At 41.7% G+C, this 71,932-nt stretch overlaps 2 protein-coding genes across 5 annotated transcripts in view; one reads left to right on the top strand and one right to left on the bottom strand.

The window, feature by feature from the left end:
• Positions 1-14,332: 14,332 nt before the first annotated feature.
• RIC3 (RIC3 acetylcholine receptor chaperone) lies at positions 14,333-64,479 on the top strand. Its single transcript, XM_060018444.1, has 6 exons — positions 14,333-14,456; positions 43,229-43,455; positions 44,680-44,755; positions 46,712-46,805; positions 55,992-56,137; positions 61,986-64,479. The coding sequence occupies exons 1-6, from the start codon at positions 14,333-14,335 to the stop codon at positions 62,438-62,440; spliced, it is 1,122 nt and encodes a 373-aa protein (XP_059874427.1). The 3' UTR covers positions 62,441-64,479.
• Positions 64,480-69,729: 5,250 nt separating this feature from the next.
• Positions 69,730-71,932, bottom strand: part of TUB (TUB bipartite transcription factor) — a 21,951-nt gene continuing 19,748 nt past the window's right edge. For 3 of the 4 annotated variants that reach the window (XM_060018443.1, XM_060018441.1, XM_060018442.1), the window contains one exon: positions 69,730-71,544. In XM_060018443.1, the coding sequence (XP_059874426.1) occupies positions 71,411-71,544 (134 nt within the window). In that variant the 3' untranslated portion in view covers positions 69,730-71,410. The remainder of the gene's footprint in view (positions 71,545-71,932) is intronic. The other variant, XR_009520391.1, reaches the window with a different exon arrangement.

The raw sequence follows: 71,932 nt of genomic DNA, 5'->3' as shown, positions 1-71,932 counted from the left end.
ATTCTTGTCCTGCCCCTAGGTTCATCAGAACCATTCTTTTTTATTCCATATATATGTGTTAGCATATGGCATTTGTTTTTCTCTTTCTGACTGACTTCACTCTGTATGACAGACTCTAGGTCCATCCACCTCACTACAAATAACTCAGTTTTGTTTCCTTTTATGGCTAATACTCCATTGTATATATGTGCAACATCTTCTTTATCCATTCATCTGTCGATGGACACTTAGGTTGCTTCCATGTCCTGGCTCCTGTACATAGAGCTGCAATGAACACTGTGGTACATTTTTGAATTATGGTTATCTCAGGGTATATGCCCAGTAGTGGGATTGCTGGGTCATATGGTAGTTCTATTTGTAGTTTTTTTTTTTTGTTTTTTTTTTTGCGGTACGCGGGCCTCTCACTGTTGTGGCCTCTCCCGTTGCAGAGCACAGGCTCCGGACGCGCAGGCTCAGCGGCCATGGTTCACGGGCCCAGCCGCTCCGCGGCATGTGGGATCTTCCCGGATCAGGGCACGAACCCGTGTCCCCTGCATCGGCAGGCAGGCTCTCAACCACTGCGCCACCAGGGAAGCCCTATTTGTAGTTTTTTAAGGAACCTCCATACTGTTCCCCCTAGTGGCTGTATCAATTTATATTCCCACCAACAGTGCAAGAGGGTTCCCTTTTCTCCACACCCTCCCCAGCATTTATTGTTTGTAGATTTTTTGATGATGGCCACTCTGACTGGTGTGAGGTGATACCTCATTGTAGTTTTGATTTGCATTTCTCTAAATATTAGTGATGTTGAGCATCTTTTCATGTGTTTGTTGGCAATCTGCATATCTTCTTTGGAGAAATGTCTATTAAGGTCTTCTGCCCATTTTTGGAGTGGGTTGTTTGTTTTTTTGATATTGAGCTGCATGAGCTACTTGTATATTTTGGAGATTAATCCTCTGTCAGTTGCTTCGTTTGCAAATATTTTCTCCCATTCTAAGGGTTGTCTTTTCGTCTTGTTTATGGTTTCCTTTGCTGTGCAAAAGATTTTAAGTTTCATTAGATCTCATTTGCTTATTTTTGTTTTTATTTCCATTTCTCTAGGAGGTGGGTCAAAAAGGATCTTGCTGTGATGTCATAGAGTATTCTGCCTATGTTTTCCTCTTAAGAGTTTTATAGTGTCTGGCCTTACATTTAGGTCTTTAATCCATTTTGAGTTTATTTTTGTGTATGGTGTTAGGGTGTGTTCTAATTTCATTCTTTTACATGTAGCTGTCCAGTTTTCCCAGCACCACTTATTGAAGAGGCTGTCTTTTCTCCATTGTATACTCTTGCCTCCTTTATCAGAGATGACCATCTGTGCGTGGGTTTATCTCTGGGCTTTCTATCCTATTCCATTGATCTATATTTTTGTTTTTGTGCCAGTGCAATACTGTCTTGATGACTGTAGCTTTGTAGTATAGTCTGAAGTCAGGGAGCCTGATTCCTCCAGCTCCGTTTTTCTTTCTCAAGATTGCTTTGGCTCTTCGGGGTCTTTTGTGTTCATGCAAATTGTGAAATTTTTTGTTCTAGTGCCGTGAAAAATGCCATTGGTAGTTGATAGGGATTGCATTGATCTGTAGATTGCTTTGGGTAGTATAGTCATTTTCACAAGGTTGATTCTTCCAATCCAAGAACATGGTATATCTCTCCATCTGTTTGTATCATCTTTAATTTCTTTCATCAGTGTCTGATAGTTTTATGCATACAGGTCTTTTGTCTCCTTAGGTAGGTTTATTCCTAGGTATTTTATTCTTTTGTTGCAATGGTACATGGAAGTGTTTCCTTGATTTCTCTTTCAGATTTTTCATCATTAGTGTATAGGAATGCAAGAGATTTCTGTGCATTAATTTTGCATCCTGCTACTCTACCAAATTCATTGATTAGCTCTAGTAGTTTTCTGGTAGCATCTTTAGGATTCTCTATGAATAGTATCATGTCATATGCAAACATTGACAGTTCTACTTTTTCTTTTCTGATTTGGATTCCTTTTATTTCTTTATCTTCTCTGATTGCTGTGGCTAAAACTTCCAAAACTATGTTGAATAATAGCACTGAGAGGGGGCAACCTTTTGTTCCTGATCTTAGAGGAAATGGTTTCTGTTTTTCACCATTGAGAATGATGTTGGCTGTGGGTTTGTCATATATGGCCTTTATTATGTTGAAGTAGGTTCCCTCTTTGCCTACTTTCTAGAGAGTTTTTATCATAAATGGGTGTTGAATTTTGTCAAAAGCTTTTTCTGCATCTATTGAGATGATCATATGATCATATGGTTTTTATCCTTCAATTCATTAATATGGTGTATTACATTGATTTACTTGCATATATTGAAGAATCCTTGCATTCCTGGGATAAACCCCACTTGATCATGGTGTATGATCCTTTTAATGTGCTGTTGGATTCTGTTTGCTAGTATTTTGTTGAGGATTTTTGCATCTATGTTCATCACAGATATTGGCCTGTAGTTTTCTTTTTTTGTTACATCTTTTTCTGGTTTTCATATCAGGGTGATGGTGGTCTCGTAGAATGAGTTTGGGATTTTTCCTCCCTCTGCTATATTTTGGAAGAGTTTGAGAAAGATGGGTGTTAGCTCTTCTCTAAATGTTTGATAGAATTCGCCTGGGAAGCCATCTGGTCCTGGGCTTTTGTTTGTTGGAAGATTTTTAATCACGGTCTCAGTTTCAGTGCTTGTGATTGGTCTGTTTATATTTTCTACTTCTTCCTGGTTCAGTCTTGGAAGGTTGTGTTTTTCTAAGAATTTGTCCATTTCTTCCAGGTTGTCCATTTTATTGGCATATAGTTGCTTGTAGTAATCTCTCATGATCCTTTGTATTTCTGCAGTGTCAGTTGTTACTTCTCCTTTTTCATTTCTAGTTCTGTTGGTTTAAGTCTTCTCCCTTTTTTTCTTGATGAGTCTGGCTAATGGTTTATCAATTTTGTTTATTTTCTCAAAGAAACAGCTTTTAGTTTTATTGATCTTTGCTATTGTTTCCTTCATTTCTTTTTCATTTATTTCTGATCCGATCTTTATGATTTCTTTCCTTCTGCTAACTCTGATTTTTTTGTTGTTTTTCTTTCTCTAATTGCTTTAAGTGTAAGGTTAGGTTGTTTATTTGAGATATTTCTTGTTTCTTGAGGTAGGATTGTATTGCTATAAACTTCCCTCTTAGAACGGCTTTTGCTGCATCCCATAGGTTTTGGGTCATTGTGTTTTCATTGTCATATGTTTCTAGGTATTTTTTAATTTCCTCTTTGATCTCTTCAGTGATCTCTTGGTTATTTAATAGCATATTGTTTAAAGTAAGGAAAAATAAGGCTTAAAGTAAGGAAAGCTTTCTTAAGCATACAACCCCAAAGCCTTATAGGAAAGGCTAATAAATCAGGCTATAAACAAGGCAAAATCTCCTCTTTGACAAAATCTAGTTACTTCCAGGTAGCAGAGTGGATATTAGCTTTCTTGTTTGTATCTGTATTGTTTCTCATAATAGACATGTTTGTTTTATAAAAACAAAATCACTATCTTTAAAAAAGGAAATCAAATAATTAAAACAACCAATTATTTTGAAATGTCAAGAATTAAAAGCAACCATATAAAAAATTAACTCAAAATTGGTAATACACCTAAATGAAGAAATGTAGAAATGTAGAAACAGAAGAAAATGTAGGAAAAAATCTTCTTGACCTTGGGTTAGGCAAAGTGTTCCCAGATATGACATCAAAAACACAATCCAAAAGAGGAAATATTGATAAATTGGACCTTATCAAAATTAGAAACTTTTGCTCTTTGAAGGATACTCTTAAAAGAAAAATATCAGCCACAGATTGGCAGAAAATATTTGCAAATCATATACCAGATAAATGGCTTGTACCCAGAATATGAAAAGAATTCTGAAACTCAACAAAAAGAAAACAGCCCAATTGTTTAAATGGCAAAAGTTTTAAATAGACACTTTACCAAATAAGCACATGAAAAATGCTCAACAACACTAGTCATTAGATAAATATAAGTTAAAAATATTGGGACATTCTGGTATACATAGATTGGAATGGATAAAATTAAAAAACAAAAACTGACAATATCAAGTGCTGATGAGGATGTGGAGCAACTGGAACTCTCAGACAGTCCTGGTAGAAAAGCAAAATAATACAGCCTTCTGGAAAACATAGTGTGGCAGTTTCTTTAAAAGCGAAACACACAGTTACCTACGTCCCCAGAATCCCATTTCTTTGTATTTATCTTAGAGAAGTGAAAGCCATTTCTCTACGTACAAAACATTTGTGTACAAAAACCTGTACACAAATGTTTATAGCAACATTTCTTAATTGGTAAAAACTGAAAACAACTCAAATATTCTTCAGCAGATGAATAAACTCTGCTGTATCCACACAATAGAATACCACTCAGCAACAAAAAGCAATGAACTACTGATACACACACCAACTTGGATGAATCTCAAATGCATTTTGCTAAGTGAGAGAACTCGGTCTCAAAATATCGCATACTATATTTTTCCATTTATAAGACATTCTGAAAAAGGCAAAAACATAGAAACAGAAAACAGATAAGTAGTTGCCAAGAGAAGGTGTAGGGGGAGGATCTGAAGACAAAGATGCAGCACATGGGAATTCTCTGGGATGTTGGAATTGTTCTGTATCCTGAGGTGGTGGTTATAAGAATCTATGTACCTATAAAACTCGTAGGAAAAAAAGTGAATTTTACATTTGTCAGTTTTAAAATTTAAAAAAAAAATCCCCAGTGATTCAACTTTCCACATTCAAAATGCTGATGTGAATGAACAGCTGTATCAACCCAGAAAGTGAGGGAGAGTGTAAAGATCTATAAGGTGCCAAAACTTTATGAAAACATGCGACTGTATCCTTCTGGTGACACTATTTATTCACATAGCTGCATCCGTTTCGTAAGAAAAACAAAATTAAAAGAAGACCACCCAAATAATTACCATTTCAAAAAATATTGAAAACAAGGGCTATTGAGGAGAGTTTCTGCTACTTACCAGTTTTGCCACCCAATTTATTTCTGCCTTTTGTTTTGATCGCATAGTAGTGAGAATATTCTGATGTCAGAGAAATGTAGTGAAGACAGCAACATATTTTAAGTTTGCCTTTCAACCTCAGGATAATCTTCAATTAACCTGTTTCAGAAGCTTGAAAGTAAACAGTAGAAAACTTTTATTTTCCAATAGAGAATCACCAGAGTTATCTGTTTGCATTCCTTATTGAATAAAGTGTCACAAATGAAGAACTCCAAACTTATCACCTTTTATGAACACAATTTCTAAGAAATACAAATATATTTATATAAATGGCAGAAGAATGAAGAATCTTTATCCTTAGGCTGTAGTTTTTTTTAAATGAGTTAACCTGACAGTGCTCGTTAATACAACAGAAATTGTCAGTATATTCAAATTTAATATATACTGCATTCGAGTACGTGTTCTATTCTCAAAATAGTTAAAAATATATTTGAAAATAAAATTAAGAACAAACATCAAAGGAAGCCCTGCAGCACCTGAATTTCTACAGAACACCATTTAAAAACCACCCAGCCACAGCATGGTAAACACCATCTAAGCCAAACATAAGAATGTGGATGATCAATCATTCACTGTAAACCTGTTCCCACTTTATTTACCCAACTGTGGTTTTCAGCTGTTATATAATAGGCATGTAAACTGATTTCCAATCAGTTTAGTTTTTCCAAAGCACTTTGTCTGTAGAATCTAGACATTATCATCTTCATTCATTCATCCAAATATTATTGAAATTTACCATGTACCAGGCACTGCTCTAGGCACTGGGTATGCAAAAACAAGCAAACTCCTTGCCCTCATGCAGCTTATAGTCTAGAGGAGAGGGGCAGGAGAGAAATGAAAGTAATAAGCAGCAGAAGGTGATAAGTTGCTGCTGTAGACTTAATGTTTGCATCCCCCTGAAACCTAACCCCCAATGTGATGGTACTTGGAGGTGGAGACTTTGGGAGGTGATTAAGTCATAATCTCATTAGTGAGATTAGTGCCTTTATAAAAGAGACCCCAAAGAGCTCCCTTGCCTCTTCCACCCTGTGAGAACACAGAGAAGACGGTCATCCATGAACCAGGAAGCAGGCTTTCACTAGACACCAAATCTGCCAACACCCTGATCTCAGACTTACAGTCTCCAGAGCTCTGAGAAATACAGATCTGCTGTCTCTAAGTCCGTGGAACTTTCTTACAGCAGCCCGAGCAGACTAAGACAAGTGCCATGGAAGAAAATAAAGCAGAACAGGGGGGCTAAGGGGTGTTTTACCTTAAAAACGTTGGCCAAGGAAGATCTCACTGAGAAAAGTGACATTTGAGCAAAGACTTAAAGGAGGTGAGGGGTCAAGCCATGCAGATGGTTGGGGTAAGACCATCCCAACAGAGAGCACAGTGTAAGGGCTCAGGGTGGCACTGCCCAGGCACGTGTGAGTGACAGCAAGGAGGCCAGTGTGGCTGGAGCTGGAAGAGACATCCCGGGAGATGTACTCAGAGAGGTGAGGATATTTACGAACCCTGGCTGCCTGGGACCCCCTAACTTCATAGCAGGATCCAACCCCTGTCTCTGCCCCTTTCGCTTGAAGGATCACTGTCTTCCAGTACATTTGGGAGAAACAGCCTTTGCCTCAGGTGCATTCTTGACCGGATACACTGCAGCCTACTTCTCTGCATTCACCAGGCCAACCCACAGCCCTCCATTCACCTTGGCTGTTGGGATTAGCATTCTCTACTGCTTCAATGCTGCTGCCTCCGCCCTGGCCTTACAAGATGACAGTTCCTTGCTCCGAGTGGAGAACAGTCCCCTCCCTTATTCCCTAGCACCAATGACACATGTTGTGTCAGACTTTTCTAAAGGTTTGAAGAAATCATAAGAGGAATCAGTGCAAGAGGAAAATCTGCATTAAATCCATAGGCCACCAGGCATTGCCCATCCCAGGGAGCTCTTTCCTGGCTGACTCTCTATTAGCCCAAGCTCCTCCACAAATCACCAGCCTTCAAACCCTGCCTTCTCTTCCCCAGACCCTAGGCTGTCAAATTCCTGTCTCTGGGCCACCAAAAGTAGCCCCAGATTTTGCAATATAACAATATCTCATTGAAGGAAAACATCACTTGAATTTATTCTGAGAAGCCCCTTTGTCTTGTCTCAATTCAGTCCAGATGACCCTCTGGACCTTGCCTTTGCCTAACCAGAAGATTTCTGGACGCATTTTCCCTCTGCCAAGATCAAGTCTTTCATCTTGCCTAGAATACAAACACGTCTGCTGGCAACTTTTCTAAAAATGACAACATTTTACTTATATGATGCTTGATACAATTAAAAACTGTTATGTGTCATGGAAAACAGAAAGCAGCAGCCACATTACTAAAATGCTTTAATTTCTCTTAAAGTCAGAAGGAAAGAAGGATTTTTAGGTAGAAAGTGTCTTAATATATAATATTAACATACATGTCTTTATAGCAGTGCATTCATAAAATATAATTTTAAATATGTTTTTTGGAGGATGGGGCTCATGACATTCCTACTGTGACCCTGCAGCCAGTCAGAGCTGCCATGACTTGAACCTGACTGGGCATTGATGCTGAGCAGTAGTGTCTATGCCACTCAGATTTGGTAACAAAATTACAGCAAAACCAATGTGGCCCTTAAACAAAATAGAATGATATTTAATTGCTCGTTGTTAGTGATCAATAAGAAGACAGTAAAGCTATAGTTACTGATTGCATAAATATCTCCCAGTGAGAGAGAAAGTGGGCATCAATCCAATCAAGTTATGAAAAAAACCCAAAGGGAGGAAATTAGCTAGAATTAAACTGACTTCTTTATGACTCTTCTCTAGGCTCTAGGTCCTTGATCCCTAGTCCTTTCTGGAAGCAGGTTAGACATTGAAAAATAACTATGTGCACTTAATAATAATAGTAGCAGTGATGGTAGCAGCATTTAATCTGAGGCAAGCTCTATTCTGAATGCTTTGTGTGCAAATTCACTTATTTGTTGCAAGAGTCATGATACTTTCAGTTGCAAGCGATAGAAGTCCAACTCAAGTAAGCTTAATGCACACCCCAAAAATGGGAGGAATGTATTGGCTCATGTAGCTGGGGTAGATTCAGGGAAGCTCAAGGAATCAAGGAAGCAACAGGAGCAAGGAGAGTCTTGGGGGTGGAACCAGGATTCAACACCACCAGGCTCGCTCTCCATCCGCCTCTTTTCTGCTTGTTTCTTCTGGCTTCGCTCTCCTCCTTCAGACAGGCCTATTCCACATGGTGGAGAAAACAGTTATCTGGAATCCCCAACTGTGTATCTGTCTTAGTTTGGGCTCCCTGAAAGCAGACTCCAAGGCAAGAGTTTGGGTGCACTGCTCTATTTGGGAGATGATCTCAAGAAGCATGATGAGGGAGTGGGGAAGTGAGACAAGGGAGGGGAAGAAGCCCCAAAATGGGCGTGTGGATGAGCAGTCACAGCTGGAGCAGGTAGAGCCCAGTTCCACTGGGATGCCTCAGAAGGAATGTGCAGAGAATCCCTCCGGTTGTCCACCTGGAGCAAGGAAGCTGAGGTATTTATCTCCCAGCTCCCCTGTCTCATTGTTTGAGAGTTGCTCTGGGGATGGGAGCTCTCCAGCAGGCCTACCTTGCTCCCCCAGCCAGAGAATGGCCTTATGCAGAGAGACACAGGACCCCAAATTCTGTGTAGGAACTGTCAGCAGGTGACCTCAAGGGTGGACCAATGGGATACACGGGAGCACCTATAACATCCACAACAACTCCTTCCAGCCCCAAGGCCCCCAAAGCAATGTGGAGCTGCTGCTTTTCCAGCTCCAGTTCCAGCAAGCCCTGTGAGGAACCCTGATCTAGCAGGCTTAGGTCACATGCCCAATCATGAGTGGACCAATCATTAGTCCAGGGGAGCAGAGGGCTGCTTCCTAGGAAGGGGAGTAGCTTCAACTGTTGGAATGGGAAAGATTCCCTTGGTCCTTTCCTCTACCCTCTTTAGTTACCCAAACCCATATTCACTACAGAAGGACTTGAGTCGTAAGGAAAAAGGCACTGACAGACACAAAACTGCCTGGTTCTCCAGTTTTCACCAACTTGCTCTCCCTGCAGAAAGAAAACAGTCATTATCAAAAGGCCAATTGTCATTCAGCCTCTTTAGAAAAATTCCCATTAAAGATAAAGCAAATTTTAATTAGATTAAGTATCCAATTACTGTAATTACATTTTTTAAAAATTCACATCATGAAGATGACCCTTTTTAAAAGGGTTACAGGAATAATTAGTGTATTCATATTAACTAAAATGTATTGGATAATATTTATACCCAGAAGACAAAGTACATTACACACATTTCACCTTTGGGGGAAGCTTGCAAATGTTTTGGCAGTGGCATGAATATTTATAGGCAGGAGTGTGCTTTAGCAAGATTATGTGAGCAAGCATTTAAATGCTCACCATTCTTTACCCAGGGGCAAAGTATACAGAAAATGTAGTGCAGAGATTATGGATATGCAAAGTGTGACTTAAGCAGGGAATTTCTATCAGTTTGCTTAATTATTTGGAGCCAAAGACTATTTCTTCTCATTGAAGGCAGAAAGGCCCAAGGTATCCAACTGTGACTTCTCTCTGTTCTGTGTCACCAGGGGCAGGGGCCAGCGAGGAGTGTTGGTAGCAAAGCAGTAAGGGTATTCTCACCTCGCCACCAGGAAATCTGGGTCCTCATGCCATTCACCTTTACCCACACAGTCCCAGTTGGGTAGAGCTTTAGGGTGAGGAATATGGGCCTTCTAGAGGCTTCCTCCCTGTAGGTTTTCCTCTGAAACCATCTTCCCTTTTCGGATTCCAATTTCCTTTCATTGGACATGCTTTGAGCTGCAGCTCCTGCTGCTGTTTTGGTCTCACACACAATTGCCTTCCAGGCTCCATCACATTTGCTAGCTCACGGAGGGAGGGAGGGAGGGGAAGCAGGTGGTATAATCTCCATTTCACAGGTGAGAAAGCTGGGGCTCTGGAGCTTGGAATAACCCCCAGAACTACCTTGGGAAAACTCCACAGAACTAGCCTAGTAAGGGAACTCTGCCACCACTGACCCCAGACCTGCGTGGCCTCTGCTCTGCCTTTAGGAAGCTACTTGTGGCCGCCACCAACCGCAGGAGCTTCCGCTTCTGCTACCACCTATGGCCGTCAAAAAAGGCAGCCCAGGCATCGATGTTTCCTCTCATAGATAACTTCCAAACCGAAATCAGGCATGGGTACATCTGACGGGGGAAACAGAGTTATGTATCTGCACCCCAGTGGCCAGGGGAAATATAGTTTGTTGGATTCTACATTGAGAAAGTGAGGTTCTCAATGTGTCTAACATCTGACAAAGAAAGGCTATTTAAAAGATTGCGGACAACCACAACCGGCAGATGTTTATCACATCCCCCTTATCCCTGATAGAAATCCCATCCAGCTCTCAAGGCCCTGGTCCAACGTACCGTCTTGGGTGTATCCTGTCCCATCTCCTGCTCGCCTCCTTTAGCTTTTTCATTCTGGGCTTTGAAGTTACAGGCCTTGCTCAGTTTTCTGGATATTTGGGTCTCACTTCCCTGCTCACCACCCTGATTCCTGCCTTTAATAAGGGTCCATGACTCTACAGTGGAGCTGCTATGCTTCCTTATAGGTTCTTTAAAATTGTTTTCAGAGGCCAAGGTACATCCTTGGAATCTCCTCTGGGATGGAGAAGCCTCAATAACAGGAGGAAATACATTTTCGGAAATAGCTAAAGTCACTGTGTTAGAGTTCCCCAGAGAAACAGAAACAACTGGATACTGCTCAGTACGTATTTTACTCTGACTCTATCTCCTCCCCTTGACGTCCCAAGCCTTCTGCTTACCGTGCTTTCTGGATTCAAGATCTGTCATCAGAAAAATGTCAAGTTTGAAAATCACTAAGTCATAGAAGTAAGTAAACAGCCTGTTTGACAGAGGGCTAAAGGTTAGACTATGATCAATGACTATGAATATGACAACTTTACACTGAGTGACTTTCCAGTGTCTCTCATGGACGGACAGTTCGGGGCCCCTAGGCAGTGTCAGTTGGAAGCAGCTGCAGTTAAGTTGCTCTAGCTGCAGTGCCTCGAGGGCCTCATATCAGGGAGCCCCGCCGGTCATCACAAGGCAGAATGGAAATAGATTCCAAGGAGAAGGAGGCAAACAGAGGTCCCCTCTCTTTGGGCCTAAGGCTGAGAGAGCCCCTCTCGACCGCTTACTGCACATCAGAGGAAGGTAGGTTCTCTTCCTTGGATCTTGTGGCCCATGAGCAGTTTGCTTCTGTGCTGAAATTGGGTGTTAAGAAAGCAGAAAGGAGCTAAATCAGGAGAATTGGGAAGGCGATTATCACAGGGATAAGAATGCCAGCAACACAGGAGAAGCTGCTAGGGAGTAATTTACAAGTTCCATGACAGTGGGACTGCAAGTGAAAGGAAAAGAGGTTTGTTCTGAGTGTAGAACCATAAAAAATAGAATTAGACCAAATAGTTACTAGTAAGAGCTGGCATTTATTCAGGAAGTTTTGTATAATCATCAAAGGATTTATGTATGTAAAACACTTAGAAGTATGCCTCCGAGTGACTGCTGCTTCCACTGCTACAACTACTCTGAAAACAAACTACAACTCTCAGAAGAGCGTGTCATCTGAGTGCTTATTACACCCTCTGTTCCTGTCACCTTTCATCCTTCCAGTAACTCCTCATGCATTCAGGATTTTAGCACCTGGATCAGTATCTTCTTTTCCACTGCATTTCTGTCCTCATACTTGGGAATTTCAACATAAGGGTGTACCCTAAGTTTCCACTGTGGCCTCTTATCATTTACATGAGCATTCTTGCTAATGTTATCTTCTCCCAGACTTCATTTACTATTGGTGGGCTGATCACTTCCATATTTGTTTCCAGCCCAAATGTCTCTTCTGAGCTTCGGACCCGTATACCCAACTGGACAGCTCTGCATGGACATTCCATGGAACCTCAAACTCAACTCATCAAAATCTGAACTCATCTTTCTCACAGATCTGATTCTTCTGTTCTCAAAATCTTGTTATATGGAATCAATGTCTATCCAGTCACCCGAGTGAGAATTTGGGGGGTGATCTGGGATTCCTCTGCACCTCTTAGACTATCCCATCAGTCTTCACCTTCCTAAGCTGCACCTGCTGTCTGTGAGTCCAGAGCATCTCTGGTTCCAGAAAGTAAAACTGGTGGTTAAGAGAGCAAGTCTTGGAGTAAGCATGCCTGGATTCAAACAATAACTTCCAATGTATATTGTGTAGTTGTTGTCAAGTTACTTAGGCTTTCTGTTCCTTAGTTCTCTCATTTGTAAAGTGGGTACATCATATTTCTTACTTCATAAAGTTGTTAGGAGAATCAATTGTTATGATACGGAAAACACCTGGAACATAGGACGTGCTCAATAACTTTCAGTGCTGTTGATGATACCAATGATGATGATGCCTGAGTGATGCCAGTAGGGGCAACCACCTGGCTGCAGTAATTGAGGAGCCAGATTTGGAGGATATCAACTGCTTCTTGACAGACTTTCAACCAATCCTTCTTTATTCAGTCCCACTCCACATTTCTGCCCTTAAAGGAACTCAGTGCTTCCAACTCCTAGTACTTTATAGGTCCTGAAGGCCGAATTTGTTTGCTTCTTAGAGTCTTTCTTTCTGTAGGCACTTCACTTTTTATGCTCTAAACCTGCACGGTCCGATATGGTAGCCACTAGGCACATGGTTATTAAGCCATTGAAATGTGACTAGTGCTACACATGTGGAAGTGATAATACTTGGGGTGTTTGGGGTTAAATAAGTATATTATTAACTTCACCTGTTTATTTTCACTTTTTAAACGAGGCTACTAGAAAATTTTAAATTCATATGTGACTGGCCTTATATTTCTATTGGATAACGTTGCATCTTATAAAATTTTGACATTTGTTGTCTGCTGTCATGTTTTCTCCCATTCTCTCTAGTCTTTTAGTTGATACACTCTATCTTTTTATTTTCATTATTGTGAGGTGTCTGGGGAAAGCAAAGATAAGTGGGTGTGCTCCGTCTGCCATGTTTAACTGGAAATTATATCCAAGTTTCTCATAACCTAGTTCCTGCTTACATTGCCTTATCACTTTATGTCCTGTCACCAATCCCATGGCCCAGCTAAAACGAATTACTAATAGTTTTCAGAACACGTAAGGAAGCTTCGAGTTTACGCCTTTGCTTTCTTGCATCCTTTCCCTGGTATACCCTTCTAACTCCTCCCACCTGTCTGCCTACTCATTCTTCAAATACTCAGATTTCACCTACTCTCGGGAGTTTTCTCCTCATTCCTCCTCCTTCCAGTTGAGCTGCCTGCTCCAGAGTCCATCATTTTTCCTGCATTTTCTTGTTTCTGTAACTATCTACCCCATACGGAAGCCATCTTATTCATCAGATTCTGTAGTGCCATTTCAGGGTCTGATACATAGTGAGAACCGAAAGAATGTTTGTTAAATAAAGCCATAAAGACAGTAACGAAGAACTGTGGGGCTACAGAGGAAGGAGAGGCTGACTAAAACAGTTTCATGAGGGTAGTACTTTTCAGCTGTTTTTCAGAGAAGTTTTTAACAGGTGGAGATGCGTTAGTAATTTTCCAGGCAGAGGTAACACGATAAGCAGAGATTCCCTGAAGGCAAGAAATATGCTGGGGAAATAGCAAATGATCTAGTTTGCACGGAGCGTTGGTAAGACCGGACCACGCAGGGCCTTGAGGTCATAGCAGTTTGACCTTTCTATGAGGATAAAGAGGAGTTTTTGAAAGATCTGAAGCTATGGAAAGCTTAAAACGCATTACAGCTGCGTCGTAGTATCATCACCTTGGTATGCAGATGAACAATGGAGGTGCGGGGCCTGGGTGGGGCCTTAACGAGGAAATTAATGGGCGGTCTGGGGCGGGGAGTGAGCAGTGTGGTGAGCTGGATGGAGAGGAGGGACGACCATTGGTTGTTTCGACGGCAGAACGCCGAGGTGGGCGTGGGGCGTGGAAGGCGTGTCTAGTCGGTACAAATGAGAGGGCGCGGGTACCACTCATTGCACCAGGTGACTGCGCGGGGGGAGCAGGTTAGCCCTCCGCCGCGGAGCCGGAGGCGCCTGGTCACTTGTCCCTCGCGCGGCGCCGTCTGCGCAGCTCTCGGTGGGGTCGAAGGAGGCCGCGGGCTTTGCGGTTCCACTTCTGGTTCCGGTTCCGGTTGGAGCTCACCTGCGGCGAGGGCGGGTGGCCATGGCGTACTCCACCGTGCAGAGGGTGGCCCTGGCCTCGGGGCTCGTCTTGGCTGTGTCGTTGCTTCTGCCCAAGGCCTTTTTGTCCCGCGGAAAGCGGCAGGAGCCACCGCCGCTCACCGAAGGTAAGCGATGCTACAGGGAGGGCGGCTCCGGGGATCTCCGTCCCCGCTAGAGAAGGCGGACCCGGCGGCGTGTGGGAGGTGCCAAGCCCCTGGGTTCTTTTGACACCAGCGGGCAGCTGCCCGAGCGGGTCCCTCCTGACCTTCCACCGCAGGCAGGACCAGGAGCGCACGCAGACAAGCCTGGGCACACTCCCTGGTTGCTGGCAGCCCCTTCCCCTCACTGGCCTAACGCAACTAGTCACCGTCTGCTCAGGTGCTCTGAGTCAGGAGGGCTCCCTCTTGGATTCGCCTCTTCAGGGCTTCCGTATGCTTTCTGTCGTGCATTTGAATGAAATAGTTGGAATTGGTACTGTTAACCTTAATTCATTGTGTACTTTCAGTTTGGTGTTGGGTGCTCACTGCTTCAGGCTTTTTTTGTGCTTTTGTAAATATAACTTGAAGATTTTAATAGTAAGAATTTAAATTGCTGAGATGAACAAAGCTCTGCGTTCCCCTTACCTGCACAAGTATTTGTTAATCTTTTGTTATTGGCATGATGTATGTGGTGGTTAAAAATCCACTGTTTGGTCTGCATTCTGGGACTTTATGGGTGAGTGTAACACGACAAGGATGCCAAGGCTGGGAGAAAGAACTGGAACAGTCCTTTGTAGGTCGTGAAGTTACGCTAACTTGAGTCATGGTTTTACAGTCTCCACACTTACACTAATATTCAACCTGTTGATTGTTGGACAGCTGCTTTTGAACTGAAACTCATTTCCCTCTAATTTGTATACACTGGCTGTAACTCCACCCTCTTGTACCTCACAGATAGTAAATACTAGAAACGCAAAGCACCAAGCTCTAGGGATGGAGAGCAGATCGAACTCATAATTGTTTATAGAGTTTGCTTAATAATCTTTGTTTGTAAAACTCTACCTGGGAGAGACTTCTTAAAAAAAAAAAAAAGTACATGGTGTTTTTTTTTCTTCTTTCTGTTTTATTACAAAACCCCAAAGGTTTTACTCACTTTGTCTAATGATATTGTCTGCATTGAAGAAGAGTAAATTTGTGATGACCCTAAGCAGTAAAGATTTGTCTAGAATAGTCTCATCACAGTGAATTTTCATTATGCTGAATTATCTTGAATAAGTTCTATTCACTGTGAGTGGGAGACACTCTTCTGAATGTTGTATAGAGAGGCGTTTAGACATGGCTTTTTCTCTTAACGCAGGTGGTAATAATCAATGTTCTCATCTCAGAATCTTTGCACTTTCTGTTCTCTTCATTCTTGAAGTGTTCTTTCCTCAGCTTCCTTCTCATTGCTCACGTTTCAGCTCAAATGTGATCTCCTCAGAGAGACTTTCCCTGATGACCCTAGCTAAAATAACTTTTTTTTTTTTTTTTTTTTTTGGCCACACTGCGTGGCTTGCGGGATCTTAGTTCCCAGACCAGGAGAACCTGGGATTGAACCCCAGGCCACTGCAGTGAAAGCACTGAGTCCTATCCACTGGACCATTAAGGAACTTCTGACACTACTGTTTCTTTTCACTGTTCCTCCCTTGTCTCCGCATCCCCTCCCTTCCCTAATTAGCAACTGTTTGAACCTGCTAGTTGGAACTCTGGGAAGGTCATGGAGGCTGAATGAAGCCGATTTTCTGTAATCGGGTAATGAGGGACACAGAATTTTGTGCCCAGGAGCCCCACAGTGTCCTGCTCAGTATCAAGTCTTTCCAGGTTTTTCAGTAGTTCAAAGAAACTAAGAAGCCAAGCTTAGAGAAGATTTAGTGTGGCAGGTGCAGAAGAAAACTTGAATACGAAAAGTGCCTAGAAGTGGGGAGGATAATGAGGGGCTTTAAAAATAATTACATTTTCTAGAGGTTAATGCCAAAGCGAGGGAAATAAAAGGTTAGAAGCCGGACCCAGTAACATGCAATTAACCAAGTTCACATTCTATTTATGAATTCATCTAGTTTATGCCTCTTTGTTATTCCTGTGCTAGAAAACCCCAAGTTCCATCTTCACCACACCCCACATGACTTACACAACATTTCAGGTCTGAAGACAAAATAAACCTCCTCTGGGAAGTCGTTCCTGGCCACCTCCTGACCCCAGGTGCCCCACACATGTGCTGCACTTAACTGCATCCTATCATATACAAGGCCCTAGACTGTAAATGTTGGTGACTGAGAGACCCTTGAGGGTAAGGACAGTGCAGGAAGAGAGGAGGGAGAAGGGAGAGATTAAGAGATGATTCTTAGAAAGAACCGCTGGGTGAACATAGGAGATGAAGGAGTCACTGCAAAGTTGCACCGTCTGTCGTTTGAACAGGCACAAATATTAAATGCAAGTTCATGTGCCCGACGAAGCGTCGGCGTTTGGAGCAGAGAAAGGTTTATCGCGAGGCCATGCAAAGAGACAAGGTGGCTCATGTCCTAAAAAGCCTCCTGCTCCTAAAATAACTCTTTACACTCCCCTCATTCCCTATTTCATCATGTTTTATTTTCTCTGTTGAAGGCATTACTATATTATATGACATTTTCTTATTTATTTACTCTTTTTTTTGTCTCCACCTTCTAGAATGTAAGCTCCTGAGGGCAGGCACTTTGTCTTGTTTACTATTATTTCTTCAGCAGTTGGCATATAATGGACAATCAATAAATACTTTTAAATGAATAAGATTATGAAGATACTAATATTGTGAGTTCTCTTTTTGCATTAATTACCAAAGTAGTATAATCTAGGCAAAAACCTACCTTGAATGCTGTATTCCAGTAACTGAAATTTGCTAACTAAAATCCCTGCCCTGGTATACTGACATTTTAAAAACAGTGAATCCTGACCATTATTGGGTTATATACCCCTTTGAGAATCTGATGAAAGTTATGGATTTTTTTCCCAGGAAGAATGCACATGCTTTTTATACATACATTCAGAATTTGAGAATCAACTCAGAGAATCCACAGAACTCAGACACCCCTGTTTTGAATACAGGGACAGCCCTGATTATTTGAAAATTCCTAAAATTCGTGCCATTGTATCAGTAGCTTCCATTTCTGCCCATTGGCATCTATGTGGAACAAGCACAGTCCCTTTTCCATGTAACAACTGTTAGGATAGTCTTTTAGCAAATATTTATGATGTACACTTTTACATAGTTTACACACAACGTATAAATATTGTTAATTCCATGAAAAAATGAGCCAAATCCCTGCCTTGAATCCACAGTTTAGTAGAGGGAAACAGACATTAAATAAGTGCAAAAAAGTGTCGATTACAGGTACTCAAATCCTTGCAGGGAAGTGGGGAGACACGTTAGAATGGTCAGTTTTTTTGTATTTTTTTTTTTTTTTTTTTTTTTTTTGCGGTACACGGGCCTCTCACTGTTGTGGCCTCTCCCATTGCGGAGCACAGGCTCAGGACGCGCAGGCTCAGCAGCCATGGCTCACGGGCCCAGCCGCTCCGCAGCATGTGGGATCTTCCCGGACCAGGGCACGAAACCGTGTCCCCTGCATCAGCAGGCGGACTCTCAACCACTGCGCCACCAGGGAAGCCCAGAATGGTCAGTTTTATTGGTGGCTCAAGAAAGGTGTCATGGAGAAGGAGAGCCTTTTTTTTTTTTTTTTTTTGGTAATAGCTTTCTTAAGATATAAATCACATACTGTGCAATTCATCCATTTAAAGTGTGTAGCTGAATGGTTTTTAGCATGGTCACAGAGTTGTGCAACCATTAGCACAATCAATTTTTAGAACATTTCATCATTTTCACCCCCCCAAAACCCATACTATTTAGCCATCACCCTTCAACACTCCCCAACCCCTTCAGCCCTAGGCAACCATTAATCTACTGTCTGTCTTTATAGATTTGCCTGTTATGGGCATTTCATATAAATGGAATCATACAATATGTGATCTTTTGTGACTGGTTTCTTTCACATAGCATGTTTTCAGGGTTCATCCATGTTGTAGCATTTATCAGTACTTCATTCCTTTTTTTTTTTTTTTTTTTGCGGTACATGGGCCTCTCACTGTTGTGGCCTCTCCCGTTGTGGAGCACAGGCTCCGAACGCGCAGGCTCAGCAGCCATGGTTCACAGGCCCAGCCGCTCCGCGGCATGTGGGATCTTCCTGGACCGGGGCACGAACCCGTGTCCCCTGCATCGGCAGGCGGACTCTCAACCACTGCACCACCAGGGAAGCCCGAGTACTTCATTACTTTTTATGGCTGAATAATATTCCATTGTGTGGAATATTCCATCCACATTTTATTCATCAGTTGAAGGGCATTTTGGGTTTTGATTATTAAGAATAACACTGCTGTTAACATCTGTGTATAGATTTCTGTATGGATACATGCTTTGGTTTCTCTTGGGTATATGCATTTGGGAAATGTAAGCATTTTAGTGTAGCTGGAACTAAGAGTGGAATCTCTGGCTCATATGATTACTCTATGAGCAGTTTTGAGGAACTGCTAGATTGTTTTCCAAAGTGGCTGCATCATTTTACATTCCCACCATTAGTGTGAGGGTTCCACTTTCTCCATATCCTCACCGACATTTGTTATTGCTTGCCTTTTTGATTATAGCCATCCTAATGGGTGTGAAGTGGTATCTTATTGTGATTTTTTTTTTTTTGTATTTCCATGATGACTAACAACATTGACATCTTTTATAGGCTATTTGTGTATCTTCTTTGGAGAAATGTGTATTCAGACTTTTTGCACATCTTTAAATTGGGTTTCTTATTGTTGTAAGAGTTCTTTATGTATTTTAGGTACAAATTCATTATCAGATATATGATTTGCAAATATTTTCTTCCACTTAGTAAGTTGTCTTCACTTTCTCGATGGTGTCCTTTTAAGAAAAGTTTTAATTTTGATGAAGTCTGACTTATTTTCTTCTCTTCTGCTCTTGGTGTCATATCTAAAAACATAATTGCCAGATCCAAGGTCATGAAGATTTATGCCCATGTTTCAAGTTTTATAGTATTTACTCTTATATTTAAGTCTTTGATCCATTTTGAGTTAATTTTTATACATAGTGTGAGGTAGAAGTCCAACTTCATGTGGATATACATTTATCCCAGCATTATTTTTGAAAACACTATTCTGTTTACATTGAATTGTTTTGACACCCTTGTTGAAATTCAATTGACTGTGTGAGAGTTTATTTCTGGACTCTCAATTCTGTTCCATTGATACAAATATCATATACACTCATCCTTATGCCAGTACCACACTGTCTTGATTACTGTAGCTTTGTAGTTTTGAGGTCATGAAGCATTAAGTCTTCCAACTGTGTTCTTTTTTCAAGGTTAATTTCTGAGTCTTGTGGCCCAGCATTTCCATACACATTTTAGGATCAGCTTATCAGTTTCTGCAGAAGCCAGCTGGGATTTTTGATTGTGTGGAATCTGTAGACCAATTTGGAGAGTATTGCCATCTTAACAATATTAAGTCTTTCAATCTATGAACATAGGATTTCTTTTTATTTATTTAGGTCTTTAATTGATTTCAAAGAACTTTGTAGTTTTCAGTATACAAGTCTTATTTTGTTAAATATATTCCTGAGTATTTTATTCTTTTTGATGTTATTGTAAATTGAATTATTTTATTAATTTTATTTTCAAATTGCTCACTATTTTTTAGAAACACAGTTTTTGTGTATTAATATTGTATTCTGCAAACTTGCTGAATTGTTTATTAGCTCCAATACATGATCTTGTTCTCTGCGAACAGAGATTGTTTTACTTCTTTCCAATCTACATGCCTTTTCTTTCTTTCTTTCTTTTTTGCCTAACTGCCTGGGCTAGAACCTCTAGTACAATGTTGAATAGAAGCAGTGAAGAGGGAACATCCTTGATTGTTCCTAATCTTAAGAAAGCTTTCATACTATTAAGGGTAATGCTAGCTGTGGATTTTTTTAAAGATGCCCTTTGAGGGAGTTCCCTTCTATTCCTAGTTTGTTGAGTATTTTTGTTATGAAGAGGTGTTGAATTTTGTCAAATGCTTTTTCTGTGTCTAGTGAAGCGATAATGGGGTTTTTGTCCTACATTCTGTGGATATGATGCATTACATAATTGATTTTGGGGTGTTAAACCAACCTTGCATTCCTTGGCTAAATTGAGGAGGTAATTCTAAAGTGTTTTTATTAGCCAGATTAAGAAGAACATTCCAGGCAGAGGGAACACAGAGCAAAAACAACACCCAGAGCCTTGAAATAGCTTTAGAGTTGTAAGAGATGAGACTTGGGGCCAAACTGTAAAGATTTTTTTTTTCTGCCATACTTAAGGAGTTTGGATAGTATTCTAAAGGAAGAGGAGGCCATTGTAAGTTTATGAGTAGAAGAGAAACATACAGTCTGAAAGGACACCTTGGCAACAGTATTAAGTCTGTATCGTGAGGATTTTTTCAGGGAGAATATTGTTGCAGTAGTCCAGTTGAGACATGAGCATCATTAAGCGAGTGTCTTTGGGCTCATCAGTTAGGATTCTCATGATAAGTCACAGGAAATTCAGCTGAACTGTCTTAAGTCAAAAAGAGAATGTATTGATTAGTCCAAATGAAAAGACCCTGTGTTAGAATTGGCCTCCTGTGTGGTTTGATCTAGAGATTCACAATCTGATTTTCTGTGTCCTTTTCACTTCTGGGTTCCTTCTCAAGTTGACTCTGTCTGTTGACTTCTCAGGGTAGCAAAAATAGTTGCAACAGTTCCAGATATCACCTCCTCACACTTAATTGTCCAGAGAAAGAATGTTTCTGTTCTTTTGAACTCTTCCTTTACTCCCATCTTACTCTTATCCCCTCCCCCTCCTCCCACACCTATTCTTTCCCAGTAGTTCCAGCTAACACATCCTCCCATCTTAATAGCTTGAGTTAAGCTATTTGCAGTGCTGTGGGTAGAAAGAATATGCTGATTGACCACTGTGGAGTTGAGAGTGACTCCCAAAGGGAAATAGGGGTACAGGAAGAAGAAGGAGTAAATGGAGCAGGGGAGGCATCAACGTTGGATAGGAGGGAAGAAAACAATTTTAAGAGACATTTTTAAATAGACGTGGAGTGTGAGAGAGAGGGAGGCATCTTGAATTATTCTCAGTTTATTGGCTTAGGTGAATACATAGATGATAACACCCTTTACCAAAATAGTAATGAAGCAAAGTAGATTAAAGGGGAAAGATGATGAGTTCAGGAATTTGCAGACTAGTGTCACGTCCCCTTCTTCCATCTTTTTTCCTAAGTTGACATCCCTAGCTGCCTCATCCATTCCTCATATGACATAGTTGCAAGTATCTAAACATAGCCCTCTTAGATGGCAAACAATAGCAAGTGTAAGCCAGTTAGCTCATGGAAGAGCAACCCCCCCAACCCCTTTTTTAAAATTCTTTACTTCTATTAATGCATCTTGGGGATTGCTTTAGATTTTTGGCATTTTACTTGCTGACCTTGCTGTATATTAGAATCTTAAATTTTTTTTTTTTTAAATAGGAGCTACTCGTCTAGGTTTTGTCCATTTTGTACATTCACTTGATGTTTTGCAACCAAATATAGCAGTTTCTAGCCTTTCCTGTTGCATTTTATCTATTGGTCCAGAATTCTAGCCTCTTGACATTTTTTCAGAATATTTATCGTTCCATTCAGTGTATTTGTTTTACCATCACTCTCAGCTATATGCCATTCTTGATTTTTTTAAAAAAACTTCTTTGTTAGACATTTTCAAACATAAGCAAAAGTCGAGGGGGTAGTAAGATGAATGCACATCACCCTGCTTCATCATCTTGTATCATGTATATCCCCACTTACTTTTCCCCCCATAACACTCAATTATTTTGAAGCAAATCCCGGGCATTGGGTCATTTCATCCGTAAATAATTTTGTATACATCTCTAAAAAATAAGAATTCTTCTTAAAATAGCGGCAATATCATTATCACACCTAAAAAATCAATAATTCCTTAATGTCATTAAATATCCAGTCGGCATTCAGATGTCTCTGACTGCCTCATAATTTCTTTTCACAATTTCACCCTTGCTTTTGATTAGCGTGTCTTCTTGATCATTCAAATTATTTTTTTAAATCTATCAGTCATTTGAAACTGCTCTTCAGGTCACCCCAGTCTATTCATTGAAACCGTTTGTGTAGAGTCATTAAACCAGTTGGTCATTTGATTGCTTTACTCCATCTTATTCTGTCTGTTTTAGGCTGTGGTCCACCTTCTTCCTCCCTTCTCCCTTCAGTCTGTTCTCAACATAGCATCCATACTGATCCTTTTAAAGCATAAGTTTCTCCCTCCATAAAACCCTCCAGTGGCTTCCTGACTCAGATGAAAAGACAAAGTCTGTACATGACCTACTTAATCCTCTTCCCCATTTCCTTCTCCTTTTCCTTTCTTTCTCATTTTGCTTTGACCATGCTGGCCTCTCACTGTTGCTTGAACATGCCAGGTGTGCTCCCACCTCAGGGCCTTTGCATTTGTTGTTTCCCCTGCCTAAAATGCTCTCCCTTGGATAGCCATGTGCCTTTCCTTTATCTTCTTTAGGTCTTCATCTCCTGAGCCTTCTCTGGATACTCCAGCTAAAATCTTTATTTCCCCCCAACACATCCTATCCTCTTTGCCTGCTTCACTTTTTCTCTTTAGTATTTATCATTACCTTGTGTATTATCTTTTCCCATTTAGAAAGGAGGTTCCATGAGGGTAAGGATTTTTGTTTGTTTTGTTCACTGCTGTATCTCCAACTTTAGACCAGGCCTGCACATTGTAGAAAATCAATATTCATGAATAAAGGAATTAGTGAATTGGGCGAATTAATGAATGCTGGCTCCCAGGGATCATGGTTTCCTCTATTAGCATTTATAAGCCATTACTTTATTATTACTATTATTATTACTGTTATTTATGGTTACATAAATTATTGTGCATCCATATGATAGACTATTATGAATCTAGTAAATTATATTCATGAGGGGTTGGAGTTTTTTTTGTTTTTTGTCTGTTTTGGTGGCCAGTTTTCTTTTTCTTTGAAATCAAAGGGGAAAAAATACCAGTTTGTCTGGGATCACTGTGGATTTATAAACAGGGTAGACAATACAAATACAGTATTAATTATACCTGAACTTGAAATCTGATACTGTGTACCATACCTATTTTTTTTGAGGGACTTTCTTTTTTTTAATTGTAGTTGGTTTACAATGCTGTGTTAATTTCTGCTGTATAGCAAAGTGATTCAGTTATACATACATATACATTCTTTTTCGTATTCTTTTCCGTTATGGTGTATCACAGGAGATTGAATATAGTTCCCTGTACTATACAGTAGGACCTTGTTGTTTATCCATTCTGTATATACTAGTTTGCATCTGCTAACCCCACACTCCCACTCCATCGCTCCCGCAACACACCCCCCAAACAACCACAAGTCTGTTCTCTCTATCTGTGAGTCTATTTCTGTTTTGTAGATAAGTTCATTTGTGTCCTATTTTTTAGATTCCACATATAAGTGATATCATTGGTATTTGTCTTTCTTTCTGACTTACTTCACTCAGTATGACAATCTCTAGGTCCATCCATGTTGCTACAAATGGCACTATTTCATTCTGTTTTATGGCTGGGTAATATTCCATTCTATATATGTACCACATCTTTTTTTTTTTTTTTTTCTTTTTTGTGGTGTACCACATCTTCTTTATCCATTCATCCATTGATGGACATTTAGGTTGTTTCCATGTCTTGGCTACTGTGAATAGTGCTGCTATGAACATAGGGGTGCATGTATCTTTTTTGGATTATAATTTTGTCTGGATATGTGCCCAGGAGTGGGATTTCTGGATCATATGGTAATTGTATTTTTAGTTTTCTGAGGAACTTCCATACTGTTTTCCATAGTGGCTACACCAACTTACATTCCCACCAACAGTGTAGGAGGGTTCCCTTTTCTCCACATCCTCTCCAGCATTTATTTGTATACATTTTTTTTTTTTTTTTTTTTTTTTGCGTTATGTGGGCCTCTCACTGTCGTGGCCTCTCTCGTTGCGGAGCACAGGCTCCGGACATGCTGGCTCAGCGGCCATGGCTTATGGGCCTAGCCGCTCTGCGGCATGTGGGATCTTCCTGGACCAGGGCACGAACCCGTGTCCCCTGCATCGGCAGGTGGACTCTCAACCACTGCGCCACCAGGGAAGCCCTATTTGTATACTTTTTAATGACGGCCATTCTGACCAGTGTGAGGTGGTACCTCATTGTACTTTTGATTTGCATTTCTCTAATAATTAGCGATGTTAAGTATCTTTTCATGTGCCTGTTGGCCATTTGTATGTCTTCTTTGGAGAAATGTCTAGGTCTTTGCCCATTTTTCAGTTGGGTTGTTTGCTTTTTTGTTTAAGTTGTATGAGCTGTTTGTATATTTTGGAAATTAAGCCTTTGTCAGTAGAATCATTTGCAGATATTTTCTCCCATTCTGTAGGTTGTCGTTTTGTTTATGGTTTCCTTTGATGTGCAAAAGCTTGTAAATTTGATTAGGTCCCATTTGTTTATTTTTGTTTTTATTTATATTGCCTTAGGAGACTGACCTAAGAAAACAATGGTACTATTTATGTCAGAGAATGTTTTGCCTGTGATCTCTTTTAGGAGCTTTATGGTGTCATGTCTTATGTTTAAGTCTTTAGCCATTTTGAGTTTATTTTTGTGTATGGTGAAAGCTGTCCAACTTTCCCAACACCACTTGCTGAAGAAACTGTCTTTTCCCTGTTGTATATTCTTGCCTCCTTTATCGAAGATTAATTGACCATATGTGTATGGGTTTATTTCTGGGCTCTCTGTTCTGTTCCATTGATCCATATGTCTGTTTTTGTGCCGGTATCATGCTGTTTTGATTACTTTAGCTTTGTAGTATTGTCTGAAGTCTGGGAGGCGTATGCCTCCTTCTTTGTTCTTTTTCTTTGAGATTGCTTTGGCAATTCTGGGTCCTTTATGGACCCAGGATTTAGGATTATTTATAAATAAATAAATTTTAGGATTATTCTAGTTCTGTGAAAAATGTCATGGATAATTTGATAGGGATAGCGTTAAATCTGTAGATTGCTTTGGGTAATGTGCTCATTTTAACAATATTCTTCCAATCCAAGAGCATGGGATATCTTTCTATTTCTTTGAGTCTTCTTCAATTTCTTTTATTAATGTTTTATAATTTTTAGCATACAACTCTCACCTCATTGGTTCGGTTTGTTCTTAAGTATTTTATTTTGGGGCGTGTGATTTTGAAAGGTATTGTTTTTTTACATTCCCTTTCTGATATTTCATTGTTAGTGTAAAGAAATGCAACCAATTTCTGTATGTTAATCTTATATCCTGCTACCTTGATGAATTCATTTATCAGTTCTAGTAGTTTTTGTGTGGAGTCCTTAGGGTTTTCTATGTATATAGTATCATGTCATCTGCATATAATGACAATTTTACCTCTTCCCTTCATTTGGATACCTTTTATTTCTTTTTCTTGTCTGAATTGCTGTGGGTAGAACTTCCAATATCATGTTGAATAGAAGTGGTAAGAGTGGGCATCCTTGTCTTGTTCCAGAATTTAGTGGGAAGGCTTTCAGCTTTTCACCATTGAGTATTACATTGGCTGTGGGTTTGTCATAAATAGCTTTTATGTTGAGATATGTTCTCTCTATACCCACTTTGGTAAGAGCTTTTATCATGAATGGATGTTAAATTTTGTGAAATGCTTCTTTTGCATCTACAGAGATGACCATGTGGTTTTTTGTGTTTTCTTGTTTATGTGGTGTACCACATTGATTGATTTGCGTGTGTTGAACAATCCTTGTGAACTTGGGATGTATCCCACTTGGTTGTGGCATATGATTTTTTTTATGTGTTGTTGAATTTGGCTTGCTAATATTTTGTTGAGAATTTTTGCATCTATATTTATCAAAGATATTGGCCTGTAATTTTCTTTTTTGGTGGTGTCTTTGTTTGGTTTGGGTATCAGGGTGATGGTGGCTTCATAGAATGTCTTTGGGAATGTTCCTTCCTCTTCAGTTTTTTGGAAGGGTTTGAGAAGGATCAGTATAAGTTCCTCTTTGTATGTTTGGTAAAATTCGCCTGTGAAGCCATCTGGTCCTATAATTTTGTTTGTAGGGAGTTTTAAGATTACAAATTCTATTTCACTTCTAGTGATTGGTCTGTTCAAATTAGCTGTTTCTTCTTGATTCAGTTTTGGTGGGCTATATGTTTCTAGAAACTTGTCCATTTCTTCTAGGTTATCAAATTTGTTGGCATATAATTGTTCATAGTATTCCCTTTGGTTTCCTGTATTTCTGCAGGTATCGGTTGTTAGGTCTCCTTTTTCAATTCTTATTTTGTTTATTTTGTTCTTGGTGAGCCTGGCCAGAGGTTTGTCAATTTGTTTACCCTTTCAAAGAACCAGCTCTTGATTTTATTGATTTTTCTTTCTGTTGTTTTTTTTTTAATTTAGTTTATTTTCGGCTGCGTTGGGTCTTCGTGCTGCACGTGGGCTTTCTCTAGTTGCAGCGAGTGGGGGCTACTCTTTGTTGCAGTGCACGGGCTTCTCATTGTGGTGGCTTCTCTTGTTGTGGATCATGGGCTCTAGGCACACGGACTTCAGTAGTTGTGGCTCATGAGCTCAGTAGTTGTGGCTTACGGGCTCTGGAGCACGGGCTCAGTAGTTGTGGTACACAGGCTTAGTTGTTCTGCTGCATGTGGGATCTTCCCAGACCAGCGCTCAAACCCTGGTGTCCCCTGCATTGGCAGGCTGATTCTTAACCACCTTGCCACCAGGGAAGCCCTCTATTGTTTTTTAGTCTCTATTTTATTAATTTCCTCTCTGATCTTTATTGTTTTCTTCCTTCTGCTGACTCTAGGGTTTTTTTGTTTTTTTTTTGACTCTAGGTTTTGTTTGTTCTTTTTCTGATTCTCTTAAGTGGTAGGTTAGGTTGTTTATTTGAAGTTTTTATTGCTTTTCGAGGAAGGCTTGTATCACTATGAACTTCCCTCTAAGAACTGCTTTTGCTGCATTGCATAAATTTTGTATGGTTGTGTTTTCATTGTCATTTGTCTCAAGGTATTTTTAAATTTCCTGTTTGATTTCATCATTGACCCATTGTTTGGTTTTTTAGTAGCGTGTTGTTTAGCCTCCATGTAATTGCTTTTTTCTCATTTCTTTTTTCTGTGGTTGATTTCTAGTTTCATGCCATTGTGGTCAGAAAAGATGCTTTTGATAATTTCTATACTCTTAAATTTGTTGAGGCTTGTTTTGTGTCCTAGTATGTGATCAGTCCTAAAGAATGTTCCATGTGCACTTGAAAAGAATGTGTATTCTGGTTCTTTGGATGTAATTTCCTGAAAATGTGAACTGTTCTATTGTATCATCTAGGATCTCTGTTGCCTTATTGATTTTTCTGTCTAGAAGATCTGTCCAGAGAAGATCTGTCCATTGATGTGAGTGGGGTGTTAAAGTCTCATACTATTATTGTATTCCTGTCATTTTCTCCCTTTATGTCTGTTAGTATTTGTTTTATGTATTTGGATGCTCCTATATTAGGTGCATATATGTTGATGAGCATAAAATCCTCTTCTTGTATTGATCCTTTTATCATTATATAGTGTCCTTTATCTTTCTTTATGGCCTTTGTTTTAAGTCTATTTTGTCTGATATGAGTATTGTGACCCCCGCTTTCTTGTCATTTCCATTTATGTGAAATATCTTTTTCTGTCCCCTCACTTTCAGTCTGTGTGTGTCCTTTGCCCTAAAGTGGGTCTCTTGTAGGCAGCATCTTGTAGGCTTTTGTTTTTTAATCTAATCTGCCACTCTGTCTTTTTATTGGAGTATTTAGTCCATTGACGTTTAAGGTAATTATTGATAGATATGTATTTATTGCCATTTTAAACATTATTTTCCTGTTGATTTTATATTTCTTCTTTGTCCCTTTTTCTTGTTGTTTTTCCTTTTGTGGTTTGATGATTTTCTTTTGTATTATACTTATGTTCTTTTTGGTTTTTGTGAGTCTATTTTATGTTTTTGATTTGTGGTAACCCTGTTTTTCAAGTATGTTAACCCCATTGCATATCTACTTGCCTTAGACTAGTAGTCACATAGGCTCAAACACATTCAAGGAAATTTAAAAAATCTATGTTTGCTTACTCTTCTCCATCACATTTTATGATTTTGGTGTCCTCTTTTACATCTTCATGTTCATTGTTTTGCTGTTCATTGTGGTTATCATCACTTTCACAGAAATTTTTTGATTTTTTTTTTAAACTGTGTACTGGTTTATTTAGGTGATTTGCTTTCCAATTGTGATTTTCTCTTTTCTATATATTCTTCTATTTAGAGAAGATCTTTCAATATTTCCTTTTAGGGGATAGTTTTAGTATTGCTGTATTCTTTTAGTTTTGGCTTGTCTGAAAAATTCTTTGTCTCTCCTTCTATTCTAAATGATAATCTTGCTTAGTAGAGTACCTTAGGTTGCAGATTTTTCCCTTTCAGGACTTTGACTATATCTTGCCACTCCCTTCTGGCCTGCAGCATTTCTGTAGAGAAATCAGCTGATGGCCTTATGGGGGAACCTATGTAATTAACTCTTTGTTTTTCTCTTGCTGCCTTTAGAATCCTCTCTTTAACTTTTGCCATTTTTATTATAATATGTCTTGGTGTAGGTCTGTTTGGGTTTACCTGTTTGGGACCCTCTGTGCTTTCTGTATCTGGATATCTGTTTCCTTCTTTAGGTTTGGGAATTTTTCAGCCATAATCTCTTTTAATACATTTTGGATCTCCTTTTCTCTTTCTTCTCCTCATGAAGAGTTCCAAATAATATGGGAAAATTGTATACTATAAATGAAAAGTAAAGATGTATTCACTGTATGTATTCACTAGGAAGAAGTAGGTCAACATCTTAACAGTGGTTATTTCTGGGTCATGGAAACATGGGTGGTTGTTATTTATACTTTTCTCTACTTTCTCAATTTTCTATAGGTATGCGGGTTTTTTTTCTTATATAACCAGAAAAAAAGTTTCTTCCCTTCCATGTCCACTCCATCAAAAAAAAAAAAAAGGAAGAATCCTTTTTAGAATTGAGTCCAAGAAGCGTTCACTTCTCTATAGTTGAAAAGTCCACTATCCACCTTTTGCTTTTTGCAAACTGGAACAATAATTATGTCTCCATTCGTTCAAGATTTCTTTTTTTATCAATATAATTTCTTAAAACTTTCTTCAGTTCAGTGACCTTATGTGCAAGTTTTACCAGTTTTCCTGGTAGAAATTACTTAGTGAACAGACTTGATCTTATCCTCCTCACCCATCTGGAACTTTTTTTCCCTCTAGGATTGTTAATTCTCTCCCATTTAACCCCAAATTGATACCCTTTGATAGAGAATATGGAAGCAAAATAGAGGTTGAGAAATTCTGCTTTCTCAGCATTACATTTTATCATCAAGCAAATTGCCTTTTCACTCTAAAAATACCCTTTTTGCTTTTGCTAGTCTTTTTTTTTTTTTTTTTTTTTTTGCGGTACGCGGGCCTCTCACTGCCGTGGCCTCTCCCGTTGCGGAGCACAGGCTCCGAACGCACAGGCCCAGTGGCCATGGCTCACGGGCCCAGCCGCCCCACGGCATGTGGGATCCTCCCGGACCGGGGCACAAACCCTTGTCCCCTGCATCTGCAGGCGGACTCTCAACCACTGCGCCACCAGGGAAGCCCTTGCTAGCCTTTTTGTAAACCTTAATTTGTTTTGGACCTTGGCCTCCTCATGTGGTCCTTCCAAGTCTTGCTACTCTTTCATGCTGATTGCTGATGTGCTCTTCTGTTCATTTTTTGTCTGTTCTTTTAGAATAGCTACCAGTACATCTGCTGTTTTCCTTTGCCTTCCCCACCTGCTTAAGAATTTTTTCAATGCCCAAGCAAAAATGCACTTTAAGAGCTTTCTTCTTAGAGTCTCATGAAATGGAACCACGTGTCTCTGTTCTCAGGACTTCTTAATTCTGCCTTCCTAGAGCCTGTGCCACACACCCCCTACATTTTTGCCACAAATTCTAAGATGGCATGATCTCTTTCTCCTATGGTTCTCGTTTGATTTCACCAACAGGTTTCTTCTTTGGCCAGAGTAACCATTCCCTGACTCACCTTATGTACCTGTGGAACGTGAAGATGTCAGCATACTAGGTCAGGAACTTGTCAGTTGTTCCTGGTTAGCTGACTGGGACTTTGAACAGGTTCCAGAGTAGTTGAAGCCCTCCAAGGTGACAGTGTGCTGCTTCTATGCTAGAATTGGCTTCAAGAGAGTCCTACCTTCCATCTCCGTTGGCTGGGGCCTGGGGGACTCCTACCGTAATGTTAACGTTTGGCATCTCTCCTGCTGACCCTGCCCACCTGTGCTTTCCATTGAGCGTCTCACTTTGAATGCCTATAAACAGGATTCCTTACCAGCCCCTCCCCAGTAACCCTGTTCCTCTGGAATAGTTCAGACTCTTTTTGTCACCATATTCTCCTCAAGTGAGTCCTGCGCACTGAGTCTGAAGCTCTCCAAGATGTGAAAATACATACACACGCATATGTGTATATGTGTGTATACGTATTTATACGTGCATAGGTAACACGCACATATACGTAATTCTTTGTTATCTTAAATTAGCTCTTTATGTGTTGGTATGTAGGTGCCTGAGACAAATGGATTATTTGGGTCCTTTACCTTTTCTCTTAATGAAACATCAGACACCTACTCTGAAAGTGTGCAAAGAGGAGCAGAGACAATTTGAGAGTCTGTGAATGAATGTAAATTAGACACATTTTCAATTTCAGAAACTCAGAGGTGGGTGGGTGTGGGGCACCTCGATCAGTCTGACTGCCATTTTCTGTTCTCAAAACTGTGAAATTGAAAACACTCAGGATAATGAAGTAAAAAACTATTTTTAGCTCTGAGAGTGACTGGGCTGGGTCTTCAGATTACAGCAAGGCCAACAGGCCTAGTGTAAGTCATTCAGATCAGTTCAACAAAGTGTATAGCATGCAAGACCCAGAGCATGCTCTGTAAGCATAAAGAAAATACTAGACTTCTATTAAAGAAGTTCATAGTTTGTCCTTCAGCCACAGAGCACCAGGAATGCACCTACAGTTGAATAAATTGGGTTTATTGCTTGTTGCAGCAAAGGAGGATGCACACCACGAGGAAGCACGCAGCATCTCAGTAAGAGTGTTAGAAAAGTCTTACTATAGGATTTAGGCTTGTGTTAGGTGTGTTTGGTTTTTTTTTGCGGTACGCGGGCCTCTCACTGCTGTGGCCTCTCCCGTTGCGGAGCACAGGCTCCGGACGCGCAGGCCCAGCGGCCACGGCCCACGGGCCCAGCCGCTCTGCGGCACGTGGGATCCTCCCGGTCCAGGGCACGAACCCGTGTCCCCTGCATCGGCAGGCAGACCCTCAACCACTGCGCCACCAGGGAAGCCCCATGTTAGGTGATTTTGAGGAAGGTTTAAGGATGTCGGGCTTTGCTGTGGATCGGGTGCTGTCAGAAAGTGGGGCACATTCTATGACTGGGTATCTTAGTAGAGTTTATGTCAAGAGAGAGCAGTCTAAAGAAAAGCTATAGCTATAATTGGCAAAGAAGCAGCAGTCACTCATCATCCAGGAATAGGGGCTATTTGATATTTTTTTGGTTTGGGCAGTGTTCATGTTTTGTGTGTGCTCAGACAGATTACACAATGTTCTTATTTCTTTTGTCTTGATCCATCATGGTCACAGAATGGTCTTGCCTGATGTTCATGTCTGAAATTGCTTATGTGTAAGAAGAGAACACCAAGACCTAACTGTGAGTGCCAGGCTAGCTCATAGCAATACCAGACCAGCTCCTGGGTATCAGAGGCTGCTTTTCTTATTCTCAGGTATGCTTTGTAGGTTTTAATCAGCACTAGCTAAAATTGGGTAGAAATGGTACTTAGTGGAAGATGTTACCCATTTCTGTTCCAATCCATTCAAATAGAGGATGTAAGACACATAAATAGAACTCTTGAATAAGGCCAGGTGCGATAAGTGCAATTAAAGAGGTTCAGACAGTGTATTCTAAGCAATGGGGATGATAAGAGAAAATGCTTCAGGGACAAGGGCAGTATTTGGCCTGGGCTCAGGACAGACTGGATTTAGATATGTGGAGTTGGAGGGAAAAGCAAAACCATTGGAGTAAGCAAAGGCTGAGAGGTAAGAAATCACAAGGCAGGCTCAAAGCATGGTGAGAAGTCTAGTTTGGCTGAATCAGGAGTATGTAATGAGAAAGAAGCATGAAGAGGTACTTTTGGGCTAGATTGTGGAATTCAGTTGTTTAGGAGTTCACTTTGTAGGGAGGGAAAAATCAGAATTTGCTAAATACCTACTGTGTGTGCTGGGAGCTTTGTATATGTTATTTAATCTGTAACCCTTGTAACAACCCTGAGAAGTAGATCTCATGATAGTCATTTTATAGATGATGAAAATGAGCTCTAGTAAGGTTAATTTAACCTCCACTTAAATAGTTGGACACACAGCGAGGATCTTAATAACTCTGACTGGAAAGGTGGTACTCACTTTATTGATACTTCCCTCTGCTCTCTCCTGTGTGATGCAGTCTCTTGTCATTATGGGAACCGTTGAAAGCTTTTGATCAAAGGAATGGCAAGACCAGTTAGAATTATGCTTTAGGAAGATTACTCTGGTAACAAACAGTAATAGTTAACATGTGTTGAATATATGGACTAGGCCCCGTGCTAAGCAACTTAGACACACAAATATCTCTTTTAATAATATGTAGGGGGCTTCCCTGGTGGCGCAGTGGTTGAGAGTCCGCCTGCCGCTGCAGGGGACACGGGTTCGTGCCCCGGTCCGGGAAGATCCCACATGCCGCGGAGCGGCTGGGCCCGTGAGCTATGGCCGCTGAGCCTGCGCGTCCGGAGCCTGTGCTCCGCAACGGGAGAGGCCACAGCAGTGAGAGGCCCGTGTACCGCAAAAAAAAAAAAAATAATAATATGTAGGGTGAGTTGGGAGTGGGGAGGTTGGTAAAAGATGAAGGAAAAAATCTGATTAGACAAGCAGAAAACATTAAAGCAGTGGTCAGCAAAGTAGAGTTAGGTGGGAGGGGAATGCGGTAAGATGGGCCCTTGGGGGAGATGAGCTGGTGAGGAGGAGACAGTCAGCTGTTGTTGGAGACTCCACTTTAAGTAATACTGAATCAAATATGACCTCAAGAACGCCCTCAGTATTTAGGGAGACGCTTTCGTATCTTAAAGGACTGGCTAGGTTAAGACCTTTCTTGTTCTGTGGTAATCTTGTTCTTTATTGATTTATTTGCCCTAAGAATGAAATGCTGCAAATGGTTTAATGTTGCTCTCAGAAAGCTCTTTTGTTAACAGTGCTAGAGTTTCTGTTTTTGTTTTTAGCAATAGGGATGGTTATTAACAAGGGAAAGTAGAACTGCACTCTGTAAAATCCATTAAGCTTTTAGTCAAGCTTAAATGATTTGCTAAGTGAACTTTTAATAATTAAGTAAACCTAAATATGGGGAAAGCTTTCAATAAACAATTGGGATTTAGTCAAGTCCATTTAATAGAATACTTAAGTACATATAGAGATAGGGAACACAGCTGTTTTCTATTTTGGAAGGTCTGCAGTTTTAATGTTCTGATATCTTTAATGTTCTGATCTCTTTAGTTGTTTGTCTTAAAGCAATTAAAAAACAAAATCACAAATCCTAACCTCCTAATTTATCCCACCCCTCCCCGCTTTCCCCTTTGGTAACCATAAATTTTTCTATGTCTGTGAGTTTCTGTTTTGTAAATAAGTTCATTTGTATCTTTTTTTAAAATTCTACATATAAGTGATATCCTATGATATTTGTCTTTCTCTGTCTAGCTTACTTCACTTAGTATGATAATCTCTAGGGCTGTCCATGTTGCTGCAGATGGCATTATTTTATTCTTTTTTATGGCTGAGTAATATTTCATTGTGTATATATTACCATATGTATGGGATTAACATATACACACTACTATATAGAAAACAGATTAACCAACAAGGACCTACTGTGTAGCACAGAGACCTATACTCAATATTTTGTAATAACCTCTAAGGGCAAAGAATCTGAAAAAGTGTGTGTATGTATGTATACATATAAAACTGAATCACTTGGGACTTCGCCTGGTGGTGCAGTGGTTAAGAATCCGCCTACCAGTGCAGGGGACACGGGTTTGAGCCCTGGTCCAGGAAGATCCCACATGCCGCAGAGCAACTAAGCCTGTGTGCTACAACTACTGAGCCTGCGCTCTAGAGCCCACAAGCCACAACTGCTGAGCTCACGAGCCACAACTACTGAAGCCCGTGTGCCTAGAGCCCCTGCTCTGCAACAAGAGAAGCCACCACAGTGAGAAGCCTGCGCACCACAACAAAGAGTAGCTGCTGCGTGCAGCAACAAAGACCCAACGCAGCCAAAAAAAAAAAAAAAAAAACTGAGTCACTGTGCTGTACATCTGAAACTAACATGACATTGTAAACCAACTATACTTCAATTAAAACCCCAGAAATCCTTTTTGTAATGTAGCTATAAAGTAGAACATTTGTAATAGTGAAAAATTGTGATATAGGTATACAAGGAGATGTTATATAGCAGTTTGAGTGAATGAACTGGAGTTGCATGTATTAACTGTATACATTTTGCCAGAAAAAGGCAAAAAGGAAGTTGCAGAAGCATCAGTACAGTGTGATACTGTAATATAAAGGTTTTTTCAATTGTGGTTAAAATATACATAACACTTATCATTTCAACTATTAGATCTACAGTTCAGAGGCACTAAGTACATTCACACTGGTATACAACCATCACCACCATCCATTCATAATATAAAGTTTTAAAATACTCAGTCAATATTGTATATTGTTCATGGATGTATACTTACATAGTAAAGTCTAAAAGCACATATTCTAATAATAACCAAATTCGGAGTTGTGGCTATTTCAGTGAGGGTGGGAGGAAGAGACATAAGGGGCTCCAGTTATATCTGTGTGGTAGGTAGGTATACAGGTGCTCATGTATTATCATCTGTAGTTTTTTGTACCCTTGGAGTATTTTCTTTAAAATTTTTTTCTTAAAAAATCATTTCAGCTAGACATCTCCAGGTGTTCGCTAGCCGTTGACTTTTTAGGCATTCTGGGCTGTTCAGTTCTAAGAAACATGGTGATACCAAGATCCAAGAGGTGAGGTTGCTCCCTATTGAGAACAGTTAACTTTATGAAGAGAAAAATCTGTTCCAAATTCAGCAGTCTGACCCTAGCCTGCCATCTCAAGTGTACCCTTGGTCACAGGTGGCAGAGGTTATAGGTCTGAAGCCTAAAGGTCTGAGAGAGTGACTCTACAAAGAAGAAATACAGGAGGAGAGCAGGTTTTGGAAGGTGAAAATTAGCTTCACTTTTAGGTTTGAGTTGATAGACACACAAAAGGACATATATATTAATGGGATTTAGAGATAAGAGCTTAGAGGACAGGTCAGAACTAGAGCTATACATTTTGGACATTACAGTGTATGCCTTGAGAATGAATGAGTTTACCAAAGGAAGAAGAATAAGGAAAGAACAAAGGTTGAAACAAAACGTTGGGGAGAGAGGATTAAAGAAGAACCAGTAAAAGCGACAGGAAGAAATAGGTTGAAGGACTAGTCAGTGGGGAAAGAAGAAATCAGGAGAGTGATATGCCACAGATATTAAGGCAGGAAAGTTTGACAAGAATTTGTTCAGATTAATCCAATATTTATTGAATGGCTTGTGGTAATCACTTTCTTGTGTAGTAGAGGAGTCTTAAGAGTGAGAGCTGAGTAAAAGCCATTGGATTTGATGGTTACAGTACAGTTACCATGTTGTAACTATACTTCTTATTCATAAACTCTTTAAATACAGGAATTGTTCTATTTATCATTTTAATTTCAGTGTCTGACACAGTACCTGGCATGTTGTTAAGTGTTCAGTAGTAAATATGTGAACTATTACATTGAATATAAAATGCACAGATTTCTCCTAGGATATAAAACTTATTTTTACCATCTAGCCTGTCTCTTCCATTGCTCTCAGTTCCCCCTCCTACCTTTGAAAATAGTATTCTCTACTATTTCAGTGCTTCTTTGATTCTAGTGTACAATCTCTTTATCAATAATCTCTTTTAAAATCAATTTTAATGTTTCTCTACTTCTTGCCACATCACCATTCATTTAGTATTGCTTTTTGAAACCCTATATCACACTTCCTTTCTTACTCCCATTGCTCACCCCTTAACTCAATATAAAGAAGACAGTTCTAACAATCAGAGCTGTACAGACGTGGCATGGGCTTCCTGTGGGGAGAAATACTGAGTTTCCTGTTTGATGGTATTCAGCAGAGTCAAGACCACCACTAGATGACTCTTCTAAAAAATTTCCAATTTACTGAGAGATAAATAACATATCGTGCAATTTACCTGTTTAAAGTGCACAGTCAGTGGCTTTTAATATAGTCACGAAGTTGTACAACCATCATCAGAATCGTCACCCCTCAAGAAAAAAAAACCATACCCATTAGCAGTCACTCTCCTCTGCCCCCTCTCCACCCTCCCTCCCTCCCCCCAGCAAGCAACCACAAAGCTACTCTCTGTCTCTATGGACTTGCCTATTCTGAACACTTCATATTAATGGAATCATATAATATGTAGTCTTGCATGACTGGCTTTTCTTCACTTAGGATTATGATTTCGAAGTTCATCCATACTGTAGCATGTGTCTGCACTTCCTTCCTCTTTTATGGCCAGACACTGTTCCATTGTATGGATACAGCACATTTTTATTTGTCAGCTGATGAACATCTGGCCATTAGGAATAATGCTGCTTTAAACATTTGTACAAGTTTTTTTTTTTTTAATTGGGGTATAGTTGCTTTACAATGTTGTGTTGCTTTCTGCTGTATAACAAAGTGGATCAGCTGTATGTATACATATATCCCCTCCCTCTTGGACCTCTCTCCCACCCCACCCCCCATCGCATCCATCTAGATCACCGCAGAGCACCGAGCTGAGCTCCCTGCGCTATACCGCAGGTTCCCACTAGCTATCTGTTTTACACATGGCAATGCACAGACGTCAATCCCAGTCTCCCAGTTCATCCCACCCTCCCTCCCCAACCCCCACCATGTCCACACGTCTGTTCCCTATATCTGCATCTCTATTCCTGCCCTGTAAATAGGTCATCTGTACCATTTTTCTAGATTCCACATATGTGCGTGTATATATATAACACCATACACAAAAACTTAAAATGGATTAAAGACCTAAACGTAGGGGGCTTCCCTGGTGGTGCAGTGGTTGAGAGTCCGCCTGCCGATGCAGGGCACACGGGTTCGTGCCCCGGTCCGGGAAGATCCCACATGCCGTGGAGCGGCTGGGCCCGTGAGCCATGGCCGCTGAGCCTGCGCGTCCGGAGCCTGTGCTCCACGACGGGAGAGGCCACAACAGTGAGAGGCCCGCGTACCGCAAAAAAAAAAAAAAAAGACCTAAATGTAAGACCGAACACTATAAAACTCTTACAGGAAAACATAGGAAGAACACTCTTTGACATAAATCACAGCAAGATCTTTTTTGTACATAGTTTTTGTGTGAACATATTCTTCTTGGGTATATACCTAAGGGCAGAATTGCTGGGTCATATGGAAACTTTGTTTACCTTTTTGAGGAACTGCCAGACTGTTTTTCAAAGCAACTGCACTATTTTACATTCCCACCCAGCAGAGTACAGTAGTTCCATTTTCTCCACATCCTCACCAACACTTTAGATTATGTCTTTTTTTTTATTAATTTATTTTTTGGCTGTGTTGGGTCTTCATTGCTGCACACGGGCTTTCTCTAGTTGTGGCAAGCGGGGGCTACTCTTTGTTGCAGTGCGCGGGCTTCTCTTTTTGGTGACTTCTCTTGTTGCGGAGCATGGTCTCTAGGCACTTGGGCTTCAGTAGTTGTGGCACGCGGGCTCAGTAGTTGTGGCTCATGGTCGTAGTTGCTCTGCGGCATGTGGGATCTTCCCGGGCAAGGGCTTGAACTCGTGTCCCCTGCATTGGCAGGCAGATTCTTAACCACTGCGCCACCAGGGATGGCCCATCAATTATGTCTTTTTGATTATAGCATCCTATGGGTGTAAAGTTCTATCTCATTGTGGGTTTAATTTACATTTCTTTGATTGCTAGTGATGTTGAACATCTTTTCATGTGCATGTTGGCCGTTATATATCTTCTTTGGAAAAATGTCTATTAAGATATTTTGTTCATTTTTAATTGGATTGTCTTTTTGTTGAGTGGTAAGATTCTTTATATATTTTGGATACTCAACCTTTATCAGATATATGATATTTTCTTTCATTCAGTGGGTTGTCTTCACTTTCTTGATGGTGTCTTTGCAGCACAAAAGTTTTAAAATTTGATGAAGTCCACTTATTTTTCCTTTGGTTGCTTGTGCTTTTGGTGTCATATCTAAGAAAACAGTGCCTAATCTAAGGTCACAAGGATTTATGTTTTTGGGTTTTTTTTGTAGGATTTATGTTTATTATTTTTCTAAGACTTTTATGGTTTTGGTTCTTATATTTAGGTCTCCAATCTATTTTCAGTTAGTTTTTAGAAATTTAATATGGTGTGAGGTAGGGGTCTAACTTCATTCTTTTGCATGTGAATGTCTTGTCCCCATAGCATTTGTTGAGAGGCTGGATGACTTTTAAGGCTCCTTCTGACTCTGAAGATTCTATGATGCTTTGTAGTATATTGGTTTCTGTTATTGTCCAAATAGGTGGACAGTCAAGATTACATGTGATGGCCATCTTTTCCTAAGAATACATTGTGTCTAAAAACAGGGATAGCCATTAGTCTTTTATCAGTTCTAGATTTCTCAGTTGCTTTAAAGTCTATCCTCCTTTGACTTTTATGATACTGGTTTGCTTCTGGTCTTCTTTGACCAGCGCAGTTTTCTTTTCTTCCTATTTTTGCACATAAGTACACATACCCCTCCATTTTTTTTGGTACGGGAACTGTTCATGCAATTTTAATTAGCTTTGTCATTTAGGTAGCTCAGAGTTTCTTCTCAAGCCTAACTACAGTCTAATAAAAGTTTCCTCTGAATATGCCAACAACGCCTAGAATTTAACATGTGAAAAATAGGTGTTCAGTCTTCCCCTAACCATAAGCCCTCCCAGTTTTCCTCATTGTCTTCTCTTAGTATCTTAAACCAACCTTCGAGTTTTCCAACCCCCCACTCCCCTTCATTATTAAATGTTGCTGATCATTACATGGTAAAAGCCCTTGGACCCATCCTTTCCTTTCTATAGCTATAGCTGTCTTCTGGCTGATTTCCCAGACCCTAGTTTCTCTCTTTTAGGTCCTTACTCAACTGCTGGCATAATCCTCCTCAGACACCCTTCTGATTAAATCATTTCCCTGATCCTAGATCCACAGTATTAAATTTATATGACACAAGTTAACATTTAACCCACCGCTAATTTCCTCTCCTTATCTCTTGTTACTTCCCTTATTGGATTTGGTAGTTAACCTTATTTATTCTTTGTTCTTATTTCTTTGTTCTCATCTTTTTTCTCATTGCACACAGTCCTCTTTTCTCCTAGTGTGCCTTTGCTTCTCTTCTATTCTGAATCTCACTCCCTTCAATGATTGATCCCATCTGATTCCTCTCCCTTTTTTTTTGCATTCTTTGAATACTTAGACATTTAGTTTGTCTAGTAATAAGATCCGTAGTACCCTGTTCCTTTTTTGCTGTTTGTTTTGGATATGCTACTTTTAAAAGCATTGTTTCACGTGGGAACCATTGTTTCCGTTTCATTTATGGTTCTCTTCCTACCTACAGCACAGAGTCCTGAACATAATAGTGGTCCAATAAATCTTCTTGGCTGACAGATCTATAAAAGTTTTGGGGGCAGATGTGTGATGTTTAGCATCATCATTTTTCAGTTTTAGAAATGCAAAATAATGCCTTTTGTGCCGTTATTTGGTTTTAATTTTTTATATTTTATTTTATGCCAAGTTTTGAGAACAGTCTTCTCAGTACAGTTAAATGAAGTTCAACAACGTATTACTACAGATATTAAATCTAGTTTATTGAGCAGCAACCACCCGATATATCAGATTCTCTCAAGGGAAAGGTTAGCTTCTTACATGCTGGCTAGGCATTTGTTCAAAGTGCATTATAGCCTTAAAGCTAGGACCATTTAAGATATTAAGATCCTTGACAGTTTAGTAGCAAAATAGTCACCAGTACCCGGAATAAGGAGTAGTGACCTGCTAGCTTGCTTCTACCGTCTGAAGTTGTGCTTCTGTTGCTGGCCTCCTCTTAAAAAGAAGCATTTCTTCTAACTTCCATGTCACCCGAAGTCAGTATCAAGAGGGAAAAAAGGATTGTTGGGGTGGAGCCCGGCTGAGAGAGGATACAGGCAGAGGGCAGCCCCCAGGCCCAGTGGCTGCCTGTCTCACTCCTTGCCTGCCCACCCACCATCTCTCTCACCTCAGGAGCAGAGAGTTGACTTGAAGATAGTCCTCAGTTCATAGCCCCCGATTAACATCACCAGTGCAAGGTTGCTTTCTTATTTCGTTACTTTCTTTTTAACCCTTTACCTTCACTCCACATGCCCATTCCTTTCTCCGTTCATGTGCACCCACTCTAATGTGTTTGTTTTATGTCCTTATACCTACATATTTGCTTGAAAGATATGTAGTATAATTATAGTGTGTCTTTAGCTTACATGTGGTATTTGCTTATTTTTCTCAATGCTGTGCTTTTTAAGATATGTTCATATTGCTGTAGGTGTATCTAAAGTGTTTTCTAAAAGCTGCGTGGAATTTCATGTTTGTATCTACTCCATTTTGATTCTGCATTCTAACAGTTACAGAGATCCAAGTTACTTCAGGCTCCCTGCTACAACATCGTCACAGTGAACATTCTCACACAGGTCTATAGAGTCTATAGTTTGAATTCGGATACAGACAGCCTTATTTGAGAATTTCTCTGGAATTTATCCACCAGTATAGGATCACTGGATAATAGGGCGTAGCTTTAATGTCACTCAGTGCAGCCAGATCACTTAGCAGAATGGCTGTATCCGTTTACACTCTTACCCATAATACACGAGAGTTCTTGCCTCCCCACATCTTTGACAGTACCTACTATTACCCACCATTCTAATTTTTGCCCTTCTTATAGGTATAAGTGCTAGCTCATTGTTTTAATTAGCATTTTTCTTGTTGGTTTTATTTTGATCATCTCTTTATGTACTTGTTAACCATTTGAACTTCTCTTTCTGTGAGTTTCCTACCCATATCTTTTGGCCATTTTTCTGTTGGGTTTCCTCTGATGTTCATATCAAATTGTAGGAATTCCTTGTCTATGCTAGAGATTTAATCCGTTGTCAATTTTAGACGTTGCAGAAGCTTTTCCTTGCCTGTCATCTATCTTAACCCTGTTATGGTATTCTTTATTGAACAGAAATCCATAATTTTATTGAAGTCAAATCCAACAGTTTTTACTGTGTAGTTTGTATTTTTAGAGCCTGAGTCGGGAAGTCTTTCTGCTCCTTAGTGTTTTCTGTCAATGGATTATCCACACAAGCCTGTTTACGTGGCCTTTTGAAGAGAAGTCTTTCCTTTCTTTGTCACCTGTGACTTGGAGGAGGCTTGACGCTGTTAATGTTTGGCTGCCCCTGATGGAAGAAAAAAATGTGAGAAAACTGATGCACGCTCCTTTCTCTAAGCCCTGCACTTCCACTCACAGGACTGAGCCCCTGTGACCGTTTGTACTACATGAATCCTGTCTGCTCAGCTACAGCTGATTAGAAAGTGCTGCATACCTACCCAAGCTGAGAAGGTATGCAGGGAATTTGGAATTATGACCAGTCTCTGCTGGCCCCTTGAAGGACATGCAGATTGAGGTGTTTTGGGAGTGAACATCTTCCTTTACGTTCACAGAGAAGCTAGAGAAATGCTGGCGGAGAAATGAGAATGAGGAAGATGTGCACAGAGGAACAGAGAAAAAAGCCCTCTGGCCCCACAGAGAGGGAGAACGATTGAAGTAGAATGTGAGAGTAGCTGTCTGGTATCCTGATGGCTTTCCAGTTTCTGATTGTGTTCTCTTCTGAGATCAGATTGCATTTCCTTATGTGTATTAGTTAGGGATGGCTAACTACTCTAACAGATAAACTCCAAAGTGTATAATGGCCCTAGCACAACAGAAGTTTATTTCTCACTCACATAAACAGGTCCAGATGGTTCTAAGTTGGTGAGGTGGTGGCAGTGGACGGCTCTGTGCCACACAGTTACTCAGGAACTCGGGTTGATGGAAGCTCTGCCATTTTCAACACATGACTTCCAATGTCTCTGTAGGTGTTAGCATCCAGCCTGCAGAAAGGAAATGAACATGGAGTTCAATACATGGGACGTTGTATAGGCCAGGCCTTGAACTAGCACCTGTCATTCACATTGCTTTGTCTGGAACTCAGGCACACGGCCACATTTAAGTGTATGGGAAGCTGAACAATGTTATCCACCTGTGGACCCAAAAGGAAGAGAAAATGGGTTTGGTGAACAGCTAGAGATTGCCACATCATATTTATTATACGTGTGATACTCTTGTGATGCCTCTATATCCTTATAATCAAGTTGCCGTTTTTTCTTAAACTTGTTTGAGTTGACTTCTGTTGTGTATCTCAGTGCGTGAGGTGTTTTCCTAATAGCCATATTTAAAATAGTAGAAGTAATAAAGACTGATTGATTTATTTTCTCAGGGAAGTTGGGTCGATTTCCACCTATGATGCATCATCACCAGGCCCCCTCAGATGGCCAGACCTCTGGGGCTCGCTTCCAGAGGTCTCACCTTGCGGAGGCCTTTGCAAAGGCTAAAGGACCAGGTGGAGGCACTGGAGGAGGAGGTAGTGGAAGAGGCCTGATGGGGCAGATTATTCCAATCTACGGTTTTGGGATTTTTTTATATATACTATACATTTTATTTAAGGTAAGTGGAGTCATCCTGATCATATTACATCAATGAAAATCCAGTATCATCATAATAAAAATCATTGTCAGCATTAAAACTCTTTATAGTTCATAACCCTTTTTCAAATCTATCATCTCTTTAAATCTTGCCTCCTCTTTATGAGGTACCTAGGATAGCTGTCACGTATCTCAGTTTTACAGATGAGAAAATCTTCACTCAGAACCTGAACAATTTGCCCCAGAATTCACAACTAAAAATGCAGAACCAACACTTGAACCTGAATCTTCTAGTTCCTAATCCGCTGAGCAATAAAGTTCAAAGCCTACCCTCCCCCGACCCTGCCCCAATTTTTTCTTGATTGGGCATCTTTGCAAACTGTAAAGGCATAAAGGTGTTCTAAGAACTTTATCATGAGGATTGGCATAATGATTTCGAGGTAGCCACTGTGAGGCCAAATAATGACGGTACCAACACCACTTTTTCTTCCTTTTACCCGCAGGAGCATGAGGTGCTGTTTTTAACATCAGTTGTAGTAATTCTCCTGAAACAGAACTGCCGCGTCCTGAAACTAAGCCTGATATTTCCCAGCTCTGGGGAGATATGATTTGGGTCCTTTTATTTTTATTTTTTTGCGGTATGCGGGCCTCTCACTGTTGTGGCCTCTCCCGTTGCGGAGCACAGGCTCCGGACGCGCAGGCTCAGCGGCCATGGCTCATGGGCCCAGCCCCTCCGCGGCATGTGGGATCTTCCCGGACCGGGGTACGAACCCGTGTCGCCTGCACCGGCAGGCGGACTCTCAACCACTGCGCCACCAGGGAAGCCCAATTTGGGTCCTTTTAAAAGTAGACTCCCAGTTAAGTTCTACCTCCAGGTGGGCTTTGGCCAGCCATGAGCCTGGGCCTGGGCACTGTAAGTAGAAGCAGGAGGCTGCCCTCCTAGCTAGAGTAAGAGGTGACTTCATTCTTGCCTAGGAATTCTGCAGGCAGCCCAGGTTGAGTCTTGGATGAGCCTGGGCAAGGCAGATGGCTTGTGAAGAGATTTTTTTCTTGTGCCTTGACCTTGATAATTTTTTACTTGGAAACCTTCTGTTGGCTTTTTTTTTTTTTTTTGAGATGTTTCTCTAATGTTGCTATTTGATTTGATTTTCTCCCAACCTTTTTTTTTTTCCATTTAATATGAGGGGTTCCATGACTTTGAGGTTCTGAGCTGCTGTTGATGTACTGTACCTCCTTCAATTCTCAGCTCTCAAAGGGGAAAAGTACTGCAGAGGATCGGAAGTGCTCTACTGCCACACCTGGAAGCACCCACAGGAAAATTAGTAAGTGCCCCTTTCAGTATATTTATAAGTTTTATTGAGTCAGACAGCTGTAATACAGCTTCCACACCTGGAAGCACCCACAGGAAAATTAGTAAGTGCCCCTTTCAGTATATTTATAAGTTTTATTGAGTCAGACAGCTGTAATACAGCCAGAGGGACAATCTGTGGATATGTCTTAAAAGCATGTCTCAAAAGTTGTCCCAGATTAATCTGATGCCGATTTTTACCTTAGCTCTGGGAATTCTCAAGTTTCCATATTGATGTTGGGCTTTTAAGGGAAAGATAGTTATAAAAAGTAAACAACCACCAGTTCACTTTTTTTTATATATTAGCAGCTTAATATTTTACACTCGGAATGGGTTACTTCTCATTTCTAGACTTCAGAATATTGGTAGCAAATTTCTTTACTTCACATAGAGGAAAACTGAGGCAGTGAGATCAAGTCATTGTCAAAGTCAGTTATTAGATCTAGGGGCAGAGTTTAACACTTCTGACTCTTGAAACATGATCATCCAATATTTACCGACCAATTAGAATATTCTGTGCTCTCTGGAAAAATGAAATATATATGGCATGCCTCTTCCCTCTGAGAATTTATAGTCTAGGATGAATGTCAGGGAAAAATAACTTGTGAAAAGTTTACCACCTAGAAGGAAGGGACTTGGCGAAAGCCTTCTGGGAAATCGCACCTAGCTGTGTATGAAGGAGGGCCTATTAGATAGGGTGCTTGAGTAAGACGCAGTCTGACAGAGGGCAGCTGTGGGAAAGAAGGCATGAAGAGTAGGCAGGATAAGCTGTGTTGTTGAAGGCCAAACTATCCTGTGGATACTGAAGCCTCATCGGAGTTTTTTAAAAGAAAGGCATCAGCAAAATGACTGTGATCCCTGCTGTATTCTTTTTTTTTTTTTTTGAATTTTTGTATTCTTAATTGAAATAGTGTCTTACCAAAAGTGATTGTAAATGCATCATGAAATTGTTTTTAAAGACTTGTGAACTAAAGAGTAGCAAATTCTGTATCCTGTCACATAATGCATTTAAAACAAAGATAATGTAGTAGCAATTATATCAACTTCTTATGCTTCAATTTTGAATCATACAGAAAATAAAAATAACCTAAGCATTTATGTGGCACAGATGTTAATTGCATGCATAAAAATTTGTTGTACAAGTACTAAAAAGCCTTTGAAGTATTACATTTTATAGTGACCCTCTCAATATGCCTGTGTACAGTGATACTCGGGTGTGAAACAATAACTAGATTATCTACATAATGAGCAACATTTTATTTTCCTGTTACCTTAAAGTTCATTTCATGTACTGATTGAGTGATTGATTTTTATGTTCTACTTTTAGGGTCTTAACATTACTTTCAGTAGTTGTGGTCCTGTCTGACCCTTGTTGAGAAAGCTGCTTCTGGGAGATAGGGTTATACCACTCACCCCAGATGACTGAAGTAGAAAACCTTGGGCAGGAAGGTCTCAGCCCTAGTTCAAGACTTCTTCTGTTGAAGAAGAGTAACTTTTATACTGTTATCGTCCATATAAGTTTTCAGATCCTAGGGACAGGTGAAATATTGTTCATTTCAGGGTCTTAACACCTTTTCTGAAGTCCTTTAGCAGATTTGGTACTTTATCCTCAAGTATCATTTGAATTAGAAAGGAGTTATCTTCATTCCTTCTTGGCTGACTGTGTAGGGCTATGTTTTTCACTCCTAGGTATTTTCTTTGGCTGGTCCTGCTATATTTCTGTGTGTGAGAGAGTGATTTATTCATCACTTTCTAAACGTGTATCCTTTAGATCTTGGTGTCTAGACCTCAGTACCCTTTGTGTCCTGATTGGATTAGCTGGATCTCAGGACCAGCCTGGATTATTGTAGAGCGTCACAGCCAGCCGTGTTTCAGAAAAGGGCTTAGGGAGTTGTACATGATGGTTCTTAGATTGATGCTTATTTTTCAGCCAATTTTGAGCTTGTTCAACTACAAGAAAAACTGAAGGAGACAGAGGAAGCCATGGAAAAACTAATCAACAGAGTGGGGCCTAATGGTGAGAGGTACGTTTTCGCATAACAGAGATCAGACTGTTTCCCATTTAGAGAGTCAATTCAAATTTTTGTTTTTCTGGCCCACTTGCTTTCATTGTTGTCATATTTGTCACTTACATATTATTTTTCCCTGAACATTTCCATTTTCACACTCTCAAGCAGTTTCATTTTCAAGAGTATATGTTCCATGTTGTGCAACATTATTGTGAGAGTGAGTAAATTTGTGAGCAGATACTACAGGCTAAAATAACTGGGTTTTAAGGAAGACAATATCCTAGCTGTCTAAAGAAAGGCAGAATTTTAAGTAAAACCAGATTATTAAATATTGTGGTTTCTGTTTGAGGCAAAATGAGAGAAGAGAGCAAGTACGATCAGAGTACACGTTTGTTTTGTGTTGACTATTCCAGAGCAGAACTAGACGTGTAAAGTAGGTGTCAGGAGCCAAACTAGCCCTTGAGGATGCTCTGCAGCGAAAACACACTCCTCTTGCTACAGGGCTGGCTGAGGATCCGAAAAGGTGGCTTCAGGGGGTTGATGGAAGTGGGCATCAACTAAGAAAACGTGGGTGTAGGAAGGCCAGGGAGGAGAAACCAGAATGTGAGGTTGAGAACAAAGAGGGATTCGGTCCGCGCTAGGCCTTCTGACAAGAATGGAGGAAGCACTGGGGGTGAGCGGCAAAATCCCGTGCAGGAGGATGTACTGAAAGGTCCCTACTATAGCCCCGTGGGCTCAGTGTGGCGTCTTTGCCCCAGAAAACTGCTCTACCTTAGCCTCTTCTGTTGGCCATCCTTGTGCTGCTAGTGCCCCACACTGCTTCCCCTGCTTCCTGGCTCCTGCCTTGCCCATCTTTGGCCAGATAGCAGAAGAGTAAACATCCTCGAATTGAAGTCCCTTGGCTTGGCTTTTCCCTGCAAAGTCTACATTGCTGCTGAAATGACATTCATGAGGGTGAACCTTGCCTATCTGGGCCCATGACCGTTGACCTTCTTTTGGTCCAGAAAGCAGAGTGACTATCGGGACTTCTCCAGAGTGGTAGAGATAGGTGTACATATCTATACGTGAGTGTATCTCTGTGAGTGGATCATACTATTTGGCATTACTGAGCACTTACTATGAACAAAGCTCTAAGCTAATGCTTTATATACATTATCTAATGTTTGACTGTTTTGTATGAGTGTGACTAAACCAATTTGTGCAGCTATACTTTTCTGGCATTTTCTGCCCTTATCCTGTACCATTCACAGTCTGGGTGGGGAAGTACCAGACTTCTATAGACCCTTGTGCCTCAGAAAATATCTGTACCCTAGCCCTGGTCTATTTGAAGCACTAGGCCACACCTAAGTGTCAGGAAAACTATAGGTGAGTATCTGTGGGCAGGGCCTCCCACCTGGGAGATCCAACCCTGGGCTTTGGGCTAAGAAACCATGTGAAGATATTTTCTCACTATTCTTCACTGCTATTCAGACTCCCTTAGCTCAAACCAGATGACCCCACCACGCATACCATTTGTCCATTGCCGAAGCCAGGGGTGCAGTACTGTGACCCCTAACTGCTGTCTGTCCTCCTTGTGCCAGCTAGGGTTGCTGCTCCACGTTTTATGTGCGAAGGCAGAGGAGTTGCATGCCACCACCGCCGCTGGAGCTGCGCCATCTCATTGTTTCTGGGACAGCGGGTCCTAGCTCAGGTTATATATTCCTAGTAAGTTGCTGGAGCATGGGCTCTTTGAGAACATGCTGAGGCCACTGCCACATGGCAATGATTGTGTAGAATATTTTCCACAGTACCTCTCAGGAACCAGGGAGCAGCTCTCCTTCCCCTCAAGAGAGCATAGCTTGTGTCTCTCTTTCCCAGATGTCTCATTTTCCAGTCTGTAAGGAGGTGACCTTCTCTCTGAAACTCCTTAATCTAAAACCTTTTATCCTTACAGGTAGGCCCTATGGGACTTCCACCTTCAAAACTGCAAGGGCTAGGTAGCTGCATGTTTTACATTCTTTTCCTTTTTATACTTAAAGCCTTTAACCTTAGTTTCTGTGGCATTTGTTCCTTTACAAGTCTGTGCTTCTAGGATTATTAGAAGAGCCCAAAATACCCCAGTATTTTTTCTGTCAGATAAGATTTTATCACATTGCCAGGCTTCTGGAGGTCAAGGAGAGGATTTAAGACAAAGAAGGCTTGTTCCTTTGCAGCCTTCTAAGTCCTTTTATATAATATCACTCCATAACTGTAAGATTTTGCTTAAAATTCCCAAAATATGCTCTTTCTGATACTTCATCTTAATGCTTATGTAAGCATCAAGATATGGGAAAGGTTTTTAATACTAACAAAACTTTTCAGACAGCTTTCACCTGTGAGCGATATAAGTCTGCACACATTTTTAAATAATTAAGCCTCCCGGAAGGTTGGTACTGTGCCATGTTATGTCTGACATTAAGCAGACTCTCTAGCCCAAGGACACAAAGACTAAGGAAAGGATCTAGGAATCCGCATCAAGGTGTCCTCATTTTTGTCCTTGTGATCAGTGAAAGTTCCTTCCTGGAGCAGCACGTCCCACTGTAACTATTTACCTAGAAGCATGGAATGGCCCAAGAGGAGAAGTGAGGGTACAGCCTCGGGCAGCAAACACCTTGGCAGGCACGTTGAGCATCATGTGGGATCACAGATTTCTGGCAGGCGTTGTGGGGGTGTAAAGTCTGAGGACAGGCTTAGTCTCTCTTGTTCACATAGTAGGTACTAAGTAAATACCATTGGAAAAGAGTAGATATTCACTTTTGATGCAAGCATCTGTACTTATTACCATGATAGAAGAGTAAATCACGGCCATTCCCTGTTGAGATCCTTCTCTTCATTTGCTGACCTCTATATTCAGGGTCCTACTGGCCATGTCTCATAGATAGCTACTCTTATCCTCATCAAACAGTAAATGTCCCCTGAGTGAATGAACATCCAAAGTGGAACTCATCATCTACCCCCAGATGAACCTATTCTACCTTTAATGTTCCCCATCTCAGCAAATGGCTCCTCCATCTACTTAGTTGCCCAAAGCAGAAATTAGATGTCATCTTTGATTCACCGTTTCCTTCACTTCCCATATCTCATTAATCACCATGTCTTGTCATTTCTTCCTGTCTCCCTGTAAAACACTCTAAACTCTACTAGGGCAGGGATTATCCTTCTTATTCCCAGAGCCTAGCACAAGCCAGTAGTAGGCTTTAGAAAAGTATTAATTGAAATGGAAGAATGAGTAAGTGAGTGAGTAGAGAATGCCTTTATTTTTGACATAGGTCAGAACTGTCTCATGTGGTTTCTTTTCCTCTAATTTGCCTCCTTTCAATTCACTTTCTGCTTTCCAAACCAGTGGATTACGTCTTTTGTTTTAACCCTTCAGTAGGTCCCTGTTGCTCTTGATAAAGAGTAGAATCTTTAACATAACTTACATGGTCCTAGGTGACGTGGCTCTGCATACCTCAATTGCTTTATCTTTCTCCGTTACTCTCTCTGTGTCTGTGGTCCAGCTGCACTGCTTGCTGTTCCTCTGAAGTACCTGGGCACTTCCACTTCTAAGATTTTGCATATACTTTTTTCCTTTGCTTGGATGTTGCCCCCGACCGCCTCCCCACGCACACTTGTTTTAACTCTTGCTTGTCTTAGAGGTCTCAACTTAGACATCATTTCCTCTGAGAGTCTTTCCCTGAACCCACAACTTGGTTAGGTGTTCCTCCCATATCCTCCCTTGGCCACCTCTGTTTGCTGGATAATGTAAGCATCGTATTACTTCCTTATCTTCTGTTAACTTTTCTGTCTTCCCTAATGCCCTGTAACCTTATTGAGGACAGGGAATTTTCATTGTTCAAACTTGCATTCCTAGAGCTGGCTCATTGTTCAAATTTCGTTCCTAGTGCTGGCACATCGACAGTGTCTGTACATGTTGAAAGAATGAATGAGGTAGATGTAAAGAAAGTAGTTTAAAGCAGGCATTTTCAGCAATAATAAGAATATCTTTGGTACCTATTTTGATTCGTTCTGCACAGCCCTCTATGGTTGTCAGTAGCAATTATTTTCTCTTTAAGGAACTGCATCTCAGAGAGAAAAAGTGTGCTCTGGGAACGTGTATTAGTTTTCTGTGGCTGCTATAACAAATTATCCCGAACTTGATGTCTTAAAACAATACACGTTGTTATCTTATAGGTCTGTATGTTAGAAATCCTACACTGGGCTAAAATCAAGGTGTTTGCCAGACTGCGTTCCCTTCTGGAGGCTCCGGGGTAAAATCTTTTTCCTTGCCTTTTTCAGATTTTAGAAGCTGCCCACATTCCTTGGCTCATGGACCCTTTCCTCCACTTTCAAAGCCAGCAACAGTGGGTTGAGACTTTTGTACGTTACATTATTACTTTGGCCTCTTCTGCCTCCCCCTTCTACTTTTAAGGACCCTCATAAATACATTGTGTCCTCCCAGATAATCCAGGATAATCTGTTTTAAGGCCAGCTGATTTGCAACCTTTATTCCATTTGCAACCTGAAGTCCCCTTATGTATAAGGTAACATCATTATAGGTTCCAGGGACTAGGATGTGGACATATTTGGGGGATGGTGAGGAGACATTATTCTGCCTACCACAGAAGGTCTCAAGAAAAAGAGAGAATTTAAATAAGCCTTACAGGATGGAAGGATTCCCTCTGGCAGAGTTGGGGGAAGAATGTTCCAGAGGGAGAGGGTGGCACAAGCAGCAAACAAGGTGAGAGGTCAGGCACGTTTTTTGGAATAGCAAGTAGTTCGAAGTAACGGGAGTAGGGTACACCAGGGCTGTGGTAAATGGTTAGGGAGGTAACTCATGGGAGAAAGAACTAGAAAAGTAAACTGGGGGCAGACTGGAAGGCCCTGGACGGTAGGCTGAGAAGTTGGCATTTATTGTCTTTACAGTGGAGGGCCTCTGGCGGCTTTTGAAAAGAAATGGCATCATCTGCTGTGCTTTAGAAAAATAACTCATGTCTAGGGTGGCTGTATGCTAGGATGTTGAAAAGGGTCTAGTCTAGGGTGGCTGTATGCTAGGACATTGAAAAGGGTCTAGTCTAGGGTGGCTGTATGCTAGGACATTGAAAAGGGTCTAGTCTAGGGTGGCTGTATGCTAGGGTATTGAAAAGGTTCTAGTCTAGGGTGGCTGTATGCTAGGATGTTGAAAAGGTTCTAGTCTAGGGTGGCTGTATGCTAGGGTATTGAAAAGGTTCTAGTCTAGGGTGGCTGTATGCTAGGACATTGAAAAGGGTCTAGTCTAGGGTGGCTGTATGCTAGGGTATTGAAAAGGTTCTAGTCTAGGGTGGCTGTATGCTAGGATGTTGAAAAGGTTCTAGTCTAGGGTGGCTGTATGCTAGGGTATTGAAAAGGTTCTAGCAAAAGTGATGCATAGGCCAGTGAGAGGAGAAAAGAGGTGGGGGGCAGATTAAGGGGACTTCAAGGAGGAAAAGAGAATCGCAGGCTGTATCAGGATTCCTTGGTTTCAGGCAGACAACTCTGGGTAGCAAAAATTTGTTTTTTGGGGGGTGCGGCCGAATTTATTGGAAGAGTATGGGGTCGCTTACAGTATCAAAAGAATAGCTGAAGATCTAAGTTTCAGGAAGAATGGGAACCAGAGCAGCTGTCGGGATTTAGGAGCAGGAGCAAATAGACAGTCTCTTCAAGGACTGCTGCCGGGATGAATTAACATGAAAAATTTTCAGTTCAGGCTTCGCTGTGTTCAAGATCCAGTTTTAGGAGAAAGTGTAGTTGGCCCAACTGTATATATCACTGAATCAGTCACTGCAGCCAAGGGGATGGAGTGTGATGATAGGCCGTGGGCCACGTGGCCACTGTAGAAGGAGAAGTGAGGGGATGGGTGGCTTCAGCCTCTGCACTGTGAGCAGAAGAGGGATTGGTTTTCCAAAGGCAGACTGACTAGATAAGAGAAATGAAGGAGAGGAGATGGACGATTTGGAGACTTAACAGCCCAAACTGGGAGGAAGATTACGGCATCAACCAAAATAAAAACACAGAAGAATGAAGATAAGCCTTTGGAATAGGGATCACGAGTTCAGCTTTGAGTATGGTCGCAGTGCCACCAGGACACCCACATATGATAAGCAGCAACAATGGGAAATTTGGGTATTGAGGTCAGAACAGAGGACACAAGTCCGGAGGTCACTTGGCTGGGAGCAAGAGGTAAGGGCCATGCGGGAAGGATGAGATCCCCAAATCCTTGAGGCATATAATTACTGTGTGGCAGTCGCCAGCATTCTTTTGCTGGTCTGGTTTCCGTCCTCATCACGAATGGTGTTGGAAGACACTGTTTCATTCTTCTCTCTGTGTTTAACGCTTGGACTCAGAACTTGATGCTGCCTCTGGATTTACAGCAGTAGCATTCAGAAGTCTGAGTTATCTCCCAGCTTGACTTTTTATTTTTCTAGCATCTTGGAATCGGCCATAGCCAACCTCACCTAGCTTACCTGTTCACGCAGCTGCTCACGATCCTGGGCCAACTAGGACGTGGTTTTGAAGCGTGAATTTAAGTTTAACTTTATTATAGTGACAAGGCCTCCAAGTAGAAATGCCCAGGAGGTAACTGGAGTTATGAGACTGGCCTTTGTGTGAAAAGTCAAGATTAGACGTAGAGATTGGGCATCGTCTGTGTAGAGGTGATGGTTTAATCTGTGTAATTGGGTCCGCTTCCTGAGGGCTTGTAGGAGTGGAGAAACAAGAGTCCTAGGATTGAGCCTTCAGGAAAACCATGTTTTAGGATGTGGGAGTAGGAAAGTGAGCCAGGATCAAAGATACAAGGAATGGTTAAATAAGTGGGAGGAATACAAATGCCGAGGGAGGAGGACGTTTCAAGGAGAGGACGGTCCTTAGTACAGAAAAGTCAAGAAGAATGAAATGTGAGAAAAAAGACTTTCGGACTTTAAAGTGGTCATTGGGGAATTCCCTGGGCAGTCCAATGGTTACGACTCTGTGCTTCCACTGCAGGGGGTATGGGTTCAATCCCTGGTCGGTGAACTAAGATCCCACATGCTGCACAGAAAAAAAAAAAAAGTAAAGTGGTCACTGGTCATTGATTTTCACAAGTTTTGGTAAAATGATGGAGTGGAAGCCAGATTTCAGGGAGGTAGAAGACATGGGGACCAATCAAACCAACACATTCATTGAGCACTTAAAATGTTCATGGCACTGTGCCTGTACACTGTGCCTGTTGTGAGCTTATCACTGCCCTCCAGGAGTATCAAACCAAGTTGAGACAATGAGAAATCCATGAAAGTCTTCATTGCAATAAATTCAGAAGATGTAAGGTGGACCACGATTAACTGCCTAATGTATGATATGGACACTGAATACCCCTGAAGACACTCTAGTTTGGAATGCTCTAAGAAAGCTTCTCTTGTCTGTTTCTGCTTCTCTTAGCCTACCCATCCCCCTTTTGTTTAAAGGTTCCGATTTTCCATGAGTTAGGAAACAAAGTTAAGACTGTTTCCTTTAGTAAAAATCAGAATGTACTAAGTACAGTCCAGAGAAGTAACGTGTGCAGCATGTTGTGATAATCACATAGGCTCTTTCAGCTAGGGGTGACCTAGCTGCCCCAGAAGCCTCCCACAAAGTGAGTTGTTGTAACAGTAAGAATTAGGGATTATAGAATACATGAGTAGTTAGGGTGAGTCAGCACTCCTGTACTGATGGGAAGGAGTAAAGCAGCTGTTCAGCTGCAGGTAGAACAGACAGGCTTCTTCAGTTCGTGGCTTTGAGGCCATTTATTGTAGAAAAAGTGGAGCTCACGGGGCTTTTGTTTTCCTCCCACTGAGGTCTGTAGAAATGTTGCATCTCCATTTTCCTTAGTTGCCATCTTGATGCTGGCGGGAGAAGCAGTTTTTTCTTCTTCCCTATTAGTCATTAAGGGTAACGTAATGTAGGTTAAATGTAAAAAGAAACGTAGGCTCGGGGCTGGACTATTAGAAAGACTGGTGGCACCTCCATGAGGCTGGTACAGAGTGTATCATTTCTTCTTCATGAGTGTTATAGTGACTTCGGGTGCTTTGGGTTTTTACGAGGAGCATAAGTAGCCTCTGTTAAATCCTGCCACTAGGTAAAGCTGGTCCCAAAGCAGACAGTTCTCAGTCTTCTGAGTAGGGCCTTGCTTGCCTGCCAGTTCGATGCAGCGCTTCCCTCTCAAAGAGTCACACCATTATCCTTGAGCCTCATCTTACTTGTGTAGGCGTTGCCCCAGAGCCACACAGCTAAGTTAGGGGTCACACCCAGGTTTTCTGAACTGTGCAGCTTGAGCACTGTGCGTCAAGAATTGCACCAGGGGCTTCCCCGGTGGCGCAGTGGTTGAGAGTCCGCCTGCCGATGCAGGAGACACGGGTTCGTGCCCCGGTCCGGGAAGATCCCACATGCCGCGCAGCGGCTGGGCCCGTGAGCCATGGCCGCTGAGCCTGCGCATCCGGAGCCTGTGCTCCGCAACGGGAGAGGCCACAGCAGTGAGAGGCCCGCGTACCGCAAAAAAAAAAAAAAGAATTGCACCAGAATGCTGTCAGAAGTCAGGAGACTTTACTTTTAGAACTGACATTAACTAACAGTGTGATGATGTATAGTTTCCCCTCCATGGGCCTCAGTTTTCCCAATTTCTCTGGTTTCGGTGATTTGTCAGAATGAGCCAGCTCTGAAATTTTAGGATATATCTTTATTTCTGCACAAACAGATTCAGCCTGGTAATTCCAGGGTTGGCCTAGTAGCATATTTTTCCCTAGTTGAGGCAAATGGTCCAGCACATTTTCTTTTGATGACATTACTTCAGAGAAAAGTGGCTTGTTTGTAAATGGAATAATATAAGTAATGGTGAAATTGCTTGAGATTAGAGAATCAGGGCAGTGAGGTGTAATGAAAGAACACTGAACTGAAGGCTCAGACAGCTGGGGTCTTGTCTCAGTATTGACATTAAATCATTCTGGGACCTTGGACAGTCACTTGATCTATTCTGGGCCTTAGTTTCCCCATTTATAAAATCAAAACATTGAACTGACATCTCTAGTTCCCAGCTATGCAGTTCCAGGATCAGTTCCCAGAGTAATTATCTGTTGCTGTTAAACTTCCTGGAGTCCAGACAGATCACAGTGATGTTTATGTTCCTTGCCTAGGAGTATTTACCACTAACTGGCCGGATTGTCTGCTGTTTCTAAGCAGAGCACAGGCCGTGACTTCTGACCAAGAAAAACGATTGCTGCATCAGCTCCGAGAAATCACCAGGGTCATGAAAGAAGGAAAATTCATTGACAGACCCACTCCAGAGAAAGAAGCTGAGGAGGCCCCTTACATGGAGGACTGGGAAGGTAAACAGTGTCTTCTTATCTCTTTGTTAACCATCAGGCCAGAAAAGAGATCTTAAAAATTTTTAAAAGTCAGCTTTATTACGGAGGTATAATGTAGATACAATACAGTTCACCAGTTTTAAGTGTGTAGTTGGATAAGTTTTGACAAATGTGTAGTTATATAATCATACCATAGTGATGATTTAGTCATGCTATTTCCATCATCTCAGAACGTTCCCACCCACTTTGCTGCTAATCCCCTCCCGCTCTGGCAACAGCTGAACTGCTTTCTGTCCCTAGAGTTTTACCTTTTCTATATAAATGGATCATACTGCACGTGCTCTTTTGTTTCTGGCTTTGTTGATTTAGCATAACGCTTTTGAGCTTCATGTGTTGAGTGTATTAGTAGTTCTCGCTCTCTTTTAATTGCTGAGTAGCGTTCTGTTGTCTGGATATAGTTTGTTTCTCCATTCACCAGTTCAGGAACATTTGGGTGCCAGCTTTGAGCTATTATGAAGCAATCTACTATGAACTTTTGTGTACGTGTTTTTGTTGGAACATATATTTGTGTATATATCTAGGAATGATGTTTTGGCGTTTTATACATGTATGTTCAACTTTGTTAGAAACTGTCAATCTGCTTTCCAGAGTGGCTCTGCCATTTTGCCTTCCCACTGGAAATGTATGAGAATCACAGTCCTCCACATCCCTGGTAACACTTGGAATCATCAGTCTTTTTAATTTTAGCTATTCAAGTGAGTGTATAATGGTATCTAGCTTGTGACTTTAGTATGCATTTCCCCAGTGACTAATGATGTTGAACATTTTTTCACACACTTATTTGCCATCTGTATATCTTTGGTGAAGTTTGTTCACATTGTTTGCCACTTTCTTTATTGAGCTGGTTGTGTTCTAGTTGCAAGGGTTCCTTCTATAGTCTGGATATAAGTTGTCAGTTATGAATTTTGCAAATATTTTCTCCTAGTCTGTGGCTTGCCTTTTTATTTTCTTAGTGACATCTTTTCAAAGAACAGAAGTTTTTTTCATTTTTATGAAGTCCAGTTTATCATTTTCTCTTTTATGACTCACTTTCATTGTGTGCGTTTAAGAAATCTTTGCCTAACTCAAAGTTTGCCTAACTCCTCTGTTTTCTTCTAGAAATTGTATGGTTTTAGCTCTTACATTTAGGCCTGTGATCTATTTTTAGTTATTTATATATGGTGTGAGGTATCAGGACTGAGGTTAATATTTTTCCATATTGATATCCTATTGTTCCAGTTTATTTTGTTACATTTAATTACCTTGGTGTGTTGGTTGGAAATCAACCAACCCTTCCCCTTTTGGAAAATGGAAAATCATTTGCCCATGTATGTGTGAGTGTATTCTGGACTTACTATTTTTTTTTTATAAATTTATTTATTTATTTTTGGCTGCATTGGGTCTTCGTTGCTGCGCGCGGGCTTTCTCTAGTTGTGGCGAGCAGGAGCCACTCTTCATTGCAGTGCATGGGCTTCTCATTGCGGTGGCTTCCCCTGTTGCGGAACATGGGCTCTAGGCGCGCAGGCTTCAGTAGTTGTGGCACACGGGCTCAGTAGTTGTGGCTCACAGGCTCTAGAGCGCAGGCTCAGCAGTTGTGGCACACGGGCTTAGTTGCTCCACAGCATGTGGGATCTTCCCGGGCCAGGGCTTGAACCCATGTCCCCTGCATTGGCAGGCGTATTCTTAACCACTGCGCCACCAGGGAAGCCCCTGGACTTACTGTTTCACTGATCTATGTGTCTATACTTAACACCAGTGCCATAATGTCTTTATCACTGTGTCTTTATATTGTCTTGAAGTCAGGTAGCCCAAGTTCTTCAACTATGTTTTTTTCCAAAATTATTTTGGTAATTCTAGGCACTTCACATTTTCATATAAATTTAGAATCAGTGTGTCACTTTCTACAAAAAAAAAAGCCTGATGGGATTTTAATTGGCAAGAAGTTGGATTCACTCTTACGCTGCTGGTGGGGATGTAAAATACACCCACACTGGAAAAAAGTTTGGCAGTTTCCTAAAAAACTAAATACGTAGCTACTACACAGCCTTGCAGTTGTACCTCTGGACAGTTATCCCAGGGAAATGGAAAGTTTTATGTTTAGATAAAGCTTGTACGTAAATATTTATAGCAGCTTTATTTGTCATAGCCCCAAAGTGCAAACAACCCAAACGTCCTTCAACAGGTGAAGTTGAAGTTAAACACTGTGTTGGTACGTACATACTGTGAAGTACTACTCAGCAGTAAAAAGGAATGGACTGTTGATACATGCAGCAACTTGCATGAATTTCCAGATGACTATGCTGAATGAAAAAAAGCTAGTTCCAAAAGGTTATATAATGTGTTTGTATTTATATAACATTCTTGAAATGGCAAAATGATAGAAATGGAGAACAAACTAGTAGGTGCCAGAGGTTAAGGAGGGAGTGGGAGCAGGAGGGAATGGGTGTGGCCAGAAAAGGGCGACATAAGGGATCCTTGTGGTGATAGAAAACCTCTGTATATTGACTGTATCAGTATTAATATCCTTGTTGTGATATTGTAGCATATAGTTTTGCAAGGTGTTACCATTAGAAGAAACTAGGTAAAGGGTACATGGGATTTCTGTATTATTTCTTATAACCAGATGTGAATCTACGATTAACACAAAATAAAAAATTAGTTTAGAAAAGCAATGCAAGAAAGTATAAGGGAAAGGATAGTGTTTTACATAGTGCACATAAACCTTTTCTGTAGATCAGAGAATGTCATAAAGTTTTCAAAGCCAGCACTAAACTGGAAAAAGATTCGTAACAAATATGACTGATATCAGCAAAGAAGCTGATATCTTTAATATACAAAAAGTTCTACAACTAATTTAGAAAACACTGATATCTGCCTAGATATGCAGTGCACAAAAGAAAACAGTGCAACTGGCTACAAAACAGAAGAAAAATTATTCCATTCTCACTAGTAATCAATGAAATGAAAATTGGAATTCCTTTTTTTCTTGCAAATTGCAAATCTTCATTATATAACCTTGTTCCCAAATAAGGTAAAAAGTTTTTATCATATTTATTTTCTACCTACTGCTTAGGTTTTGTTGAAATTAGGTAGAATTTTAGCTATAAGTGATGTTAGCTTTTACAGCCTTTTCTCTTTTAAGTATTTAACAATGGCATTAAATTTCTAACCACATTATCAATGATTATTTTACATTGATAATTCTTATTGATTTCATTTTTTACCACTTGCGTACAGTATCTTCTTTCTTGAATTTAAATTTTTGATTAATTTTTGTATCTGTCAGAATACTTCCTTAAGTCCCTCCCTCCACAAAAAATTTGAATTTGTACAGATTCATCAGCATATGTCTCCGTATGGATTTTTCAAGGTATTTTTACCTAGCATTTATCCGTCTGAAGACTTGAGTTATTTTTTCAAGTAAAGAATATTTTCTTGTAATTTTATTGCTTCCATTTAACCTGTTCTGCCCTCTCATTGTAGAATTCTAGTAATTCTGAGATTCGATCTTGGATGGGTCTTCTGTGCAGCTTATTTTTTTTCTCATGATTTCCATTTCTTTGCCATATTTATCTTTGTCCTGGGAGAATTCCTCACCTTGAACTTCTACTGTATTAATTTGGTTCTCAGTCATGTTTATTTCAACCTACTCTTTTCTTCCTCTATTAAGTTTAAATTTTTTTTTGTAATGATGAGTTTCTAACAGCTCTCTAATACATTGTGTTTGCTCCCTTTTTTATATTGAAGCCTGGTTGGTTTTATACATTCAATAACCTGTTGAATATTACCGGGAACATCAATTATAAGCTGATTGACATTAACTCTTGTTTCCTGCATTGACTTTTTTCAGGGGCTATTTACATAGTTTGCTTAGTTTGGTTCCTGTTGTGAGCTGCTGATTTCCTCGTAGGACCAGTGAGTTTTTGTTGCTTGCTCATGTTTCTAATGAAGTTTTGGGTAACCAGTGCCTTGGCTGATACGGGCTACCTAAGTAGTTATGTGAGTCACTATTTGATTCTCCTCAGCAGGCTTCCCCCTCGGAAACCAAAGCAGATAGTCATGGAATTCCAACGGCAAGCTTTGTTCCTGGTGGGGACAAGGCAGGAACATGCCAGAGGATGGACTTCTCTTAGGCATGCAGTGGCTAGGAGCTAACTAGCAAATGGACTTCCCCAGCCTCTGCCCTTGACCAAGGAGACTGTGAGGGCCTTTGGTAGCAAAGCTCCAGTTTACCTATGAGCCTGGGAACTAAGACTGCATTGGCCAGATTCTTAACATACTACTGTTAGTGCTGGTGAGGATGTGATAAGATGGACAGTTTTTTACATCACTGGTAGGACTAAAATTTATACCATTCTTCTGGAAAGTAATTTGGCAGAGTGTAAAAAAGGCTTTTAAAATGTCCATTCCCTTTGGTCTAGTTTTCATATTTCTAAAAGTCTATCTTAAAGAAATAGGGAAGTGGACATAGATTTATATTCAGGGATCTTAACTAATATGAAACTTATAATGGAAAATTGGAAAGAATCTAAATGTCTTATAGAAGAGGCATGGTAAATCATGTCAGTTACATAGCTGTATGATGGGATACTTTGCAGCCAACTTTAAAATGCCTAATAACATGGAGAAGGGCTCACGATACAATGTTGAATGAAAAAAATCTGGGTACAACATTTTATGTACAGTATGATCCCTCTTTGTTAAAAAAAGAGAAAGATATATGTTTATATGTGATAAAAAGGCCACAGGTAACACAACACATTGTTGTCAGTGGTGGGATTCTAGGTGATTTGTGTTTTCTTTTTAAAACTTGTCTGTGGTTTTCATATTTTCTACAACTGAGTCTGTGTGACTGTTTTTTCCTCCTAATTATAAACGTTGTAAAAATGTCTCTCCACACTCTACATGGCACCAAAAAAGACCCCTGCTTTTCAGAATTTGTAGGCAAAAAGATGGTTTATGTCAGGGTTCAATTTGCCAATTATCATAATGTGCAAATGGATTTCAAATCCTCCAGCTTTCCCATTGTGCGCCGAGCATGGCTGCTGTTGCCAGCACTGGCATATGAGCTCCAGCACGGCCCATCTGCTGCTCAGGCGCGGCTTGGCTGACACAGATGTATTTCATTTTGTTCTTCAATTTGGCAACATTTTCTCTTTTCTCATTATCATTGCTGGGATTCATTTTGTTTACCAGTTTGTTGTTTTCTTTTGTTCCCTTTTGTGAAGAGGAAGAAGCCAACAATGGAAATTCTGCCTTCTGAAAATGCAGTCCTTGTCCTTCGGGATCTTGGACATATATTGCTAAAATGCTCTCTCTTTCTGACACTTGCAAGCCATTTCAATTGTTTTGATTAGCAGAAGGCTTTGTCGTGTATTTTTCAAAGAGCTCAGCATTCCTTTCCTCCTCCCTCCTCCCCCCCCTCCCGGGAAGATTTGGAAATGGTTCCAAGTAGAAATTATAAACATTAGCCTTGAGCTATGCTCTCTCCATCTGGTGTTTGGTACATTTTTTTTAAACTGAGGCTCATGTTGTTTGTTTAATCTTCATCACTACTGCAGAAGCTTGAGGAGTGAGACTTAACACTCTGCCCCAAGCACCCTGCACTTAAGAAGGGATTTTCAACTGAATTGATTTGTATTTCAAAGAGCTGGGGGACAGTCAGCCAGATCGCCAAGAATTTGCTCAAGTGAAACTTGAGAACCGTTAGAATCTTCTTAGAGACTTCTTGAATGGATTTGTTGGGATAGGATGGCTGCTGCTTGAGAAGCCTGACACTTTATTTGGAAGAGACATTCTTTGTAAGACTTTGTACTGCTTTTTTCTCTAGGTTACCCGGAAGAGACCTATCCAATTTATGACCTTTCAGATTGCATCAAGCGTAGGCAAGAAACAATCCTGGTGGATTACCCTGACCCAGAAGAGCCCTCTGCCGAGGAAATAGCTGAAAGAATGGGAGTGATAGAAGAAGAAGGATCAGGCCATTTGGGGTGGGAAATGCCTACTGACCCCAGAGCTCAGGAAGATAATTCTGTTACCTCATGTGACCCAGAGGCAGAAACATGTTCCCGCTGTTTTCATGAAGAAGAGGATCCCGCTGTCGTGGCAGAGAATACTGGATTTGGTGCAGACAGTTACCGTGAGCAAGAGGAGACCACCGAAGAAATGTGGCCCCGCGACTTGAGAGATGAAGGGCCAGGCGTCGCTGCTGATAGAGCAGAGGCAGGGGGCATGCTGAGGAAGCGGGACCCCCACCGTTTAGAGTACAGACAGCCAGTTTGGTGAGGTGCCCATTACTCTAGTCCCAAGGTGACCTTTCTCTCCTCTCTGATTTCAACCTTGGCCCTGTGCCCTGTGTTTCATTCTCTGTGTTTAAATATCATAGACAGGCCACTGCCATGGATATCATGTGTCCTTCCTGGTGCTTACACACCTGTCACCTGTAAAACATCACAGTAATCAGTATGAACACAAGACAGCTTCCCTCTCTCTCTTCCTGCCTTTCCTCCATCAGAGAGTTGATCCACTGAGTAATTTTCTATATATTGTGATTACAGAGGGGACCACTCAGGGCAGAGGTCTGACTCTTCGTGTTAGGAGTAACAGATGGTTTACCTGTGAACAAACATCAGATTATACATGATGAGGACTTAAGGTTGTAAGAGTGAAGATTTCAGAGTCCAAAATACCTTATTCTGTGGGCCTTGAGCAGGTTAGTAGTCCACTGAGCTCAAGAAGAAAACCTTCTGTTAGTGGGGATGGTGGGGCCAGAGCAGGGTAAGACTCTGCTGTCTGAACTGAAGCCCCTTTCTCACAGCAAGGCCCTTTTTAGGGGCACCCAGGCTGCCTCAGATCTCCACTTTTCTCCAGAGTACAAGACTCCCACTGACCTGAGAATGAACCTAGAGGCTTATTGGGGGATGGTTTTGCTCTACTATTGCCTGGATCTCTAGCTTCCTTTATCCCTGTTCTGCTTAACAGAACTGCCAAATGCATAAGTACCTTTGTACCTCTGGTCTTCAGTGGCCAGAGGAAACTTGAGTTAGAGACTTTAGTCCTTGCCCTGCAGAGCCAAGGTTTGAGGCTTCAGGAAAGCCTGCCGAAGGGTGGTGGTCCTGCCGTGAGATGCTCAGAAGGCCAGGGAGCCGGTGATGGGGAGAGAACCCATGCGCTTATAGGCAGTCCTTGCTTAGATGCTGTTTCTGAATGTTGTACCCTCTGGGAAGTTTGTTCTCACAACAAATTCAATTGAAACAGAAGCGAGGAGGACTGAGCCTATAGACCAAGTGCCAGCCCAGCAGGGAAGCTGCAGGGACCCAATGCAGCAGTGCCCGGGAAGAGACCATTTGGAAGAGACCATTTGTTCCATATGTGGATGTCTGAGTCTGTTGAGAAAGCTGGGCAAAGTAGGAGGTCGGTTAGGACTGGGAGGACTGTGACCAAACCAAAAGCCTATCTCTGAGCTGCGATCTGTCACGCGTCTCCTTGAGGTAAGATGTATTCTGTCTAGTGAGGATGAGTGAATTCAGTTTACAGGTAAGACCTAAGAGTTTAAAGAGGACACATTCCTGAGGATATTCCCAGTCATGAAATGCAGAAGACTTGAAAATTAAGAAATCATGTAAAGGTAGACTTGGCTTTTAGAGTTCCATTGTGCCTGGCATGAGCAAGCGGCCAGGAAGATAGTTTAATCACTGTTAAATCACATAAGCATACACACTGCTGTCACAGGTACAGGATTGTATTAAGATAACGTATCAGCTACTGCTGTGAATTTGTTAGTTAATGACTACAGAGAAAAGTCACTGAAGACTGAGTCTATAGAAAGCATATTGTCTCTATCTCTGTGTGGAACATTTGATTCACTTGTAAAGAATACAGTTTAAAATGTACTGAAAACAGTCTAGATGTAACGTAATGCTGAAGGTAAAAAATAATGTAGGTGCTCTTTACTGTTTCGATAAATTAGTTTTCGTGTTGTTTCTCTTCATTCACAATGAGGGGTTGATTTATGAGAAGAGTTCTGGGAGCCTGTTTCGAGTTTCTTTTTTGCCTTAGGATATGATTCCCTTATTAGAGGTATGTATTTGTTTCCTTCTAGCTTATTCACTCATTTATTCATTCAGCAGACACTGCTCAGAGCTAGGCAGTGGGAACAGAAGGCTCAATTCCTACCTTTAAAAAAACTCAGTTGAATGTGGGAGCCGTATCCAATTTATTTTTAAAAATGAACTGTGAACTATAAAAGGGCTCAAGATCGAGAATTCTGCAGGCAGAGAAATGTTGGTCACAATTCCATCCTTGTCTATTCTAGTTGTAGAATCTGGCCAGTTCCTTAACCCCAAGAACCTTGGCTTTCTCACTCTAAAGCTGGCGGGTCAAAGTCCAGGTCTTAGTTATGAGGATTAAATGAAATTATCAGTGCCTATAAAACAGCACTATCCTATCTCATACAGGATAACCACTCAATAAGCGGTAGCCACTTTACTTTTATTGTACAAGGTTTTATGCTGTATTTGAGATACAGACCCAAATCTATAGGAGCACCAAAAAAGATCATTTTTGCTAAAGTACTTCAAGAAACTTCACAGAGGAGGTGGGTCTTGAGGGATGCTAAGGACTCCAGCTGTGCAAGGAAGAGAAAGGACATTCTTGGCAGAAAGGGTGGTGTTAGAGCAGTGGGGTGTGAAAGTAAAAGGACGAAGTTCAGGTATTTTGATGAGGCTGGTATGTAAGGTGTCACATAACCAACTCTTTTTTGGAATGTTAATCTTTGGGGGAAATTGGCTTACAGAAATAGTTCCTGCTGGAAGTACTAAGACCTCATGATAGCTCTTGCTGCCATGGTTCTTGGTGGGTTTGTATAGCAGGAATATATTTATGTATTTATATTTCAAAAATTTTAATGTACTTCTCAATAATTTCAGATTAGGCAGTCCTTTTTGGATTTTTCAGAATTATGTTATTCTTCAGGGATGACAATTATATTTGTATATACAATCCAGGAGGACCAGAAGCATGGGACTGGCTTTTGTTGTCATGCCTGCTGTCTCTTTCCTCCTGGTCTTCATTTCTCCAGAACTGATCTGGGCTGAGTCCCCTGGCACTAGGTCTGCAGTGACTTTTAGGCACCGTGGCAGAGCACAGTCATACCTCTGGGGGCAGATAGTTGGCCCAGGAAACAACTGCATCACCTGGGACCATGCTTGGTAAATCAGGTGGGTGATCCGGCCAGGAGATCCCCTTTCCTGGTCAGAATAAGAGCACAAGGAGAGTACATCCTTAGTTCCAGGACTAGTGCTATGTGAGCTCAGGAGCCAGGCCCAGAGAGCTGCATAGAGGAGTGCGGGCACGTTTGGCCTCTAGAAGAGATGCCTTGTGAGGACCCCACTCTCTGCACCCTCTATGGCCTGGATGATCCAATGACTTATGGTCCAGTCTGGGACACTTTGGGAAAAGGGAGCTTTAATTATGCCAGGATAATAGCTGTAAACTAGGACTTGGGAAAAGGGAGCTTTAATTACGCCAGGATAATAGCTGTAAACTAGGACTCTCCATGGACCCTGTCCAGGGCTAATTTACGAGGTTTGTCTTTAACCTGACCACTAAACAACGAAAATCTCTTTCCTTTTTAGTAGTTCCCTGCAAATGTTATTTCCCAGAGGCAGAGCCAAGGAGAGAGGCCACAGTTAAGGTAGGAAATGCTGTTGACCACAAAAAACTCCAAATCTGGGGTAATAAATAAACCAACCCTACTTACTACCACACTCTTAAGATTCCCTCAACCCAGACTATTTAGGTACCAAAGGAAAATCTAATACTTCAGCTACCCAGCAATGAGAAAAACGTGAAGTATCACAGACTTTGCCTTGACCATTTTCACACAAGTGTTTCTAAAATGTACCTAACCTTGTTTTTCCTTTCCCATTTTCTTATACAAAGTAAATAGGCCAAATTTCTCCTTTTTCTTGATTACTCCTTAACTTCTCTAAGCACCAGTTTCCTCACTTATGCACTGGGAATAATCCCCCCTCGCAATGCTGTGTGTAGTGTCTGTCCAGGGTGTAGCCTGTGCTAGGTGCTCACGCCAGTGCCATCAGCAGCGTCACACTCTGTCATCAGGTCCTGTGCTGCTGGGCTGTCGCCCTTGACACCCTCCAAGGCTACCCTGACTGCTGGGAATGGCCCAGAGCACAGGTCCTGCAATCTCTGGGTGACTTCAGTTTTGACCTCCCTCAGGATCAGACCCATAGCCTTCCTGTCTGCTTCCAGCCACAACTGCAGCCTCCCTTGCTGTTGGCTTCAGATCTGCCACAGGCCGAAAAGAAAATTCCCAAGTGTGTAGTGTGTCCAAGTCCTGTTTAAACAGGTTAGGCTGCTCTGCATAGGGCTAGAGGAACCCAGTGGCTGGGTCTTCATGTTATTTCTACCACTTGGGCCTTTCTCACCTTTTTTCAGCTCTGTGGCCCTGTTTTTGTTTGTACGGGGCAGGCCCACAGGGGTTTACTTAGGAAGCAGCAGCCCATTCTTCCAGCTGGCACAGCTGACCCTGCAGAGGATGCTCTAACTTAAGTACCTTCTGTCCTTACCCTTCTTCTAGCCCATCCAGCCTCTGCGTGTGTGGTTCTGACCATCCTTAAACTTGACGAGCACGGCCAGAGGGAAGACAGTTTCCACCCATATGTGATGGTTTCTAAACAAGCTATGATCCCCTTGTTACCACCACCTCCTGCCCACCCCTGAGGCTCTTAGGACAGAAGGAATGAATGATGTAGAAAAAAACTTTTAGGTAAGAAACATGTCTTTTTCTTTTATAGGGGGAAAAAAGTGCACAGCAGTGTTGAAACAGGTCAAGTTTAATTTGTTGATATATGGTTTGTGGTCTGTACTTAGACAAACACTAAGTTCTACAACATACATAATGTCAACATGGGAAAATACCAACTTTGTCATTGCACATACCAGTAAATAAATACATTTGCTCCAGAATACCAAAGAGTTTATTCAAAAAGTCACTTAATAAAAGCACAGTTTTGCAAGTTTGTCTAAAACTTGATGATTTTGAACAAAAATAAAATGTCTGACCACTCCAAAATAGGAAAAGACAATCTTGTGCAAATAGACATACACATTCTAGGCATTATGAAAACTGGCTAGATGTATGCTCCCAACAAGGGAAGTGTCACCATCCTAAGTCCCCTTAGTCACCAAATGCAGGATTAAAGAGGCCAGAGTCGGGCTTCCCTTTCTAAGCCACTCTGTTACTCTCTAGGAAATTCTGGATCTTGGCCTCATCTCCAGCTCTGCCTGGACCTTGATAGAGAAGGAGAGAGGGACAACAGAAGAGAAGAGGAAAGGGGTGTGACGTCTTTCTTAGGAAAGAAAAAAGGCACGGTGATGAGCTAGAAAGTGATGAGAGCAAGGATCAACTTTCATTCACCCTGAAACCTACTGCAACCTGTTGACAGTCCAACCTCCTTATTTCGTAGGTGAGAAAACAGACCTAGAGAAATCACGTGGTTTGCTCAAAACCACATGGTTACTAAGTGCAGTAGTGCTTTCTGTAAGACCAACTTGCCTCTCAACTTGGTTGGAATTCAAAACCCAAACCCGTCCCAAATACTTCTGCTGTACCTTTCCCCCCATATCCTGAGATGACAGAAAATTACAAACAGGAGGTATGGAAGGACAGGTGACCACTAAACTCAAACAAGAGCCCATCCTTTGGCCTGTTCCTGGGGCTGCTAAAGTTCTACAAGCCAGGGCCCAGGGCAGTGTAGGGTCCCAACGCCGGGCCCTGAGTGCAGGGGAGTCAGGCCCCACTCAGTGCTGGGCACCAAACTCATTCAGCTATCTGGAAAAATGTGCCCTGAGGGCCACCTGGCATCCTGAGGTCACAGGGGCATCTCAGCTGGGGTGAAGAATTGTAGAGAGGGGCAGGCTGGTGTTCCCGCAGGAAGGGAAAGCCAGGGACTCCATCTAGGAGATGGAATCTGTGCTTGCATAGCAAAGCCGTGGACACAGCCAGCCCAGCCTCTCCCCTCACTGTAAGGAAAGCACATCACTGTGGCTTGCTAAATTCAGAACTGCCTCTAAATATATAGTAAATTCATTTAGAAGTAAATGCCCCACCATTTCCAGAGCAAAGACGATGTCTGCGTCTACAATTTTGTTGCCCTTGTCAGTGAAGGAGGTGGGCCCCAAATGTTGTCTTCTAGCCTGTGATTGTCACACTCCCTGGCTTTTAACACCTGTCCTCAGCATGGGTCTGGACCTTACATGCTCGTTCTGAATTAGTGTCATGATTTTTAAGGCACATTCAACTAGAATAAGTTCAAATTCATCCAAAAGCACACATGCAACACACCAATTTCTTCAGGTAATGCAAAGTGGGAACTGAAGAACTAAACTTTTGGGGATGGTGTCTTCCTAATCAGAACCTTGGGAGAAAGAGTTGGTACTTTCCCAAGTATACTTTCTGATCAAAGAGCACGAAATGAACAAAATCCACCGGTGATCATAACTACATCCTTATTCCTTTCCTATTCATCTGTAGGAATATGATTGTAATAGGAAACCTCAATTGATTGTTCACAGATTGCCCTTTGCCCCAAATACACACAGAGACACACAGACAGACACAGAGCACCTTGGAGCCAGAAGGAAAGAAAAGCCAGAATTGGGGAAGAGTTAAGGAAGTGAACTTCACTGCTCTGTAGAACTGTTTGGGGGTGTGGCCCCAGGAGGAGGGAGTTAGAGCTAGGAGCAGTTACAGAGGAGCTGCCTAAGGTCCCAGCTACCCAACACCCTTAGGGACTGCTCATTCCATCACCAAGTTCCCTGCCCAACCAAGGACCATCTGGTTAGAGGGTATGAAGGGCAAGAACTCTTCCTGTGGGAGAGGCTGAGCCCAGGTGGCCTCCAGGGGCCCTGGCAGCTTTATGAGTCTTTGGGCCCATGGCTATGAGGCCAGTGGTCAAGGAGAACCAGCATCACCAGGAATGGGGTCTTCAGAACAGACCTCCTTGCGAGGCTGGGGTCTTAAGCAGGTGACTCGAGTACTCTTGCTGGTCACTCAGTGCCCAACAGAGGGTTTTGTTGCTGAGCTACCCTTGTCCATGCCCAGGCTGGGACTCTCAGGCCACATTCCTGACCCTACGAAAACACCTATCAACCCCCTCCCCTGTGTACTAGAGGAAAAAGCAGGGGACTAGTTTTCCATTGTGCTTCTGATGAATTTTCCACTCTGCCCCAGGATCCCCTCTCTCATGAGGATCCAGAACCAACCTGTTCTACCTTAAAATCACTGACCCAGAGAAACAGCTTGACTAGACTTTAGAGATCATCTACTTTCCATCATTCTAAATGTCAGCAGGTCTCTCTTTTCAAAGTCAAGAAAGGAAGAGCCAAACTGGGACTATGGACAGGAGGACCGCGCGACAGTATTTCATTGGCAAGTGGACCAGCTCCGGTATAGAAGGTTCTAGTGCCCTAAAGATGGCCCCAAGTCAAGAGCTGTCCAGAAACTAGACCATGTTAACAAAACCTGGATCATTGGAGGGGCCTCTGAGGGGCCTCTCACAGAGACATATGCCCCAGGTGTGGGCAGATCCCTGCTAGAACAAGAATGTCTTGCTTTAAGCACTCAACGTAGGAAAACCCAGATTACCAGGAAATGAGAGCATACTACTCCCACTGAAGTCAGAACAACTTCACCTCAGAGCCTTGCTAACATGTTTACTTTTTAAAAAACCGACTTCTATGTAGTCTTTCCAAGCACATCTGCTCTGAAGTGGGGAACAACCCTTGCTTGCTTCCCACTGATTTCCGATCTCCATCTGGGTGAGTAGCCTCTGTCAGGGTAAATGACAAATATGCAAGACTTCCCAAGTTGTCAGAGTAGATGGTACCATCCACGGAGGAGGGCGGCGGAGGGAGAGGTCAGGCGCAGCCCTGAACACCCACAACCCACCCGTCACACCTAGGTAGCAAAATGGGCAGCAGCCTTGCTGAGGCCTGCCCTCGGGGAGGAGCCAGGCACAGGCCAGTCACTATCAGACGGACATGCAAAAATCCAGGCAGCTTTCGGCAGGGAACTGCCCAGTTTCCCACTGAACATCCCTAAGTCTCCGGAATCAGGTGCACGGGCATGCGGACTGTGCCCCAGGAAGGTCAGAGAGAGCAGTTTCTTGGGGGATGGTGGGGACAAGGGAGCTGAAACTCCGAACTCTGCCCCTAACCAGCCAGGTGACCCAGGGCAAGTCCTACTTTCTAGATGATCTCTCAGATCTTTTGTGGTTCTGAAACATTTCCTGCTCTCCTTACCCTGTCCCATTCCCAGCTAAGAAGAACCACATACAGTCCCTCAGCAACCACAGCCCAGGCTGACTGCAGTGGGAGCTGAAGCACAGGCGGGAGCTCCAGGCACGCCTACCTGTGTGCAGTCTGGGGCTGGTGTCCTGGGGTTCATGGGGTTTGTGCAGGGACTGCTCAGCAGGGAGCTCCTGGGGAACAGCCCTGTCCCACGTGCCGCCTGTATGCTGAGCCTGCGTCCTGCAGGCCCCATCCTCTATAAGAGATCTGACCTTGGGGGCTGGCCTCCTGCCGCCTCTGTGCACACAGAGAAATCAAATGAGCTCAAACCCTAGCCACCAGCCAATTCCCACAGCCACAGCCGGGCCCCTGCAACCCTGGCAAGGTCCTGCCACTCACCTTTCCCCATGCCCGTAACTCTTCCCAGGCCCAGCTGAGGCCTTCTGAAGCTGGAGAACTTTGTGTAGTTGTAAGGGCCAGGCTCGGCTCCCCAGCCCTCTGCTCTGTAAAGTAGGTGTGCCCTAACACTTACACACACACACACTCACTGTGCCCCTCACAGTTGGGCTGAGTGCACGGCCGGGTCCCCGCAGCCCTGCACTGTGCTTCCTCTCCCTCTACACCTCTTCCTGCCTCCCCGGCTGAAGAGGCTGCTCAGCTTGGCAAACGTGACTGCAGCAGGATACCAACCCAAGGGTCGGGGGTGGGGGCGTTGATCTTGGGGCGCAGAAAGAATTCACGCTGGTCCCTTCATATCCCCCGCTCCTCTGCCTCAGCATTGGAGACGCAGGAGCCAGTACCTGGATGGCTGGGCCCAGGAGCCCACTGAGAGCCAAAGGGTCACCTGGCACGAGGCCTATGTACAGGGGGTCGGCAAGGCTGTCTCCGCAGGCAGGCAGCTCCACTCCAGGCTGGGCAACCCCAGAGGGCACGAGGTGGCCTCTACTCGCAGGCCAGCTTGCTGTCGAAGCTGGACAGGGCAATGGCAAAGGCCTGCAGCGCACACAATGGGTAGTTGTAATCCATGGTGAACACGTCCTCTGCTACACGGCCAAACTGCATCACAATGTAGTCCGCTGGAGCCAGGCACAAGTGTGGACAGAGACAGAAGGGCAGAGCAGGGATGGCGGAGATGGGGAAGGACAGACACCCAAATCACAAGAGGGAAGAGAAAGCGCGAAGCAGAGAAGCCAAGAGAATCCCAGAGGTAAAACACAGACCAATTGGGAGAAGTGGCAGGAGAGATGGAACAGGTGGCAGAGGAGAAAGATGCATACAAACACCAGGAGACAGGGAAGAAGAGAGGAAGTCCATTCAAAGGGTGTTCCCACGCCTGAGACTCTGCTGAGTGCACAGAATCTAGGGTCAGGGCTCCAGAGAAGGTTCCTCCACGGCCTCCCAGTCATTATGGTTAGAAAGTTCTTTACACCTAATCTAAGCCGTATAATCCATGTCCTTAAACTC

The sequence above is a fragment of the Delphinus delphis genome, chromosome 8 (genome assembly GCF_949987515.2).
Source record: "Delphinus delphis chromosome 8, mDelDel1.2, whole genome shotgun sequence".
Taxonomy (NCBI): domain Eukaryota; kingdom Metazoa; phylum Chordata; class Mammalia; order Artiodactyla; family Delphinidae; genus Delphinus; species Delphinus delphis.
This window is presented reverse-complemented; position numbering and strand designations above follow the sequence as displayed.

Coding starts and splice junctions, on each gene's coding strand:
- RIC3 (XM_060018444.1), top strand. CDS start 14,333: ATGGCGTACTCCACCGTGCAGAGGGTGGCCCTGGCCTCGGGGCTCGTC. Junction 14,457..43,228: donor GCCACCGCCGCTCACCGAAG/GTAAGCGATGCT, acceptor TTATTTTCTCAG/GGAAGTTGGGTCGATTTCCA. Junction 43,456..44,679: donor TACTATACATTTTATTTAAG/GTAAGTGGAGTC, acceptor TTCAATTCTCAG/CTCTCAAAGGGGAAAAGTAC.